Source organism: Triticum urartu, chromosome 5A (genome assembly GCF_056163025.1).
Source record: "Triticum urartu cultivar PI428250 chromosome 5A, HENAU_Tu73, whole genome shotgun sequence".
NCBI classification, from domain to species: Eukaryota; Viridiplantae; Streptophyta; class Magnoliopsida; order Poales; family Poaceae; genus Triticum; species Triticum urartu.
The window spans coordinates 618,363,704-618,434,007 of NC_141877.1; the positions used below are offsets into that span (position 1 = coordinate 618,363,704).

The window sequence follows — 70,304 nt, forward strand, 5'->3', positions numbered from 1 at the left end:
TATGTCTACTCATATATTTCTAGTAGCTAGTCCAAATAGATGTTGGTTTATCAAGGTTCCATGAAAACATGATGCAAACACTGCACTAGGATCAATTTATTTCTTCTATCACCAATTCATCATGAGCTAGCACACCATAAAGACTTGGTAAAAAACTACAAATACAAAGACACACATATGCGCGAGATCTATTAAGCAGCGACAGCGATCTTCATGCCTTGCTGGCAGTGACCCGGAAGGCTGCAGATGAAGAACGCTTTGCCTCCGCGAGCGAGCTGGATGTGGTCATTGCCGGAGGTGTAGGTCCTCGACGGGCCCGAGACCCTGCATGAGTTGTAGTCGCCTTCTCCCACCTGCACCACGTTGTGCATACTAGGGTTGTACTTGAACACTGCGTGCATTAGTTAACACAAGAATACATATCAGAACATAGTATATGCATCAAGAACGACCAATCACTTGATCTTTAGAGTTCTCACCAAGCACGTCGCCGGACTGGATGTGCTTGCCACTCTCCCATCCGGAGACGCCGAAGCTCCATCCCTTGTTGTCACCAACGGTCCACTCCTTGCCATGGACGACGGTGGTTGCGCAGCAAACGGCCAGAAGAAACACCAAAAGGGTGGGTACGATGGTTCCCCGTGCCATCGTTGGTGTTGCTCTTGACTTATTGTCGCTACCGAATATCACAAGAACAACAAAAGGAAACAGTGGCCGGTTCCTCAAGTGATTGCTTGCATTCGGTCTCCTCGTATCATATATATAGCCGGTCAGCTAAAATCATTGTTTTAATGTGCTGAAATTATGAGAATCTTGCTTTAAATGAGACAAATCAACAATTGTGATATGCAACGTTACTTAGTATATGCTACCAAATCCTCCAACTTATATAATCCAATCTAGTATTAATGGAAATTAACAAGCATGCATTAATTTTCCTACTCTGAAGATTTAGAAAATATTTCTTTTTCGTGGATGCATTAGTTGTATATCATGTATTTACATATACTAGTATTATACGATATATTTGTAATAGGAAAATTCTAAAATAAAAACTTTTTTAATTAGGACAAGTCCCTAATCTTGACTTTTCAACCATAGCTGCTAAAGCATGACCGGAGACCATGATTTGGGATTGTCTAGTCACAAATCATCTAAAATTGATAGGGATATTTTGAATAAATGGAGTTCAAATAAATTTCACAGGTCAGAAAATTTAATGCATTGGGTCAATATAAGTATTTTAGACTAGGTTAATTTGGAATAATTCAAAAAGAAAAGTGGCCATGATTGGTTAACGATGTAGTAAACCCGAGGAAATTCGGAAGGAACAAATTGAGAGGAAAATTTGTGAGACTTACCAAGAACTTGTCACCACTTGAGTCGACGAAGATTATGACCTCAAGGACGCCCCCCCCCCCCCCGAAAACTCCGCGACAACTCCAGACCGACAAAATTTGCCCTAAACTAGCCATCCTGGCACAAACAGGAATGACATGCACGAGAGGGGGTGGAGTTGTGCCCTCTCTACTTTGCTCACTAGACGATCTAGTGGAGAATAAGAGGAGGGTGTAACGGGGAGGCGAAGAGGGGAGGCAGGAGAGACAGAAGAGAATCGAAGAACGAGAGGATTGTGAATTTTCTTTTTCCTATTTAGAAAGTAGCACTAGTCGTTATGGTCTGTCACATGGCCATGTATGTGCCTTTTGCAGTTCACCTTACTATTACCATTTTTTATACAATATAATGTACATAATTCCGTAAAAATGTTTGTATTTGGATCCTTTTTCTATAGTATAAGCTAATTATCATTTTTTAAATGTATGTGTGTGCACACATGTTTGTTCTGGTAAAATTTATAAGTCCGATATACAAATGTAGTGAGCAAAAAAAAAAGAATTGTTTGTACACACACAAGGTCCTTGTTGTGGAGATTGCTTTGGAGACCTCTTGAACATCACTAGTATCCCGTTGAGATGAATAGTAGAGTTCAACATAAAAGGAAACAATTGTGTTTAAGGGATCATTGGCCATTGCATGTTATTACATTTTAAAATCATGGTCACATGTAATTAGCTTAAACTGAAATAGTGGCAACAAAGCACCAAACCAAAGTTTAACGAATGAATATCCAAGTGTGTTTCGTCTGTCTTTTGCTTTTGACGCTTTGTTTTGCCTCAAAGTGTATTTGAATTAGCATGGGCATTTTATAATATATACTGTCAATAGAGTGCCTCTGCTGAAGAACTGAACTTAACAATCGAGACTATATAGAAGATAGAACATCTTCCGTCGGGCGCGCCTATATCTCGCCTTCAGTGAGTCTGGCTGCGTACTCGCTGAAGGGCAAGCGAGCTGGGCCGGCCCACAAGCGCGGGAGGCCATTCTTTTTTTTCTTCCTTTTTTTACATTTTCTTTTTTCTTTTTTCTTTTTTTGTACTTCTGTTTATACTGTAAAATATTCTAAAAATATAAATTACGAAAAAAAATCTTCACTTTTTTTGAAAATATTTAAAAAGTATTTAAAAATGTTGAACAGGTATTAAAAAAATGTTGAATAAGTATTTGAAAAAAATGTTGATCAAGTATTTGAAAACTGTTGAACAAGTATTTGAAAAATGTTGAGCATGAATGGAAAACAAGTTGAATAAACATTTGAAATATATAGAATAAATGTTGATCAAGTATTTGAAAAAATATTAAACAAATATTTGAAAAAATGTTGATAATGTATATAAAAATGTTGAACAAGTATTTGGCAAATGTTGATCAACAATTTGAGAAAATGTTGATCATGTATATAAAAATGTAGAATGAAAAACAAAAAGAGACAAAAGGAAATCCCCAAAAAATGAAAACAGAAAAAGAAACAAAATAAACCAAAGAAAAAGGAAAATGAAAAGAAAACTAAAGAAACAAATGAAAAACCCTGGAGAAAAAAAACAGTTGTATGTAAAATAATGAAGAAACAAAAGCAAAATAATGAAACAATGCAGAAGAGAAGAGAAAAGAAAAGATAGAAAACAAAATGCAAAAAAGGAGAAAATCGGCACGACTTGCTTCAAGTAGGCCATGTCCTTTATGTTATTCCGAACTATTGGGCAGGCACACTGGATAATCGCGCTTCCTATGTTTGCGGCGATCCCTCGTGCTCCCCTTTTCCCTTCTATTTTTCTTTAGACTCTGCGCGAAAATGGACTAGCCCAGTAATGACCACATCCAAGAAAACTTCGATGCGAAACTCAATCCGAGGACACGCTTAATGCAATAGAATGTTGCAACCAATTTCAAGACGCAAAGAAATTCAGAGGTCGACTGATTTTGGGGAGACAACAAGACGGTCAGAAATGGGCCTAATGCATTTCGGTTAGCGCAACAAATCATTACCTGGGCCAGGCCCATCCCGCTAGTACTATGTTGAAGGTACAAACTATTCCATTTCTGTGTCTAAAAAAACTATTCCATTTTGTACAGAGTTCCATGTTTCCAAATAAAAATAAATGACACTGCAGTACTCTACTGAAGGGGTACCCTATGCTATGACATCATGTAATATTTATCCTGTTATCGATCCTGGCGGTACAGAAGTCATGCATGATTCACTCAGAGTTCTAGCGCACCCACAAGTTCCACCCTAAAATTGAAAAACTGCATAGCACCCGAAAATGATTTCTTTGGTGGTGATGAGCATGCAAGTGCTTGAGTTCATGTCTTTTTGGATAGGGCTTGGTCCACAACATAACACATGTTATGTTGTATTTTTTTGGATCAAACTTAATCGATGTGGTAATTTTTGGATGAACTATATGCATGTTTTAATTTGAATTATTTGATTGAATGAACTATATGTATGTTTATGGTTGTTTTGTTGTGTACGTCGAATTTAAATCATGCAAATGATTGATGAAATACCATGCAATTGTTTGAAATGAATGTTAAAAAAGGTGGAAGAATAAGTCAAAAAGATTTTAGGGAGCTAAATATAGGGTTTGGTTAGGTTTGGCACAACTTAACTCCTTAAATATGAATGAGTTAAGTTTAGAAAGGCATATAAGGAGATACTCCCTACGTTAATTTTTATAAGGTGTATTTGTTTTTTTAATAAAATTCCACAATGTAAGGTGCATTTCTTCTAATTCATCAGAAATTCCGTTTTCAGCCCTCTAGAAAAAAGGATAGTATCTCTCCCCTGATTGCATGTATCTCTCCTTGTAAAAAAGAAAAGTATCTCTCTCCCGATTGCATGTATCTCTTATTTTTCTAGCCTAAATGATTTACTTACCACTAATCAATGATTTAGCCAAGGTTATTTTTTTCTAACTTGTGTATAATTATGTGCCTTGGCCACCGTGCCAAAAATTATACACCTTACATAAATGATTGAAGGGAGTAAATTATAAGTGGTTGACTAGAGATGCTCTTGGTGTTTGTTAATAAGATGGCATATTGGGTAGTTTCAAAGGAACTCCGAGGGCAGAGGGGTATGGTGGGTGAAGTGGAGCAGGTGAAGCAACCATTTCTCTGCTCCAGTAAAATGAAATAGATGCTACTCCAGCTCTAATCCACTAAGAAATTGAAGTTGAGATTTTGAAACAACTCTACTGAAATCATGGAGTGGAGCTGTCCAAAACCTACACTCAATCCAACAAGAACCAACTAGGAGCATATCCTATATGAAGATCGCCCGTGTTATTGGATTGGTGGATCTAGTTTGTTAAATTGACTCGACGACTAGGGCTTCGGGGCACTAGTCCTTAAGGGTGCGTGCACGAAGACTTCTCGGGTGTAATTGAAAAGGTTAGTCCGGCTCCGACAAGCGGCACGTGAGTGGCTCGTTCTGGCGGTAGTGGTCGTTTGATGGTCCAAGAAGCCCTATGCAATGTTTATTATGTTTGAAATGCTTTGTACTTTTGGTGAACTATTTTTAAAGAAGACTCCGAATTCAATTGACTGTGATAGACCTTCATAATCATTCACCCTTAATGTTCAAAGTATGGTTGGTAGAATGGTAGAAACTTATGTCTACTCGTATATTTCTAGTAGCTAGTCCAAATAGATGTTGGTTTATCAAGGTTCCATGAAAACATGATGCAAACACTGCATTAGGATCAATTTATTTCTTCCATCAACAATTAATCATTGGCTAGCACACCATAAAGACTTGGTAAAAAAAGTACAAATACAGAGACACGCATATGCGCGAGATCTATTAAGCAGTGGCAGCTATCTTCATGCCTTGCTGGCAGTGACCCGGAAGGCTGCAGATGAAGAACGCTTTGCCTCCATGGGCGAGCTGGATGTGGTCATTGCCGGAGGTGTAGGTCCTCGACGGGCCCGAGACCCTGCATGAGTTGTAGTCGCTTTCTCCCACCTGCACCACGTTGTGCATACTAGGGGTGTACTTGAACACTGCGTGCATTAGTTAACACAAGAATACATATCAGAACATAATATATACATTAAGAACAACCAATCACCTGATCTTTAGAGTTCTCACCAAGCACGTCCCCGGACTGGATGTGCTTGCCACCCTCCCATCCGGAGACACCGAAGCTCCATCCCTTGTTGTCACCAACGGTCCACTCCTTGCCATGGACGACGGTGGTTGCGCAGCAAACGACCAGAAGCAGCACCAAAAGGGTGGGTACGATGGTTCCCCGTGCCATCGTTGGTGCTGCTCTTGACTTCTTGTCGCTACCGAAGATTACAAGAATAACAAAATGAAACAATGGTCGGTTCCTCAAGTGATTGCTTGCGTTTGGTCTCCTTCTCGTATCATATATATAGCCAGTCAGCTAAAATCGTTGTTTTAATGTGCTCAAATAATGAGAATCTTGCTTTAAATGAGACAAATAAACAATTGTGATATGCAATGTTACTTAGTATATGCTACCAAATCCTCCAACTTATATAATCCGATCTAGTATTAATGGAAATTAACGAGATGTATTTATTTTCCTACTCTTAAGATTTAGAAAATATTTCTTTTTCGTGGATTCATTAGTGGTATATCAGATATTTATATATACTAGTATTAGATGATATATTTGTAATAGGAAAATTCTAAAATAAAAAATATTTTAAATAAGGAGAAGTCTCTAATCTAGAGTTTTCGACCATAGCTGCTAAAGCTGTTGGGGAACCTTGCATGGAAAACAAAAAAAATTCTACGCATACGCAAGATCTATCCATGGAGATGCGTAGCTACGAGATGGGGAGAGTATCTTCATACCCTTGAAGATCGCTAAAAGAAAGCGTTTTTCAACGCGGTTGATGTAGTCGTACACATTCACGACCCATCCCGATCTGGTACCGAACGTACGACACCTCCGCATTCAGCACATGTTTAGCTCGATGACGTCCTCGCCTTCTCGATCTAGGGCGTGGTGACGGTTGGTGATGAAGAACAATCTCCGTAGGGCTTTGCCAAGCACTACAGAAACTAGATGGAGGATAAACTAGAGGGGACAGGGTTGCCGACACACGGCTTGGTGAAATGACTGATGAAATACCATGCAATTGTTTGAAACGAATGTTAAAAAGGATAGAAGAATTTGTCAAATTTTTTTAGGGAGTTAAATATAGGGTTTGGTTAGGTTTGGCCACAATTTAACTCCTTAAATATGAAGGAGTTAAGTTTAGAAAGGCATATAAGGAGATACTCCCTATGTTACTTTTTATAAGGTGTGTTTGTTTTTTGATAAAATTCCACAATGTAAGATGCATTTCTTCTAATTCATCCGAAATTCCGTCTTCAACCCTCTAGAAAAAGGATAGTATCTCTCCCCTGATTGCATGTGTCTCTCCATGTAAAAAAGGAAAGTATCTCTCTCTCGATTGCTTGTATCTCTTATTTTTCTAGCCTAAATGATTTACTTACCACTAATCAATGATTTAGCCAAGGTTAATTTTTTTCTAACTTGTGTATAATTATGTGCCTTGGTCACCATGCCTAAAATTATACACCTTACATAGAGGAATGAAGGGAGTAATTATAAATGGTTGACTAGAGATGCTCTTGGTGTTTGTTAATAAGATGGCATATTGGGTAGTTTCAAAGGAACTCTGAGGGCAGGGGGTATGGTTCGTGAAGTGGAGTAGGTGAAGGAACCATTTCTCTGCTCCAGTAAAATAAAATAGATGCTACTCCAGCTCCAATCCACTAAGAAATCAATGTTGAGCTGTTTGAAACAACTCTACTGAAATCATGGAGTGGAGCTGTCCAAAACCTACCCTAAATCCGACAAGAACCAACTAGAAGCATATCCTATATGTGAAGGTTGCCCGTGTTACTGGATTGGTGGATCTAGTTTGTTAAATTGACTCAACGACTAGGGCTCCATGGCACTAGTCCTTAAGGGTGCGTGCACGAAGACTTCTCGGTTGTACTCGAAAAGGTTAGGCCAGTCCGACAAGCGGCGGGTGAGCGGCATGTTCTGGCGGTAGTGGCCGTTTGATGGTCCAAGAACCTCTATGTGATGTTTATTATGTTTGAGATGCTTTATACTTTTGGTGAACTATTTTAAAAAAAGAATCTGAATTCAATTGACTGTGATAGACCTTCATAATCTATTGCCCTTAATGTTCAAAGTATGGTTGGTAGAATGGTAGAAACTTATGTCTACTCGTATATTTCTAGTAGCTAGTCCAAATAGATGTTGGTTTATCAAGGTTCCATGAAAACATGATGCAAACACTGCACTAGGATCAAATTATTTCTTCTATCACCAATTCATCATGAGCTAGCACACCATAAGACTTGGTAAAAAACTACAAATACAAAGACACACATATGCGCGAGATCTATTAAGCAGCGACAACGATCTTCATGCCTTGCTGGTAGTGACCCGGAAGGCTGCAGATGAAGAACGCTTTGCCTCCGCGGGCGAGCTGGATGTGGTCATTGCCGGAGGTGTAGGTCCTCGAAGGGCCCGAGACCCTGCATGAGTTGTAGTTGCCTTCTCCCACCTGCACCACGTTGTGCATACTAGGGTTGTACTTGAACACTGCGTGCATTAGTTAACACAAGAATACATATCAGAACATAGTATATGCATCAAGAACGACCAATCACTTGATCTTTAGAGTTTTCACCAAGCACGTCGCCGGACTGGATGTGCTTGCCACTCTCCCATCCGGAGACGCCGAAGCTCCATCCCTTGTTGTCACCAACGGTCCACTCCTTGCCATGGACGACGGTGGTTGCGCAACAAACGGCCAGAAGAAACACCAAAAGGGTGGGTACGATGGTTCCCCGTGCCATCATTAGTGTTGCTCTTGACTTTTTGTCGCTACCGAAGATCACAAGAACAACAAAGTGAAACAATGCTCGGTTCCTCAAGTGATTGCTTGCATTCGGTCTCCTCGTATCACATATATAGCCGGTCAGCAAAAATCATTGTTTTAATGTGCTGAAATAATGAGAATCTTGCTTTAAATGAGACAAATCAACAATTGTGATATGCAACTTACTTAGTATATGCTACCAAATCCTCCAACTTATATAATCCGATCTAGTATTAATGGAAACTAACAAGCATGCATTAATTCTCCTACTCTGAAGATTTAGAAAATATTTCTTTTTCATGGATGCATTAGTTGTATATCATGTATTTACATATGCTAGTATTAGATGATATATTTGTAAGAGGAAAATTCTAAAATAAAAACTTTTTTTAATTAGGACAATTCCCTAATCTTGACTTTTCGACCATAGCTGCTAAAGCATGATCAGAGACCTTGATTTGGGATTGTCTAGTCACAAATCATCTGAAATTGATAGGAATATTTTCAATAAATGTAGTTCAAATGAATTTCACAAGTCAGAAAATTTAATGCATTGGGTCAATATAAGAATTTTAGACTAGGTTAATTTGGAATAATTCAAAAAAAAAGTGGCCATGATTTGTCAACGATGTAGTAAACTCGACGAGATTCGGAAGGAACTAATTGAGAGGAACATTTGTGAAACTTACCAAGAACTTGTCGCCACTTGAGTCGACGAAGATTATGACCTCAAGGACGCCCCCCCCCCCTGGAAAACTCCGCGACAACTCCAGACCAACAAAATTTGCTCTAAACTAGCCATCCTGGCACAAACAGGAATGCCATGCACGAGAGGGGGTGGAGTTGTGCCATGTGTACTTCGCTCACTAGACGATCTAGTGGAGAATAAGAGGAGGGCATAACGGGGAGGCGAAGAGGGGAGGCAGGAGAGACAGAAGATAGTCGAAGAATGAGAGGATTGTGAATTTTCTTTTTCCTATTTAGAAAGTAGCACTAGTCGTTATGGTGTGTCACATGGCCATGTATGTGCTTTTTGCAGTTCACCTTACTATTACCATTTTTTATAAAACATAATGTACACAATTCCGTAAAAATGTTTGTATTTGGATACTTTTTCTATATAAAAACCATTGATGGTGTCGTATAAGCTAATTTTCATTTTTTAAATGTATGTGTGTGCACACATGTTTGTTTTGGTAAAATTTACAAGTCTGATATACAAATGTAGTAAGCAAACAAAAAAAGAATTGTTTGTACACACACAAGGTCCTTGTTGTGGAGATTGCTTTGGAGACCTCTTGAACATCACTAGTGTCCCGTTGAGATGAATAGTAGAGTTCAACATAAAAGGAAACAATTGTGTTTAAGGGATCATTGGCCATTGCATGTTATTACATTTTAAAATCATGGTCACATGTAATTAGCTTAAACTGATATAGTGGCAACAAAGCACTAAACCAAAGTTTAATGAATGAATATCCAAGTGTGTTTCGTCTGTCCTTTGCTTTTGACGCTTTGTTTTGCCTCAAAGTGTATTTGAATTAGCATGGGCATTTTATAATATATACTTTCAGTAGAGTGCCTCTGCTGAAGAACCGAACTTAACAATCGAGACTATATAGAAGATAGAATATCTCCCGTCGGGCGCGCCTATATCTCGCCTTCAATGAGTCTCGCTGCGGACTCGCTGAAGGGCGAGCGAGCTGGGCCGGCCCACAAGCACGGGAGGCCATTCTTTTTCTTCTTCCTTTTTTTACATTTTCTGTTTTCTTTTTTTCTTTTGTACTTCTGTTTATACTGTAAAATATTATAAAAATATATATTACGAAAAACAATCTTCAATTTTTTTTTGAAAATATTTAACAAGTATTTAAAAATGTTGAACAAGTATTAAAAACATGTTGAATAAGTATTTGAAAAAAATGTTGATCAAGTATTTGAAAACTGTTGAACAAGTATTTGAAAAATGTTGAGCATGAATGGAAAACAAGTTGAACAAACATTTGAAATATATAGAATAAGTATTTAAAAAATGTTGATCAAGTATTTGAAAACATATTAAACAAATATTTGAAAAAATGTTGATAATGCATATAAAAAATGTTGAACAGCAATTTGAGAAAATGTTGATCATGTATATAAAAATGTAGAATGAAAAACACAAAGAAACAAAAGGAAATCCGAAAAAATGAAAACAGAAAAATAAACAAAATAAACCAAAGAAAAAGGAAAATGAAAAGAAAACTAAAGAAACAAATGAAAAACCCCGGAGAAAAAAAACAGTTTTGTGTAAAATAATGAAGAAACAAAAGCAAAATAATGAAAAAAATGGAGAAGAGAAAAGAAAATAAAAGAAAAGAAAGAAAACAAAATGAAAAAAAAGGAGAAAATCGGCACGACTTGCTTCATGTAGGCCATGTCCTTTATGTTATTCCGAACTATTGGGCAGGCACACTGGATAGTCGCGCTTCATATGTTCGCGGCGATCCCTAGTGCTCCCCTTTTCCCTTCTATTTTTCTTTAGACTCTGCGCGAAAATGGACTAGCCCAGTAATGACCACATCCAAGAAAACTTCGATGCAAAACTTAGTCCGAGGACACGCTTAATGCAATAGAATGTTGCAACCAATTTCAAGACGCAAAGAAATTCAGAGGTCGACTGATTTTGCGGAGACAACAAGACGGTCAGAAATGGGCCTAATGCATTTCGGTTAGCGCAACAAATCATTACCTGGGCCAGGCCCATCCTGCTAGTACTCTGTTGAAGGTACAAACTATTCCATTTCTGTGTCTAAAAAAACTATTCCATTTTCTACAGAGTCCCATGTTTCCAAATAAAAATAAATGACACTACAGTACTCTACTAAAGGGGTACCCTATGCTATGGCATCATGTAATATTTATCCTGTTGTCGATCCTGGCGGTACAGAAGTCATGCATGATTCACTCAGAGTTCTAGCGCACCCGCAAGTTCCACCCGAAAATTGAAAAACTACATAGCACCCGAAAATGATTTCTTTGGTGGTGATGAGCATGCAAGTGCTTGAGTTTGTGTTTTTCTGGATAGGGCTTGGTCCACGACATAACGCATGTTATGTTGTATTTTTTTGGATCAAACTTAATCGATGTGGTAGTTTTTGGATGAACTATATGCATGTTTTAATTTGAATTATTTGATTGGATGAACTATATGTATGTTTATGGTTGTTTTGTTGTGTACGTCGAATTTAAATCATGCAAATGATTGATGAAATACCATGCAATTGTTTGAAATGAATGTTAAAAAAGGTGGAAGAATAAGTCAAAAATATTTTAGGGAGTTAAATATAGGGTTTGGTTAGGTTTGGCACAACTTAACTCCTTAAATATGAAGGAGTTAAGTTTAGAAAGGCATATATGGAGATACTCCCTACGTTTAATTTTTATAAGGTGTATTTGTTTTTTTATAAAATTCCACAATGTAAGGTGCATTTCTTTTAATTCATCAGAAATTCCGTTTTCAGCCCTCTAGAAAAAAGGATAGTATCTCTCCCCTGATTGCATGTATCTCTCCTTGTAAAAAAGGAAAGTATCTCTCTCCCGATTGCGTGTATCTCTTATTTTTGTAGCCTAAATGATTTACTTACCACTAATCAATGATTTAGCCAAGGTTATTTTTTTCTAACTTGTGTATAATTATGTGCCTTGGTCACCGTGCCAAAAATTATACACCTTACATAAATGATTGAAGGGAGTAAATTATAAGTGGTTGACTAGAGATGCTCTTGGTGTTTGTTAATAATATGGCATATTGGGTAGTTTCAAAGGAACTCCGAGGGTAGAGGGGTATGGTGGATGAAGTGGAGCAGGTGAAGCAACCATTTCTCTGCTCCAGTAAAATGAAATAGATGCTACTCCAGCTCTAATCCACTAAGAAAATGAAGTTGAGCTGTTTGAAACAACTCTACTGAAATCATGGAGTGGAGTTGTCCAAAACCTACACTCAATCCGACAAGAACCAACTAGGAGCATATCCTATATGAAGATCGCCCGTGTTACTGGATTGGTGGATCTAGTTTGTTAAATTGACTCGACGACTAGGGCTTTGGGTTTTTTAGGTTTTCTGTTTTTTAGGTTTTCTGTTTTTTCCTGTTTTTTAGGTTTTCTGTTTTTTCTTTTTGTACTTTTGTTTATACTACAAAATATTCCAAATTTATATATTACATAAAACACTTCACTATTTTGAATTTTTTTAACAAGTATTTGAAAAGTATATTGATCATGTATATAAAAATATTGAACAAATATTTGAAAAAAGTTGAACAAAGAATTGAAAAAAATGTTCAGCATGTATAAAAAACATGTTGAACAAGCATTTAAAAAATGTTGAACAAGTATTTGAAAAAAAGTTGATAATATATATAAAAAATATTGAACAATTATTTGAATTTTTTGAACAAGTATTTGAAAACATATTGATCATGTATATAAAAATGTAGAATGAAAACCAAAAAGATACAAATGAAAAACAAAAAAAATGAAAACCTAAAAAGAAACAAAATAAACCAAAGAAAAAGGAAAATGAAAAACTAAAGAAACAAATGAAAAACCCCGAAGAAGAAAAAACTACTTGTATATAAAATAATAGAGAAAGAGAAGCAAAATAATGAAAAAAGGAAAAATATCTCTCTCCTGATTGCATGTATCTCTTACTTTTCGAGCCTAAATGATTTACTTACCACTAATCAATGATTTAGCCAAGCTTAATATTCTCCTAACTTGTGTATAATTATGTGCCTTGGTCACCGTGCCTAAAATTATACACCTTCCATAAAGGAATGGAGGGGGAATATCTAGTGCTCCCAGGCCTAGGGTGCTCCCGGTGCTCCGATGCAAAAAACATTTTTTAAAATGTTCAAAAAATTCTGAAAAATATGCAGCACATCGATGGAACATCGATGTCTCTTGTCACAAAATTTCAAATCAAAATTCAAAACATTGCTCGAGATACAAAAATGACAAATTTGACATCAATGTGATAATGGGCCAAAACTAAAGCCCAACCTTATGTTATGTACAAAAATTTGTCATTTTTGTATCTCGAGCAATGTTTCGAATTTTGATTTGAAATTTTGTGACAAGAGACATCGATGTTCCGTCGATGTGCTGCATTTTTTCAGAATTTTTTGAACATTTTAAAAATATTTTTCGGACATTTGGAGCACCCCAAGCCTGGGAGCACTAGATACTTTCCCAGGAATGGAGGGAGTAAATTATAAGAGGTTGACTAGGGATGCTCTTAGTGTTTGATAATAAGATGGCATATTGGGTAGTTTCAAAGGAACTCCGAGGGCAGAGGGGTATGGTGGATGAAGTGGAGCAGGTGAAGCAACCATTTCTCTGCTCCAGTAAAATGAACTAGATGCTACTCCAGCTCCAATCCACTGAAAAATTGAAGTTGAGGTGTTTGAAGCAACTCTACTGAAATCATGGAGTGGAGTAGTCCAAAACCTACCCTCAATCCAACAAGAACCAACCAGGAGCATATCCAATATGTGAAGGTCGATTGTGTTACTGGATTGGTAGATCTAGTTTGTTAAATTGACTCGACGACTAGGGCTCTGCATTAGTCCTGAAGGGAGTGTGCACGAAGACTTCTCGGCTATAATCGACATGGTGAAACCGGCTCCAACAAGCAGTGCATGAGCGTCTTGTTCTGGCGGTAGTGGTCGTTTGATGGTCCAAGAACCTTTATATAATTTTTATTATGTTTGGGATGCTTTGTACTTTTGGTGAACTATTTAAAAAAAGGCCCGAAATTCAATTGACTATGATAGACCTTCATAATCTATTGCCCTTAGTATTCAAAGTGTGGTTGGTAGAATGGTAGAAACTTATGTCTACTCGTATATTTCTAGTAGCTAGTCCAAATAGATGTTGGTTTATCAAGGTTCCATAAAAACATGATGCAAACACGGCACTAGGATCAACTTATTTCTTCCATCAGCAATTCATCATTGGCTAGCACACCATAAAGACTTGGTAAAAAAGTACAAATACAGAGACACGCATATGCGCGAGATCTATTAAGCAGTGACAGCTATCTTCATGCCTTGCTGACAGTGACCCGGAAGGCTGCAGATGAAGAATGCTTTGCCTCCGTGGGCGAGCTGGATGTGGTCATTGCCGGAGGTGTAGGTCCTCGACGGGCCCGAGACCCTGCATGAGTTGTAGTCGCCTTCTTCCACCTGCACCACGTTGTGCATACTAGGGTTGTACTTGAAAACTGCATGCATTAGTTAACACAAGAATACATATCAGAACATAGTATATGCATCAAGAACAACCAATCACTTGATCTTTAGAGTTCTCACCAAGCACGTCGCCGGACTGGATGTGCTTGCCACTCTCCCATCCGGAGACGCCGAAGCTCCATCCCTTGTTGTCACCAACGGTCCACTCCTTGCCATAGACGACGGCGGTTGCGCAACAAACGACCAGAAGCAGCACCAAAAGGGTGGGTACGATGGTTCCCCGTGCCATCGTTGGTGTTGCTCTTGACTTCTTGTCGCTACCGAAGATCACAAGAACAACAAAATGAAACAGTGGTCGGTTCCTCAAGTGATTGCTTGCGTTCACTCTCCTCGTATCATATATATAGCTGGTCAGCTAAAATCATTGTTTTAATGTGCTGAAATAATGAGAATCTTGGTTTAAATGAGACAAATCAACAATTGTGATTTGCAACATTAATTAGTATATGCTACCAAATCCTCCAACTTATACAATCCGATGTAGTATTAATGGAAATTAACGAGCATGCATTTGTTTTCCTACTCTCAAGATTTAGTAAATATTTCTTTTTCGTGGATGCATTAGTTGTATATCATATATTTATATATACTTGTATTAGATGACATATTTGTAATAGGAAAATTCAAAAATAAAAAAATATTTTTAATAAGGACAAGTCCCTAATCTTGACTTTTCGACCATAGCTACTAAAGCATGAACGGAGGCCATGATTTGGGATTGTCTAGTCACAAATCATCTAAAATTGATAGGGATATTTTCAATAAATGGAGTTCAAATAAATTTCACAAGTCAGAAAATTTAATGCATTGGGTCAATATAAGAATTTTAGACTAGGTTAATTTGGTATAATTCAAAAAGAAAAGTGGCCACGATTGGTCAACGAGGTAGTAAACCCGAGGAAATTCGGAAGGAACAAATTGAGAGGAAAATTTGTGAGACTTACCAAGAACTTGTCGCCACTTGAGTCGACGGAGATAATGACCTCAAGGACGCCCCCCCTGAAAACTCCACGATTACTCCAGACCGACAAAATTAGCCCTAAACTAGCCATCCTGGTACAAATTGGAATGACGTGCACGAAAGGGGGTGGAGTTGTGCACGAACGGAGTGGATGGAACAAAGGCAGGAGAGACAGAAGAGAGTCGAAGAATGAGAGGATTGTGAATTTTCCTTTTCCTATTTAGAAAGTAGCACTAGTCGTTATGGTCTGTCACATGGGCATGTATGTGTTTTTCGCAGTTCACCCTACTATTACCATTTCTTATAAAACATAATGTACATAATTCCGTAAAAATGTTTATATTTGGATCCTTTTTGTATATAGAAACCATTGATGGTGTGGTATAAGGTAATTGTCATTTTTTAAATATATGTGTGCACACACACGTTTGTTCTGGTAAAATGTATAAGTACGATGTACAAATGTAGTAAGCAAAAAAAAAGAAAATAATTGTTTGTACACACACAAGTTCCTTGTTGTGGAGATTGCTTTGGAGACCTCTTGAACATCACTAGTGTCCTGTTGAGATGAATAGTAGAGTTCAACATAAAAAGAAACAAGTGTGATTTTAAAATCATGGTCACATGTAATTAGCGTAAACTGAAATAGTGGCGACAAAGCACTAAAGCAAAGCTTATCGGATGAATATCCAAGTGTGTTTCGTCTGTCCTTTGCTTTTGACGCTTTGTTTTGCCTCAAACTGTATTTGAATTAGCATGAGCATTTTATAATATATACTGTCAGTAGAGTGCCTCTACTGAAGAACCGAACTTGACAATCGAGGCTATATAGAAGATAAAACATGTCCCGTCGGGCGCGCCTATATCTGGCCTTCAGTGAGTCTGGTTTCGGACTCGCTGAAGGGTGAGCGAGCTGGGCCGGCCCACAAGTGCGGGAGGCCATTACTTTTTTTCTTCCTTTTTTTACATTTTCTGTTTTCTTTTTTACTTTTCTTTTTTTGTACTTTTGTTTATACTGTAAAATATTATAGAAATATATATATTACAAAAAACACTCTACATTTTTTGGAAAATATTTAACAAGTATTTGAAAATATTGAAGCGTATTAAAAAAATGTTGAACAAGTATTTAAAAAAATGTTGATCAAGTATTTGAAAACTGTTCAACAATATTTGAAAACTGTTCAACAAGTATTTGAAAAAAATGTTGAGCATGTATGAAAAACATTTTGAACAATCATTTGAAAAATATTGAATAAGTATTTTAAAAATGTTTATCAAGTATTTGAAAAAATACTAAACAAATATTTGAAAAACTGTTGATAATGTATATAGAAAATGTTGAAGAAGTATTTGAAAAATGTTGAACAACAATTTGAAAAAATGTTGATCATGTATATAAAAATGTAGAATGAAAAGCAAAAAGAAACAAAAGGAAAAACCAAAAAATGAAAACAGAAAAAGAAACAAAATAAACCAAAGAAATAGGAAAATGAAAAAAAAACTGAACAAACAAATGGAAAACCCCGGAGAAAAAAAACACTTGTACAGAAAATAATGAAGAAACAAAAGAAAAAAAATGAAAAAATGGAGAAGAGTAGAGAAAAGAAAAGAAAAGAAAAGAAAAGAAAATGAAAAAAAAGGAGAAAATCAACACGTCTTGCTTCAAGTAGGCCATGTCCTTTATGTTATCTCGAATTGTTGGGTAGGCAGACACACTGGCTAGTCGCGCTTCCTATGTTCGCGGCGATCCCTGGTGCTCCCCTTTTCCCTTCTATTTTTCTTTAGACTCTACGTGAAAATGGACTAGCCCAGTAACGACCACGACCAAGAAAACTTCGATGCGAGACTTAGTCCAAGGACACGCTTAATGCAATAGAATGTTGCAACCGATTCAAAACGCCAAGAAATCCAGAGGTCGACTGATTTTGGGGAGACAACAAGACGGTCAGAAATTGGCCTAATGCATTTCGGTTAGCGCAACAAATCATTGCCTTGGCCAGGCCCGTCCTGCTAGTACTCTGTTGAAGGTACAAACTATTCCATTTCTGTGTCTAAAAAAACTATTCCATTTTCTACAAAGTTCCACGTTTCCAAATAAAAATAAATGACACTGCAGTACTCTACTGAAGGGGTACCCTATTATATTGCATCATATAATATTTGTCCTGTTGTCGATCCCGGCAGTACATAAGACATGCATGATTCACTCAGAGTTCTAGCGCACCTGCAAGTTCCACCCGGGAATGGTAAAACCGCATAGCACCCGAAAATGATTTCTTTGGTGGTGATGAGCACGCAAGTGCTCGAGTTCGTGTTTTTCTGGATAGGACTTGGTCCACGACATAACACATGTTCTGTTGTATTTTTTTGGTTCATACTTAATCGATGTGATGGTTTTTGGATGAACTAGATGCATGTTTTAATTTGAATTATTTGATTGGATGAACTATATGTATGTTTCTGGTTGTTTTGTTGTGTACGTTGAATTTAAATCATGCAAATGATTGATGAAATACCATGCAATTGTTTGAAATGGATGTTAAAAAGGATAGAAGAATTTGTCAAAAAGATTTTAGGGAGTTAAATATAGGGTTTGGTTAGGTTTGGCCACAATTTAACTCCTTAAATATGAAGGAGTTAAGTTTAGAAAGGCATATAAGGAGATACTCCCTATGTTACTTTTTATAAGGTGTATTTGTTTTTTGATAAAATTCCACAATGTAAGATGCATTTCTTCTAATTCATCAGAAATTCTGTTTTCAGCCCTCTAGAAAAAAGGATAGTATCTCTCCCCTCATTGCATGTATCTCTCCTTGTAAAAAAGGAAAGTATCTCTCTCCCGATTGCCTGTATCTCTTATTTTTCTAGCCTAAATGATTTACTTACCACTAATCAATGATTTAGCCAAGGTTAATTTTTTTCTAACTTGTGTATAATTATGTGCCTTGGTCACCGTGCCTAAAATTATACACCTTACATAAAGGAATGAAGGGAGTAAATTATAAATGGTTGACTAGAGATGCTCTTGGTGTTTGTTAATAAGATGGCATATTGGGTAGTTTCAAAGGAACTCTGAGGGCAGGGGGTATGGTGGGTGAAGTGGAGCAGGTGAAGGAACCATTTCTCTGCTCCGGTAAAATGAAATAGATGCTACTCCAGCTCCAATCCACTAAGAAATCAATGTCGAGCTGTTTGAAACAACTGTACTGAAATCATGGAGTGGAGCTGTCCAAAACCTACCCTAAATCCGACAAGAACCAACTAGAAGCATATCCTATATGTGAAGGTCGCCCGTGTTACTGGATTGGTGGATCTAGTTTGTTAAATTAACTCAACGACTAGGGCTCCGTGGCACTAGTCCTTAAGGGTGCGTGCACGAAGACTTCTCGGTTGTACTCGAAAATGTTAGGCCAGTCCGACAAGCGGCGGGTGAGCGGCATGTTCTGGCGGTAGTGGCCGTTTGATGGTCCAAGAACCTCTATGTGATGTTTATTATGTTTGAGATGCTTTGTACTTTTGGTGAACTATTTTAAAAAAAGACTCCGAATTCAATTGACTGTGATAGACCTTCATAATCTATTGCCCTTAATGTTCAAAGTATGGTTGGTAGAATGGTAGAAACTTATGTCTACTCATATATTTCTAGTAGCTAGTCCAAATAGATGTTGGTTTATCAAGGTTCCATGAAAACATGATGCAAACACTGCACTAGGATCAATTTATTTCTTCTATCACCAATTCATCATGAGCTAGCACACCATAAAGACTTGGTAAAAAACTACAAATACAAAGACACACATATGCGCGAGATCTATTAAGCAGCGACAGCGATCTTCATGCCTTGCTGGCAGTGACCCGGAAGGCTGCAGATGAAGAACGCTTTGCCTCCGCGAGCGAGCTGGATGTGGTCATTGCCGGAGGTGTAGGTCCTCGACGGGCCCGAGACCCTGCATGAGTTGTAGTCTCCTTCTCCCACCTGCACCACGTTGTGCATACTAGGGTTGTACTTGAACACTGCGTGCATTAGTTAACACAAGAATACATATCAGAACATAGTATATGCATCAAGAACGACCAATCACTTGATCTTTAGAGTTCTCACCAAGCACGTCGCCGGACTGGATGTGCTTGCCACTCTCCCATCCGGAGACGCCGAAGCTCCATCCCTTGTTGTCACCAACGGTCCACTCCTTGCCATGGACGACGGTGGTTGCGCAGCAAACGGCCAGAAGAAACACCAAAAGGGTGGGTACGATGGTTCCCCGTGCCATCGTTGGTGTTGCTCTTGACTTATTGTCGCTACCGAATATCACAAGAACAACAAAAGGAAACAGTGGCCGGTTCCTCAAGTGATTGCTTGCATTCGGTCTCCTCGTATCATATATATAGCCGGTCAGCTAAAATCATTGTTTTAATGTGCTGAAATTATGAGAATCTTGCTTTAAATGAGACAAATCAACAATTGTGATATGCAACGTTACTTAGTATATGCTACCAAATCCTCCAACTTATATAATCCAATCTAGTATTAATGGAAATTAACAAGCATGCATTAATTCCTACTCTGAAGATTTAGAAAATATTTCTTTTTCGTGGATGCATTAGTTGTATATCATGTATTTACATATACTAGTATTATACGATATATTTGTAATAGGAAAATTCTAAAATAAAAACTTTTTAAATTAGGACAAGTCCCTAATCTTGACTTTTCAACCATAGCTGCTAAAGCATGACCGGAGACCATGATTTGGGATTGTCTAGTCACAAATCATCTAAAATTGATAGGGATATTTTGAATAAATGGAGTTCAAATAAATTTCAAAAGTCAGAAAATTTAATGCATTGGGTCAATATAAGTATTTTAGACTAGGTTAATTTGGAATAATTCAAAAAGAAAAGTGGCCATGATTGGTTAACGATGTAGTAAACCCGAGGAAATTCGGAAGGAACAAATTGAGAGGAAAATTTGTGAGACTTACCAAGAACTTGTCACCACTTGAGTCGACGAAGATTATGACCTCAAGGACGCCCCCCCCCCCCCCGAAAACTCCGCGACAACTCCAGACCGACAAAATTTGCCCTAAACTAGCCATCCTGGCACAAACAGGAATGACATGCACGAGAGGGGGTGGAGTTGTGCCCTCTCTACTTTGCTCACTAGACGATCTAGTGGAGAATAAGAGGAGGGTGTAACGGGGAGGCGAAGAGGGGAGGCAGGAGAGACAGAAGAGAATCGAAGAACGAGAGGATTGTGAATTTTCTTTTTCCTATTTAGAAAGTAGCACTAGTCGTTATGGTCTGTCACATGGCCATGTATGTGCCTTTTGCAGTTCACCTTACTATTACCATTTTTTATACAATATAATGTACATAATTCCGTAAAAATGTTTGTATTTGGATCCTTTTTCTATAGTATAAGCTAATTATCATTTTTTAAATGTATGTGTGTGCACACATGTTTGTTCTGGTAAAATTTATAAGTCCGATATACAAATGTAGTGAGCAAAAAAAAAAGAATTGTTTGTACACACACAAGGTCCTTGTTGTGGAGATTGCTTTGGAGACCTCTTGAACATCACTAGTATCCCGTTGAGATGAATAGTAGAGTTCAACATAAAAGGAAACAATTGTGTTTAAGGGATCATTGGCCATTGCATGTTATTACATTTTAAAATCATGGTCACATGTAATTAGCTTAAACTGAAATAGTGGCAACAAAGCACCAAACCAAAGTTTAACGAATGAATATCCAAGTGTGTTTCGTCTGTCTTTTGCTTTTGACGCTTTGTTTTGCCTCAAAGTGTATTTGAATTAGCATGGGCATTTTATAATATATACTGTCAATAGAGTGCCTCTGCTGAAGAACTGAACTTAACAATCGAGACTATATAGAAGATAGAACATCATCCGTCGGGCGCGCCTATATCTCGCCTTCAGTGAGTCTGGCTGCGTACTCGCTGAAGGGCAAGCGAGCTGGGCCGGCCCACAAGCGCGGGAGGCCATTCTTTTTTTTCTTCCTTTTTTTACATTTTCTGTTTTCTTTTTTCTTTTTTTGTACTTCTGTTTATACTGTAAAATATTCTAAAAATATAAATTACGAAAAAAAATCTTCACTTTTTTTGAAAATATTTAAAAAGTATTTAAAAATGTTGAACAGGTATTAAAAAATGTTGAATAAGTATTTGAAAAAAATGTTGATCAAGTATTTGAAAACTGTTGAACAAGTATTTGAAAAATGTTGAGCATGAATGGAAAAAAAGTTGAATAAACATTTGAAATATATAGAATAAGTTTTTAATAAATGTTGATCAAGTATTTGAAAAAATATTAAACAAATATTTGAAAAAATGTTGATAATGTATATAAAAATGTTGAACAAGTATTTGGCAAATGTTGATCAACAATTTGAGAAAATGTTGATCATGTATATAAAAATGTAGAATGAAAAACAAAAAGAGACAAAAGGAAATCCCCAAAATATGAAAACAGAAAAAGAAACAAAATAAACCAAAGAAAAAGGAAAATGAAAAGAAAACTAAAGAAACAAATGAAAAACCCTGGAGAAAAAAAACAGTTGTATGTAAAATAATGAAGAAACAAAAGCAAAATAATGAAACAATGCAGAAGAGAAGAGAAAAGAAAAGATAGAAAACAAAATGCAAAAAAGGAGAAAATCGGCACGACTTGCTTCAAGTAGGCCATGTCCTTTATGTTATTCCGAACTATTGGGCAGGCACACTGGATAATCGCGCTTCCTATGTTTGCGGCGATCCCTCGTGCTCCCCTTTTCCCTTCTATTTTTCTTTAGACTCTGCGCGAAAATGGACTAGCCCAGTAATGACCACATCCAAGAAAACATCGATGCGAAACTCAGTCCGAGGACACGCTTAATGCAATAGAATGTTGCAACCAATTTCAAGACGCAAAGAAATTCAGAGGTCGACTGATTTTGGGGAGACAACAAGACGGTCAGAAATGGGCCTAATGCATTTCGGTTAGCGCAACAAATCATTACCTGGGCCAGGCCCATCCCGCTAGTACTATGTTGAAGGTACAAACTATTCCATTTCTGTGTCTAAAAAAACTATTCCATTTTGTACAGAGTTCCATGTTTCCAAATAAAAATAAATGACACTGCAGTACTCTACTGAAGGGGTACCCTATGCTATGACATCATGTAATATTTATCCTGTTATCGATCCTGGCGGTACAGAAGTCATGCATGATTCACTCAGAGTTCTAGCGCACCCGCAAGTTCCACCCTAAAATTGAAAAACTGCATAGCACCCGAAAATGATTTCTTTGGTGGTGATGAGCATGCAAGTGCTTGATTTCGTGTCTTTTTGGATAGGGCTTGGTCCACAACATAACACATGTTATGTTGTATTTTTTTTGGATCAAACTTAATCGATGTGGTAGTTTTTGGATGAACTATATGCATGTTTTAATTTGAATTATTTGATTGGATGAACTATATGTATGTTTATGGTTGTTTTGTTGTGTACGTCGAATTTAAATCATGCAAATGATTGATGAAATACCATGCAATTGTTTGAAATGAATGTTAAAAAAGGTGGAAGAATAAGTCAAAAAGATTTTAGGGAGCTAAATATAGGGTTTGGTTAGGTTTGGCACAACTTAACTCCTTAAATATGAATGAGTTAAGTTCAGAAAGGCATATAAGGAGATACTCCCTACGTTAATTTTTATAAGGTGTATTTGTTTTTTTAATAAAATTCCACAATGTAAGGTGCATTTCTTCTAATTCATCAGAAATTCCGTTTTCAGCCCTCTAGAAAAAAGGATAGTATCTCTCCCCTGATTGCATGTATCTCTCCTTGTAAAAAAGAAAAGTATCTCTCTCCCGATTGCATGTATCTCTTATTTTTCTAGCCTAAATGATTTACTTACCACTAATCAATGATTTAGCCAAGGTTATTTTTTTCTAACTTGTGTATAATTATGTGCCTTGGCCACCGTGCCAAAAATTATACACCTTACATAAATGATTGAAGGGAGTAAATTATAAGTGGTTGACTAGAGATGCTCTTGGTGTTTGTTAATAAGATGGCATATTGGGTAGTTTCAAAGGAACTCCGAGGGCAGAGGGGTATGGTGGGTGAAGTGGAGCAGGTGAAGCAACCATTTCTCTGCTCCAGTAAAATGAAATAGATGCTACTCCAGCTCTAATCCACTAAGAAATTGAAGTTGAGATTTTGAAACAACTCTACTGAAATCATGGAGTGGAGCTGTCCAAAACCTACACTCAATCCAACAAGAACCAACTAGGAGCATATCCTATATGAAGATCGCCCGTGTTATTGGATTGGTGGATCTAGTTTGTTAAATTGACTCGACGACTAGGGCTTCGGGGCACTAGTCCTTAAGGGTGCGTGCACGAAGACTTCTCGGGTGTAATTGAAAAGGTTAGTCCGGCTCCGACAAGCGGCACGTGAGTGGCTCGTTCTGGCGGTAGTGGTCGTTTGATGGTCCAAGAAGCCCTATGCAATGTTTATTATGTTTGAAATGCTTTGTACTTTTGGTGAACTATTTTTAAAGAAGACTCCGAATTCAATTGACTGTGATAGACCTTCATAATCATTCACCCTTAATGTTCAAAGTATGGTTGGTAGAATGGTAGAAACTTATGTCTACTCGTATATTTCTAGTAGCTAGTCCAAATAGATGTTGGTTTATCAAGGTTCCATGAAAACATGATGCAAACACTGCATTAGGATCAATTTATTTCTTCCATCAACAATTAATCATTGGCTAGCACACCATAAAGACTTGGTAAAAAAAGTACAAATACAGAGACACGCATATGTGCGAGATCTATTAAGCAGTGGCAGCTATCTTCATGCCTTGCTGGCAGTGACCCGGAAGGCTGCAGATGAAGAACGCTCTGCCTCCGTGGGCGAGCTGGATGTGGTCATTGCCGGAGGTGTAGGTCCTCGACGGGCCCGAGACCTTGCATGAGTTGTAGTCGCTTTCTCCCACCTGCACCGCGTTGTGCATACTAGGGGTGTACTTGAACACTGCGTGCATTAGTTAACACAAGAATACATATCAGAACATAATATATACATTAAGAACAACCAATCACCTGATCTTTAGAGTTCTCACCAAGCACGTCCCCGGACTGGATGTGCTTGCCACCCTCCCATCCGGAGACACCGAAGCTCCATCCCTTGTTGTCACCAACGGTCCACTCCTTCCCATGGACGACGGTGGTTGCGCAGCAAACGACCAGAAGCAGCACCAAAAGGGTGGGTACGATGGTTCCCCGTGCCATCGTTGGTGCTGCTCTTGACTTCTTGTCGCTACCGAAGATTACAAGAATAACAAAATGAAACAATGGTCGGTTCCTCAAGTGATTGCTTGCGTTTGGTCTCCTTCTCGTATCATATATATAGCCAGTCAGCTAAAATCGTTGTTTTAATGTGCTCAAATAATGAGAATCTTGCTTTAAATGAGACAAATAAACAATTGTGATATGCAATGTTACTTAGTATATGCTACCAAATCCTCCAACTTATATAATCCGATCTAGTATTAATGGAAATTAACGAGATGTATTTATTTTCCTACTCTTAAGATTTAGAAAATATTTCTTTTTCGTGGATTCATTAGTGGTATATCAGATATTTATATATACTAGTATTAGATGATATATTTGTAATAGGAAAATTCTAAAATAAAAAATATTTTAAATAAGGAGAAGTCTCTAATCTAGAGTTTTCGACCATAGCTGCTAAAGCTGTTGGGGAACCTTGCATGGAAAACAAAAAAAATTCTACGCATACGCAAGATCTATCCATGGAGATGCGTAGCTACGAGACGGGGAGAGTATCTTCATACCCTTGAAGATCGCTAAAAGAAAGCGTTTTTCAACGCGGTTGATGTAGTCGTACACATTCACGACCCATCCCGATCTGGTACCGAACGTACGACACCTCCGCATTCAGCACATGTTTAGCTCGATGACGTCCTCGCCTTCTCGATCTAGGGCGTGGTGACGGTTGGTGATGAAGAACAATCTCCGTAGGGCTTTGCCAAGCACTACAGAAACTAGATGGAGGATAAACTAGAGGGGACAGCGTTGCCGACACACGGCTTGGTGAAATGACTGATGAAATACCATGCAATTGTTTGAAACGAATGTTAAAAAGGATAGAAGAATTTGTCAAATTTTTTTAGGGAGTTAAATATAGGGTTTGGTTAGGTTTGGCCACAATTTAACTCCTTAAATATGAAGGAGTTAAGTTTAGAAAGGCATATAAGGAGATACTCCCTATGTTACTTTTTATAAGGTGTGTTTGTTTTTTGATAAAATTCCACAATGTAAGATGCATTTCTTCTAATTCATCCGAAATTCCGTCTTCAACCCTCTAGAAAAAGGATAGTATCTCTCCCCTGATTGCATGTGTCTCTCCATGTAAAAAAGGAAAGTATCTCTCTCTCGATTGCTTGTATCTCTTATTTTTCTAGCCTAAATGATTTACTTACCACTAATCAATGATTTAGCCAAGGTTAATTTTTTTCTAACTTGTGTATAATTATGTGCCTTGGTCACCATGCCTAAAATTATACACCTTACATAGAGGAATGAAGGGAGTAATTATAAATGGTTGACTAGAGATGCTCTTGGTGTTTGTTAATAAGATGGCATATTGGGTAGTTTCAAAGGAACTCTGAGGGCAGGGGGTATGGTTCGTGAAGTGGAGTAGGTGAAGGAACCATTTCTCTGCTCCAGTAAAATAAAATAGATGCTACTCCAGCTCCAATCCACTAAGAAATCAATGTTGAGCTGTTTGAAACAACTCTACTGAAATCATGGAGTGGAGCTGTCCAAAACCTACCCTAAATCCGACAAGAACCAACTAGAAGCATATCCTATATGTGAAGGTTGCCCGTGTTACTGGATTGGTGGATCTAGTTTGTTAAATTGACTCAACGACTAGGGCTCCGTGGCACTAGTCCTTAAGGGTGCGTGCACGAAGACTTCTCGGTTGTACTCGAAAAGGTTAGGCCAGTCCGACAAGCGGCGGGTGAGCGGCATGTTCTGGCGGTAGTGGCCGTTTGATGGTCCAAGAACCTCTATGTGATGTTTATTATGTTTGAGATGCTTTATACTTTTGGTGAACTATTTTAAAAAAAGAATCTGAATTCAATTGACTGTGATAGACCTTCATAATCTATTGCCCTTAATGTTCAAAGTATGGTTGGTAGAATGGTAGAAACTTATGTCTACTCGTATATTTCTAGTAGCTAGTCCAAATAGATGTTGGTTTATCAAGGTTCCATGAAAACATGATGCAAACACTGCACTAGGCTCAAATTATTTCTTCTATCACCAATTCATCATGAGCTAGCACACCATAAGACTTGGTAAAAAACTACAAATACAAAGACACACATATGCGCGAGATCTATTAAGCAGCGACAACGATCTTCATGCCTTGCTGGTAGTGACCCGGAAGGCTGCAGATGAAGAACGCTTTGCCTCCGCGGGCGAGCTGGATGTGGTCATTGCCGGAGGTGTAGGTCCTCGACGGGCCCGAGACCCTGCATGAGTTGTAGTTGCCTTCTCCCACCTGCACCACGTTGTGCATACTAGGGTTGTACTTGAACACTGCGTGCATTAGTTAACACAAGAATACATATCAGAACATAGTATATGCATCAAGAACGACCAATCACTTGATCTTTAGAGTTTTCACCAAGCACGTCGCCGGACTGGATGTGCTTGCCACTCTCCCATCCGGAGACGCCGAAGCTCCATCCCTTGTTGTCACCAACGGTCCACTCCTTGCCATGGACGACGGTGGTTGCGCAACAAACGGCCAGAAGCAACACCAAAAGGGTGGGTACGATGGTTCCCCGTGCCATCATTAGTGTTGCTCTTGACTTTTTGTCGCTACCGAAGATCACAAGAACAACAAAGTGAAACAATGCTCGGTTCCTCAAGTGATTGCTTGCATTCGGTCTCCTCGTATCACATATATAGCCGGTCAGCAAAAATCATTGTTTTAATGTGCTGAAATAATGAGAATCTTGCTTTAAATGAGACAAATCAACAATTGTGATATGCAACTTACTTAGTATATGCTACCAAATCCTCCAACTTATATAATCCGATCTAGTATTAATGGAAACTAACAAGCATGCATTAATTCTCCTACTCTGAAGATTTAGAAAATATTTCTTTTTCATGGATGCATTAGTTGTATATCATGTATTTACATATGCTAGTATTAGATGATATATTTGTAAGAGGAAAATTCTAAAATAAAAACTTTTTTTAATTAGGACAATTCCCTAATCTTGACTTTTCGACCATAGCTGCTAAAGCATGATCAGAGACCTTGATTTGGGATTGTCTAGTCACAAATCATCTGAAATTGATAGGAATATTTTCAATAAATGTAGTTCAAATGAATTTCACAAGTCAGAAAATTTAATGCATTGGGTCAATATAAGAATTTTAGACTAGGTTAATTTGGAATAATTCAAGAAAAAGTGGCCATGATTTGTCAACGATGTAGTAAACTCGACGAGATTCGGAAGGAACTAATTGAGAGGAACATTTGTGAAACTTACCAAGAACTTGTCGCCACTTGAGTCGACGAAGATTATGACCTCAAGGACGCCCCCCCCTGGAAAACTCCGCGACAACTCCAGACCAACAAAATTTGCTCTAAACTAGCCATCCTGGCACAAACAGGAATGATATGCACGAGAGGGGGTGGAGTTGTGCCATGTGTACTTCGCTCACTAGACGATCTAGTGGAGAATAAGAGGAGGGCATAACGGGGAGGCGAAGAGGGGAGGCAGGAGAGACAGAAGATAGTCGAAGAATGAGAGGATTGTGAATTTTCTTTTTCCTATTTAGAAAGTAGCACTAGTCGTTATGGTGTGTCACATGGCATGTATGTGCTTTTTGCAGTTCACCTTACTATTACCATTTTTTATAAAACATAATGTACACAATTCCGTAAAAATGTTTGTATTTGGATACTTTTTCTATATAAAAACCATTGATGGTGTCGTATAAGCTAATTTTCATTTTTTAAATGTATGTGTGTGCACACATGTTTGTTTTGGTAAAATTTACAAGTCTGATATACAAATGTAGTAAGCAAACAAAAAAAGAATTGTTTGTACACACACAAGGTCCTTGTTGTGGAGATTGCTTTGGAGACCTCTTGAACATCACTAGTGTCCCGTTGAGATGAATAGTAGAGTTCAACATAAAAGGAAACAATTGTGTTTAAGGGATCATTGGCCATTGCATGTTATTACATTTTAAAATCATGGTCACATGTAATTAGCTTAAACTGATATAGTGGCAACAAAGCACTAAACCAAAGTTTAATGAATGAATATCCAAGTGTGTTTCGTCTGTCCTTTGCTTTTGACGCTTTGTTTTGCCTCAAAGTGTATTTGAATTAGCATGGGCATTTTATAATATATACTTTCAGTAGAGTGCCTCTGCTGAAGAACCGAACTTAACAATCGAGACTATATAGAAGATAGAATATCTCCCGTCGGGCGCGCCTATATCTCGCCTTCAATGAGTCTCGCTGCGGACTCGCTGAAGGGCGAGCGAGCTGGGCCGGCCCACAAGCACGGGAGGCCATTCTTTTTCTTCTTCCTTTTTTTACATTTTCTGTTTTCTTTTTTTCTTTTGTACTTCTGTTTATACTGTAAAATATTATAAAAATATATATTACGAAAAACAATCTTCAATTTTTTTTTGAAAATATTTAACAAGTATTTAAAAATGTTGAACAAGTATTAAAAACATGTTGAATAAGTATTTGAAAAAAATGTTGATCAAGTATTTGAAAACTGTTGAACAAGTATTTGAAAAATGTTGAGCATGAATGGAAAACAAGTTGAACAAACATTTGAAATATATAGAATAAGTATTTAAAAAATGTTGATCAAGTATTTGAAAACATATTAAACAAATATTTGAAAAAATGTTGATAATGCATATAAAAAATGTTGAACAGCAATTTGAGAAAATGTTGATCATGTATATAAAAATGTAGAATGAAAAACACAAAGAAACAAAAGGAAATCCGAAAAAATGAAAACAGAAAAATAAACAAAATAAACCAAAGAAAAAGGAAAATGAAAAGAAAACTAAAGAAACAAATGAAAAACCCCGGAGAAAAAAAACAGTTTTGTGTAAAATAATGAAGAAACAAAAGCAAAATAATGAAAAAAATGGAGAAGAGAAAAGAAAAGAAAAGAAAAGAAAGAAAACAAAATGAAAAAAAAGGAGAAAATCGGCACGACTTGCTTCATGTAGGCCATGTCCTTTATGTTATTCCGAACTATTGGGCAGGCACACTGGATAGTCGCGCTTCATATGTTCGCGGCGATCCCTAGTGCTCCCCTTTTCCCTTCTATTTTTCTTTAGACTCTGCGCGAAAATGGACTAGCCCAGTAATGACCACATCCAAGAAAACTTCGATGCAAAACTTAGTCCGAGGACACGCTTAATGCAATAGAATGTTGCAACCAATTTCAAGACGCAAAGAAATTCAGAGGTCGACTGATTTTGGGGAGACAACAAGACGGTCAGAAATGGGCCTAATGCATTTCGGTTAGCGCAACAAATCATTACCTGGGCCAGGCCCATCCTGCTAGTACTCTGTTGAAGGTACAAACTATTCCATTTCTGTGTCTAAAAAAACTATTCCATTTTCTACAGAGTCCCATGTTTCCAAATAAAAATAAATGACACTAAAGTACTCTACTAAAGGGGTACCCTATGCTATGGCATCATGTAATATTTATCCTGTTGTCGATCCTGGCGGTACAGAAGTCATGCATGATTCACTCAGAGTTCTAGCGCACCCGCAAGTTCCACCCGAAAATTGAAAAACTACATAGCACCCGAAAATGATTTCTTTGGTGGTGATGAGCATGCAAGTGCTTGAGTTTGTGTTTTTCTGGATAGGGCTTGGTCCACGACATAACGCATGTTATGTTGTATTTTTTTGGATCAAACTTAATCGATGTGGTAGTTTTTGGATGAACTATATGCATGTTTTAATTTGAATTATTTGATTGGATGAACTATATGTATGTTTATGGTTGTTTTGTTGTGTACGTTGAATTTAAATCATGCAAATGATTGATGAAATACCATGCAATTGTTTGAAATGAATGTTAAAAAAGGTGGAAGAATAAGTCAAAAAGATTTTAGGGAGTTAAATATAGGGTTTGGTTAGGTTTGGCACAACTTAACTCCTTAAATATGAAGGAGTTAAGTTTAGAAAGGCATATATGGAGATACTCCCTACGTTTAATTTTTATAAGGTGTATTTGTTTTTTTATAAAATTCCACAATGTAAGGTGCATTTCTTTTAATTCATCAGAAATTCCGTTTTCAGCCCTCTAGAAAAAAGGATAGTATCTCTCCCCTGATTAGATGTATCTCTCCTTGTAAAAAAGGAAAGTATCTCTCTCCCGATTGCGTGTATCTCTTATTTTTGTAGCCTAAATGATTTACTTACCACTAATCAATGATTTAGCCAAGGTTATTTTTTTCTAACTTGTGTATAATTATGTGCCTTGGTCACCGTGCCAAAAATTATACACCTTACATAAATGATTGAAGGGAGTAAATTATAAGTGGTTGACTAGAGATGCTCTTGGTGTTTGTTAATAATATGGCATATTGGGTAGTTTCAAAGGAACTCCGAGGGTAGAGGGGTATGGTGGATGAAGTGGAGCAGGTGAAGCAACCATTTCTCTGCTCCAGTAAAATGAAATAGATGCTACTCCAGCTCTAATCCACTAAGAAAATGAAGTTGAGCTGTTTGAAACAACTCTACTGAAATCATGGAGTGGAGTTGTCCAAAACCTACACTCAATCCGACAAGAACCAACTAGGAGCATATCCTATATGAAGATCGCCCGTGTTACTGGATTGGTGGATCTAGTTTGTTAAATTGACTCGACGACTAGGGCTTTGGGGCACTAGTCCTTAAGGGTGCGTGCATGAAGACTTCTCGGGTGTAATTGAAAAGGTTTGTCCGGCTCCGACAAGTGGCGCGTGAGCGGCTCGTTCTGGCGGTAGTGGTCATTTCATGGTCCAAGAACCCCTATGTAATGTTTATTATGTTTGAAATGCTTTGTACTTTTGGTGAACTATTTTTAAAGAAGACTCCGAATTCAATTGACTGTGATAGACCTTCATAATCATTCACCCTTAATGTTCAAAGTATGGTTGGTAGAATGGTAGAAACTTATGTCTACTCGTATATTTATAGTAGCTAGTCCAAATAGATGTTGGTTTATCAAGGTTCCATGAAAACATGATGCAAACACTGCACTAGGATCAATTTATTTCTATCATCAGCAATTCATCATTGGCTAGCACACCATAAAGACTTGGTAAAAAGTACAAATACAGAGACACGCATATGCGCGAGATCTATTAAGCAGTGACAGCTATCTTCATGCCTTGCTGGCAGTGACCCGGAAGGCTGCAGATGAAGAATGCTTTGCCTCCGTGGGCGAGCTGGATGTGGTCATTGCCGGAGGTGTAGGTCCTCGACGGGCCCGAGACCCTGCATGAGTTGTAGTCGCCTTCTCCCACCTGCACCACGTTGTGCATACTAGGGTTGTACTTGAACACTGCGTGCATTAATTAACACAAGAATACAGATCAGAACATAGTATATACATTAAGAACAACCAATCACCTGATCTTCAGAGTTCTCACCAAGCACGTCGCCGGACTGGATGTGCTTGCCACCCTCCCATCCGGAGACACCGAAGCTCCATCCCTTGTTGTCACCAACGGTCCACTCCTTGCCATGGACGACGGTGGTTGCGCAGCAAACGACCAGAAGCATCACCAAAAGGCTGGGTACGATGGTTCCCCGTGCCATCGTTGGTGCTGCTCTTGACTTCTTGTCGCTACCGAATTTTACAAGAACAACAAAATTAAACAATGGTCGGTACCTCAAGTGATTGCTTGCGTTCGGTCTCCTTCTCGTATCATATATATAGCCAGTCAGCTAAAATCATTGTTTTAATGTGCTCAAATAATGAGAATCTTTCTTTAAATGATACAAATAAACAATTGTGATATGCAATGTTACTTAGTATATGCTACCAAATCCTCCAACTTATATAATCCGATCTAGTATTAATGGAAATTAACGAGGATGCATTTATTTTCCTACTCTTAAGATTTTGAAAATATTTCTTTTTCGTGGATTCATTAGTGGTATATCAGATATTTATATATACTAGTATTAGATGATATATTTGTAATAGGAAAATTCTGAAATAAAAATATTTTAAACAAGGAGAAGTCCCTAATCTAGAGTTTTCGACCATAGCTGCTAAAGCTGTTGGGGAAACTTGCATGGAAAACAAAAAAAATTCTACGCATAGGCAAGATGTATCCATGGAGATGCATAGCTATGAGAGGGGGAGAGCATCTTCATACCCTTGAAGATCGCTAAGCGGAAGCATTTTTCAACGCGGTTGATGTAGTCGTACACATTCACGACCCATCCCGATCTGGTACCGAACGTACGACACCTCCGCATTTAGCAGATGTTTAGCTCGATGACGTCCTCGCCTTCTCGATCTAGCAAGGGGCGTGAAGTAGTAAATGAGTTCCGACAGCACGATGGCGTGGTGATGGTTGGTGATGAAGAACAATCTCCGTAGGGCTTCGCCAAGCACTACAGAAACTAGATGGAGGATAAACTAGAGGGGATAGGGTTGCCGACATACGGCTTGGTGAATCTTGATGTGTTCCGGGTGCTAGCCCTCCCCCTCTATTCATATATTGAGCCATGGGGTCGAAACTTGGAGAAAAAGCCTTCTCAGAGTCGGTTTTTCCCGCAAGGAAGAGTCCTTCTCGGACTTCCAGGACCAGACGCCACAGTCTTTGGTGTCTGGCCCAGACGCCATGGGTCTTGGCATCTAGCCCAGGGCCAGACGCCATTGGACCCCGACCTCTGCAAAACATCCTTTTGCACCGATCTAAAGCCCCATGGGCCTGACCCCTTGGCCTAACCATATCATCCTATATATCAATCTTTACCTCCAGACCATTCCTGAGCTCCTCGTCATGTTTGTGAACTCATCCGAGACTCTGAACAACATTCGATAACCAACATACATAACTCATATAATACTATGTCGTCAATGAACGTTAAGCGTGCGGACCCTACGGGTTCGAGAATGATGTAGACATGACCGAGATGCTTCTCTGGTCATAACCAATAGCAGGACCTGGATGCCCATATTGGTTCCTACATATTCTACGAAGGTCTTCATTGGTCGAACCTTTATGAAAACATACATAATTCCCTTTGTCCATCGGTATGTTACTTGCCCGAGATTCGATCATGGGTATCTTCATACCTAGTTAAATCTCGTTACCGGCAAGTCTCTTTACTCATTCTGTAATACATCATCTTGCAACTAAATCCTTAGTCACTTTGCTTGCAAGGTTTCTTATGATGTGTATTACCGAGAGGGCCCAGAGATACCTCTCCGATACACGGAGTGACAAATCCTAATATCGATCTATGCCAACTCAACAAACACTTTCGAAGATACCTGTAGGGCATCTTTATGATCACCCAGTTATGTTGTGACGTTTGATAGTACACAAGTCATTCCTCCGGTATCCGGGAGTTGCATAATCTCATAGTCGAAGGAATATTTATTTGACATCAAGAACGTAATAGCAATAAGCTGAACGATCAATATGCTAAGCTAACAAATGGGTCTTGTCCATCACATCATTCTCCTAATGACGTGATCCCGTTATCAAACGACAACTCATGTCTATGGTTAGTAAACCTTAACCATCTTTGATCAACGAGCTAGTCTAATAGAGGCTCACTAGGGACAAGCTTTTTATTTATGTATCCACACATGTATTTAATTTTTCAGTCAATACAATTCTAGCATGAATAATAAACCTTTATCATGATCAAGGAAATATAATAATAACCATTTTATTATTACCTCCAGGGCATATTTCCACCAGTCTCCCACTTGCACTAGAGTCAATAATCTAGTTCACATCGCCATGTGATTAACACACATAGTTCACATCGCCATGTGACTAACACCAAAGAGTTTACGAGAGTCAATGATCTAGTTCACATTGCCATGTGATTAACACCCAAAGAGTACTAAGGTGTTATCATGTTTTGCTTGTGAGAGATGTTTAGTCAAGGGGTCTGCCACATTCAAATCCGTATGTATTTTGCAAATTTCTATGTCTACAATGCTCTGCATGGAGCTACTCTAGCTAATTGCTCCCACTTTCAATATGTATGCAGATTGAGACTCAGAGTCATCCGAATCGGTGTCAAAGCTTGCATAGACGTAACTCTTTACGACGAACTCTTTATCACCTCCATAATCGAGAAACATTTCCTTAGTCCTCTTAGGTAACTAAGGATAACTTTGACCACTGTCTAGTGATTCACTCCTGGATCACTATCGTACCCCTTGCCAAACTCATGGCAAGTTATACAATAGGTCTGATACATAGCATGTCATACTTTATAGAACCTATGGCTGAGGCATAGGGAATGACTTTCATTCTCTCGCTATCTTTTGCTGTGGTTGGGCTTTGAGTCTTACTTAACTTCAGACCTTGTAACACAAGCAAGAACCCTTTCTTTGACTGATCCATTTTGAACGTCTTCAAAACATTATCAAGGTATGTGCTTTGTGAAAGTCCTATTAAGAGTCGCAATCTATCCCTATAGATTTTGATGCCCAATATATAAGCATCTTCACCGAGGTCTTTCATCGAAAAAGTCTTATTCAAATATCCTTTTATGCTATCCAGAAATTCTATATCATTTCCAATCAACAATATGTCATCCATATATAATATTAGAAATGCTACAGAGCTCCCACTCACTTTCTTGTAAATACAGACTTCACCATAAGTCTGTATAAAACCAGACGCTTTGATCACCTCATCAAAGCGTATATTCCAACTCCAATATAATTGCACCAGTCCATAGATGGATCGCTGGAGCTTGCACACTTTGTTAGCACCTTTAGGATCGACAAAACCTTATGGCTGCATCATATACAACTCTTCTTTAATAAATCCATTTAAGGAATGCAGTTTTGACGTCCATTTGCCAAATTTCATAATTATAGAATGCGGCAATTGCTAACATGATTCAGACTAACTTAAGCATCGCTACGGGTGAGAAGGTCTCATCGTAGTCAACCCCTTGAACTTGTCGAAAACCTTTTGCGACAAGTCGACCTTTGTAGATGGTGACATGCTACCTCTTGAGCTTGCGTTGGTTTTCCCCGAAGAGGAGAGGATGATGCTGCAGAGTAGCGTAAGTATTTCCCTCAGTTTTTGAGAACCAAGGTATCAATCCAGTAGGAGGCCACGCTCAAGTCCCTCGTACCTGCACAAAACGATAGCTACTTGCAACCAACGCGATTAGGGGTTGTAAATCCCTTCACGGTCACTTACGAGAGTGAGATCTGATAGATAGTATTTTTGGTATTTTTGGTATAGAGATGCAAAGTGAAAAGTAAAAGGAAAAGTAAAAAGAAAAGCAAGATTAAAGTGATGGAGATTGATATGATGAGAATAGACCCGGGGGCCATAGGTTTCACTAGTGGCTTCTCTCAAGAGCATAAGAATTCTACGGTGGGTGAACAAATTACTGTTGAGCAATTGACAGAACTGAGCATAGTTATGAGAATATCTAGGCATGATCATGTATATAGGCATCACGTCTGTGACAAGTAGACCGAAATGATTCTGCATCTACTACTATTACTCCACTCATCGACCGCTATCCAGCATGCATCTAGAGTATTAAGTTAAAAACAGAGTAACACTTTAAGCAAGATGACATGATGTAGACAGATAAATTCATGCAATATGAAATAAACCCCATCTTGTTATCCTCGATGGCAACGATACAATACGTGCCTTGCTGCCCCTTCTGTCACTAGGAAAGGACACCGCAAGATCGAACCCAAAGCTAAGCACTTCTCCCATGGCAAGAAAAACCAATCTAGTAGGCCAAACCAAACTGATAATTCGAAGAGACTTGCAAAGATAACCAATCATACATAAAAGAATTCAGAGAAGATTCAAATATTATTCATAGATAGACTTGATCATAAACCCACAATTCATCAGTCTCAACAAACACACCGCAAAAAGAACAAGATTACATCGAATAGATCTCCACGAGAGAGGGGGAGAACTTTGTATTGAGATCCAAAAAGAGAGAAGAAGCCATCTAGCTACTAACTATGGACCCGAAGGTCTGAGGTAAACTACTCACATTTCATCGGAGAGGCTATGATGATGTAGAAGCCCTCCGTGATGACGGCCCTCTCCGGCAGAGCTCTGGAACAGGACCCAAGATGGGATCTCGTGGATACAGAAAGTTGCGGTGGTGGAATTAGGTTTTGGCTCTGTATCTGTTCGTTTGGGGGTACGTAGGTATATATAGGAGGAAGAAGTACGTTGGTGGAGCTTCGATGGGCCCACGAGGGTGGGGGGCGCGCTTGGGGGTATAGGGCACGCCCCCTACCTCGTGCCCACCTCGAAGCTTCCTTGGCATAGGGTCCAAGTCTCCTGGGTCATATTCGGTGAGAAAATCACGTTCCCGAAGGTTTCATTCCGTTTGGACTCCGTTTGATATTCCGTTTCTTCGAAACACTGAAATAGGCAAAAAACAGCAATTCTGGGCCGGGCCTCCGGTTAATAGGTTAGTCCCAAAAAAAATATAAAAGTGGAAAATAAAGCCCAATATAGTCCAAAACAGTAGATAATATAGCATGGAGCAATCAAAAATTATAGATACGTTGGAGACGTATCAGGCATCCCCAAGCTTAATTCCTGCTCGTCCTCGAGTAGGTAAATGATAAAAAGAGAATTTTTGATGCGGAGTGCTACTTGGCATAATTTCAATGCAAATCTTCTTAATTGTGGTATGAATATTCAGATTAGAAAGATTCAAGACAAAAGTTCATATTGACATAGAGAATAATAATACTTCAAGCAAACCAACAAAGCAATTATGTTTTCTCAAAGTAACATGGCCAAAGAAAGTTCATCCCTACAAAATCATATAGTTTAGTCATGCTCCATTTTCGTCACACAAGAATGCTCTCATCATGCACAACCCCGATGACAACCCAAGCAATTGTTTCATACCTTAATAATTTCAAACTCATAAACTTTCACGCAATACATGAGCGTGAGCCATGGATATAGCACTATGGGTGGAATAGAATATAATGATGGGGGTTATGTGGAGAAGACAAAAAGGAGAAAGTCTCACATCAACGAGGCTAATCAATGGGCTATGGAGATGCCCATCGATTGATGTTAATGCAAGGAGTAGGGATTGCCATGCAATGGATGCACTAGAGCTATAAATGTATGAAAGCTCAACAAAAGAAACTAAGTGGGTGTGCATCCAACTTGCTTGCTCACGAAGACCTAGGGCACTTGAGGAGGCCCATTGTTGGAATATACAAGCCAAGTTCTATAATTAAAAATTCCCACTAGTATATGAAAGTGACAAAACACGAGACTCTCTATCATGAAGATTTTGAAGCACAAGTGTGGAAAAAGGATAGTAGCATTGCCCCTTTTTATTTATTTTCCTTTTTTGGGCCTTTTTTCCTTTGGCATTTCTCTTTTTTTTGGGACAATGCTCTATTGAATGATGATCATCACACTTCTATTTATTTACAACTCAATGATTGCAACTTGATACTAGAACAAAGTATGACTCTATATGGATGCCTCCGGCGGTGTACCGGGATATGCAATGAATCAAGAGTGACAAGTATGAAAGAATTATGAACGGTGGTTTTGCCACAAATACTATGTCAACTACATGATCATGCTAGCAATATGGCAATGGTGAATGTGTCATGATAAACTGGATGGTGGAAAGTTGCATGGCAATATATCTCGGAATGGCTATGGAAATGCCATAATAGGTAGGTATGGTGGGTGTTTTGAGGAAGATATAAGGAGGTTTATGTGTGAAAGAGTGTATCATATCACGGGGTTTGGATGCACCAGCGAAGTTTGCACCAACTCTCGATGTGAGAAAGGGCAATGCACGGTACCGTAGAGGCTAGCAATGATGGAAGCGTGAGAGTGCGTATAATCCATGGACTCAACATTAGTCATAAAGAACTCATATACTTATTGCAAAAATCTACAAGCCATCAAAAACCAAAGCATTACGCGCATGCTCCTAGGGGGATAGATTGGTAGGAAAAGACCATCGCTCGTCCCCGACCGCCACTCATAAGGAGGACAATCAAATAACATTTCATGTTTCAAATTTGTTGCATAACATTTACCATACGTGCATGCTACGGGACTTGCAAACTTTAACTCAAGCACTTCTGAAATTCACAATTACTCTACTAGCATGACTTTGATATTACTACCTCCATATCTCAAAACAATTATCAAGCATCCAACTTTTCTTAGTATTCAACACACTCAAAAGAAAGTTTCACAAATCTTGAATACCAAGCATGTTATTATTAAGCAAATTACCATGCTATTAAGACTCTCAAAATAATTTAAGTGAAGCATGAGAGATCAATAGTTTCTTTAAAACAAATCCACCACCGTGCTCTAAAATATCTAAGTGAAGCACATAGAGCAAAATTATAACGCTCAAAAGATATAAGTGAAGCACATAGAGCAAAACTACATAGCTCAAAAGATATAAGTGAAGCACATAGAGTATTCTATCAAATTCTAATTCATGTATGGCTCTCTCAAAAGGTGTGTACAGCAAGGATGATTGTGGCACACTAGCAAACAAAGACACAAATAATACAAGACGCTCCAAGCAAAACACATATAATGTTGGTGAATAAAAATATAGCTCCAAGTAAATTACCGATGGAAGTAGACGAAAGAGGGGATGCCTTCCGGGGCATCCCCAAGCTTTGAATTTTTGGTGTCCTTGGATTATCTCGGGGGTACCATGGGAATCCCCAATCTTAGGCTCTTGCCACTCCTTGTTCCATAATCGATCAAAAGAATTCACCCAAAACTTGAAAACTTCACAACACAAAACTCAATAGAAATCTCGTGAGCTCCGTTAGAGAAAGAAAACAAAAGACCACTTCAAGGTACTGTAATGAACTCATTATTTATTTATATTGGTGTTAAACCTACTGTATTCCAACTTCTCTATGGATTATAAACTATTTTACTAGCCATAGATTCATCAAAATAAGCAAACAACACACGAAAAACAGAATCTGTCAAAAACAGAACAGTCTGTAGTAATCTGTAACTAACGCAAACTTCTGGAACTCCAAAAAATCTACCAAAATTGGCAGACCTAGACAATTTGTTTATTGATCAGCAGAAATAGGAATCAGTATTTTATCACATTCTGATGATTTTTAATAATTCGGGCACTGAATGCAAAGTTTCTGGAAATTACAGCAAGATCAAATAACTATCATCCAAGAAGATCCAATAGGTCTAACTTGGCACAAACACTAATTAAAACACAAAACCACATCCAAACAGAAGGTAGATGGGTTATTTATTCCCTAACAGAAGAAAAACACAAAAAACTAAAAATAAAATTGGGTTGCCTCCCAACAAGCGCTATAGTTTAACGCCCCTAGCTAGGCATAAAAGCGAGGATAGATCTAGGTATTGCCATAATAGTGGTATGGCAAATCATGAAAAATTCTTTCATATTCTCTATGTTAAGCAACAAGTTTTCTTTGAGGCAAGCAAAAGTAATCAAAAGGGCTAAATTTAATGGGACAAAAGTCCCCAAGATCAATCTCGGGAGGTATGGGTGCCTCCCTAGGCCCTTTGTATTGCACAACCAATTCATCATTAAAAGCATTCTTTTGGCAAAAAGCTACAAGCCTTCATTCAAGAGGAAAACCTAGTCCATTATTCTGTATAGCAAAATCATCATTAAGCTCGGAAATTTTATCAACTAGAACATCGGCAGGAACCTTTTTCCTAAGATTTTCATTGTAAGCAATATGATCTAAAGATTGCAAACGCATCATGTCTTCTTGATTAAAAAGAATAGCTTCAATGGGAGGATGGCTAGCATCCACCCTATAATGCGCAAAGATTTCTTTGGCCTCTTTTATTATAAATCTAAACTCATGAGCCAAAAAGATAGTAGCGGCACGCTTAACAGAAGAATGCTCAATGTTAGAGAATTCTAAGAAGATTCGTTGGATGCAAGGATGCATGTGCATAAATTATCTTTCAAGTTCAACTATAACCATGGCAATAGCGTCCGCAAGACTACTAGTTCTATGAAGAATAGAACCGCCCATAGAGGGCAAAGCACTGGCACAAGTAAAGAAATCTTGGATAACTCCTTTTCCAATAGTATTACCACTACCAACACGAAATTTTTTTGTATGCAAGGTAGGGGGTTCTTCAGTAGGAGCATCGGAATTCTCCATGATATTATTATTGTCCATATCGGCAATAATTTCCCCAAATTCAGACATAACGACAAGCAAGCGAGAAAAAGGCAAACGGAGAAAGGAGGAGGAGAAGGAGAAGGAGAAAGAGAGGGCGAATAAAACGGCAAGGGTGAAGTGGGGGAGAGGAAAACGAGAGGCAAATGGCAACTAATGTAATGTGAGAGATAGGGATTGTGATGGGTACTTGGTATGTTGACTTTTTGCGTAGACTCCCCGGCAATGGCGCCAGAAATTCTTCTTGCTACCTCTTGAGCTTGCGTTGGTTTTCCCCGAAGAGGAGAGGATGATGCAGCAGAGTAGCGTAAGTATTTCCCTCAGTTTTTGAGAACCAAGGTATCAATCCAGTAGGAGGCCACGCTCAAGTCCCTCGTACCTGCACAAAACGATAGCTACTCGCAACCAACGTGATTAGGGGTTGTCAATCCCTTCACGGTCACTTACGAGAGTGAGATCTGATAGATAGTATTTTTGGTATAGAGATGCAAAGTGAAAAGTAAAAGGCAAAGTAAAAAAGCAAAGCAAGATTAAAGTGATGGAGATTGATATGATGAGAATAGACCCGGGGCCATAGGTTTCACTAGTGGCTTCTCTCAAGAGCATAAGTATTCTACGGTGTGTGAACAAATTACTGTTGAGCAATTGACAGAATTGAGCATAGTTATGAGAATATCTAGGCATGATCATGTATATAGGCATCACGTCCGTGACAAGTAGACCGAAACGATTCTGCATCTACTACTATTACTCCACTCATCGACCGCTATCCAGCATGCATCTAGAGTATTAAGTTAAAAATAGAGTAACACTTTAAGCAAGATGACATGATGTAGAGAGATAAATTCATGCAATATGAAATAAACCCCATCTTGTTATCCTCGATGGCAACGATACAATACATGCCTTGCTGCCCCTTCTGTCACTAGGAAAGGACACCGCAAGATCGAACCCAAAGCTAAGCACTTCTCCCATGGCAAGAAAAACCAATCTAGTAGGCCAAACCAAACTGATAATTCGAAGAGACTTGCAAAGATAACCAATCATACATAAAAGAATTCAGAGAAGATTCAAATATTATTCATAGATAGACTTGATCATAAACCCACAATTCATCGGTCTCAACAAACACACCGCAAAAAGAAGAAGATTACATCGAATAGATCTCCATGAGAGAGGGGGAGAACTTTGTATTGAGATCCAAAAAGAGAGAAGAAGCCATCTAGCTACTAACTATGGACCCGAAGGTCTGAGGTATACTACTCACATTTCATCGGAGAGGCTATGATGATGTAGAAGCCCTCCGTGATGACGGCCCTCTCCGGCAGAGCTCTGGAACAGGCCCCAAGATGGGATCTCGTGGATACAGAAAGTTGCGGTGGTGGAATTAGGTTTTTGGCTCCGTATCTGTTCGTTTGAGGGTACATAGGTATATATAGGAGGAAGAAGTACGTCGGTGGAGCTTCGGTGGGCCCATGAGGGTGGGGGGCGCGCCTGGGGGTATAGGGCGCGCCCCCTACCTTGTGCCCACCTCGAAGCTTCCTTGGCATAGGGTCCAAGTCTCCTGGGTCATATTCGGTGAGAAAATCACGTTCCCGAAGGTTTCATTCCGTTTGGACTCCATTTGATATTCCGTTTCTTCGAAACACTGAGATAGGCAAAAAACAACAATTCTGGGCTGGGCCTCCGGTTAATAGGTTAGTCCCAAAAATAATATAAAAGTGGAAAATAAAGCCCAATATAGTCCAAAACAGTAGATAATATAGCATGGAGCAATCAAAAATTATAGATACGTTGGAGACGTATCATGACATGACCATCAGCGTCTGTCTTCTTCTTGAAGATCCATTTATTCTTAATGGCTTGTCGATCACCGGGCAAGTCCACCAAAGTCCACACTTTGTTCTCATACATGGATCCTATCTCAGATTTTATGGCCTCAAGCCATTTATCAGAATCTGGGCTCATCATAGCTTCTTCATAGTTCACAGGTTTGTCATGGTCTACTAACATGACTTCCAGGATAGGATTACCGTACCACTCTAGTGTGGAACGCGCTCTATTCGACCTACGAGGTCCAGTAGTAACTTGATCTGAAGTTTCATGATCATCATCATTAGCTTCCTCTCTAGTTGGTGTAGGAATCACGAGAACGGTTTTGTTTGATGTGCTACTTTCCAATTCGAGAGAAGGTACAACTACCTCATCAAGTTCTACTTTCCTCCCACTCACTTCTTTCAAGAGAAACTCCTTCTCTAGAAATGTTGCATTCTTGGCAACAAAATCTTGCCTTCCACTACAAAAAATACACTTCCATGATGTGTGTTTGTCACAGTAGGTCACGTTTTCTGTCATGCATGTACATCCATGACGATTTTATGACAGAATCAAGATAGTCATACCCGTGCTGTCGTAGAAGTGTTCCATGACATTACCAAAATTATCATCACAGAAGTGTCCACTTCCATGACGATAAATCGCGTGTCATAGAAGTGCTTTCGTCAAGGGTAACCGACACATGGCATCGACCGTAATGGGTCACTGTTAAGCTACCGGGTCTGGTTTTGGATCCGATAACCCGTTAACAACCCGGACCAATGGGGATTTTCCACGTGTAAAATTCTCATTAGCCGGAGGAAACACGTGTTTGCTCACCGATGGGACAGATGTCATCCACACATTGGACAAGAGGGCCTATGATACGTCAACACATGGCACGGCCCACTAGAGGCCCATTCCGGTGAAAAGGTCGGCCCAGCTAAAGGCCCACCATGTTTTTTCACACACTAGTGGGCTGCCCATTAACAGCCTGCCATGTTTTGGGCCAAATTGAGGCCCATAGCAGATCAGGCCCGTTCACAGCCTGCTATGTTTTGGGCCAAATTACGGCCCATATGGGATCAGGCCCGTTAACAGGCCACTATTCTTTTGTGCCCATTCTAAGACAGGTTTGTATTTCAGCTTGTTAAATGCCCGTTAACTAGTTCGGCCCGATAATAGTTTTGGCCTATTAGCGGCCCGTGGTGCATCTAGGACGTTGTCGGCCCGGTTTAACTTTAGGCCCTTTAACGGCCCATGCAAAAACTGGGCTATTTCTTGTCCGAAGTAACTTTAGGCCTCTTAACGGCCCGTAGTCTTCGTGGATAAATTTCAGCCCAACTGGCCTATCAGCCTGTTAATGGCCCGTGTAAAAGTTGGGCCTAATTACATCCCGCGTTGAATCTGGCCTGCTTATAGCCCATCTGATAATGGCCCGTGACACTTTTAGGCCTATGGCCCATGTAGATAACGACCTTCTTAAAGTGTGACGCCCTGAGACCAACGCTCCAGATGCCTTCCCAGTTGCCTTCCATCTTTTGCGTGTCAGCCGTGTGTTTTATTTGTTTGTTGCATTTCATCATGTCATCATCTGCATTGCATCCTCATGTTCTCAAAACTTGCATCTGTCCGGATCTTCCAGTTCTCTCCGTTGTCCGTTTTGAGCTCAGACACACTCGCACGCGCCCGCGGCACGTCCGAAATATTATTTTATAAGTGCCTCGAAAATGTTCTCGGAATGGGATGAAAGTTGGCATGCGGTGTTGTTATGTTGTCGGTAGACCTCCTGCCAAAATTCATCGCATTCGGAGTCCGTTTTATGCCCAACGGATAACTATAGCGACATTATAGTCGGTCAAACCGTCAGACGTTTTCGGTCTCCGGAAACCTTGCCGGGCTGCATTTCCGCATCTCTTCTCAGCCCGATACCTCTCCTACACAGCCCACTAACCCCACCTAGGCCCAACCAACCTCCCCTCTTGACCGGTGGGTCAGATCGCGATTAGAGGGCTCTGAGACGGCCTCAAACCCCTCCTAACCCCCTCAAACCCTAACCTTCCCCATATATAGGCCCCCTCCTGCCATTTTTGGGCAACCTAGACCCTCCACCTACCTCTAGCCATCTCCCCCCTCAATTTCCATGCGCCTCCACCTCAGATCTGCCACTCGCCGGCGCCTCCACCTGACCACGCCTCGACCTATCCCCCGCCTCCACGTCGCCTCCCCCGCGCTCCAACCGCCGCGGCCCTACAGGCCCACGGGGAGCCCGACCCGGGCCGCAACCGGGCCGCGCCCCTCGCGCACCCCTGTGCCCGAGCCCTGCGCTCGCTACCTCGCCTCGCTTCTCCGCCCACTGGAGCTCGCCCGCGGTGCCGCCTCGCCAGACCCCACTGCCCGCCCGAGTTCCTCCCATCAGCGACCAGCAGCTCTCCCAGGCCGGAGCTCCGCCGTCCATGCCTCTTCTCCCTCTCTTCTCCTCCCACCGCTCACCTCTCTCTCTCTATTGCAGGTGATGCCCCTCCTTGGTCGCTACTGTTGTCACTAGATCCGGTCGACCTCGTGTCACCGGGCATCACCGGCGTCGGGAAAGGGTCCCTAGGGCCAGATCTGGCCGAGGGCGCCCTGGAGCCGCCGCCCCGACCTCCTCCGCTGGTCTCACCACCGTGCCCTGCATCCCGCATCGCCAGCCGCCATCCCCTGCTTCACGAACGAGACGACCAGCAAGCCCTGCTTGTCCTAGAGTGTTGACCCCTCCACCTTGTTCGATCCCGCCAGCAGGGACGAGCGCCAAGGCCCAACCGCGCCTTGCCCTGCTGCGTGGGCCACCGCATCCCCAGCTGGCCTATTGGCCCAACGTGACCAGCCGCCCGCAGCCTCCCCTGTGCACTTTTGGGCCTGCCAGTTTCAGCCCGTTGCATTTTCCCCCGCCTCTGCGATTTAGCTATTATTCCAGAGAGTGCAGTTTTACAGAAAAGACCCTAGTCATCATGCATTTAATAACTCACCAACCGTGCATCACATGTAAAAACTTCATATATGTAAAATACCTAGAATTTAATCTAGTTTCATAATATCCAACTCCCATCCATGTTTAAAATGTTTAGACTGCTGTTTGCATTTATTTTGCATATTGCCATGTTAAAATGATTTAATTCACAACTAAATAACCATAGCTCCAAACTTAATAAGCTTTATATGTAAATGGGGTAGAAAAATGCATAATTTAACATGTTGAACATATCTTGCATGTTTAACACCTCTAAAATATGGTTTAGGGCAGAACAATACCAAATCTAAAATATGCTGATGGGATCTTCCGGGATTGTTGTTTGTTATTTCTGGCCTCATTTATACTTGCATAAATAGATAGTTTCTTTATGCTTCACCCCTTGCCATGTTTAATAACATTTAATATTGTTGGGTACATAAAAGGGAGAGAACTAAATAATCGAATGTGGTGTTTCGTCAATATGCAACTCGTTGCATATTGAGCTCCACTTAACTTGTAGTGTTGTTTGTTGCATTTTGCCATGCCATGCCTCATTAAAGCAGACATGCATCATCCTTGGTTGTGCATCATGCCATGTTTATGCTTGTGTGTTTACCATGTTGCTTGCTTCTTTCTGGTTTGTTTCTCTCGTTAGCTTCAGTTTCGTTCCGGAGTTGTGAGGATTCATTCGACTACGTCCGTTTGTCTTCTTCATGGACTCGTTCGTCTTCCATGCAGGATCTTAGGCAAGATGACCATTACCCTCGATATCACTTCTATCTTTGCTTGCTAGTTGTTCGCTTTATCGCTATGTCGCGCTACCTACCACTTGTTATATCATGCCTCCCTTATTGCCATGTCAAGCCTCTAACACACCTTCCTAGCAAACCGTTGTTTGGCTAAGTTACCGCTTTTGATCAACCCCTCTTATAGCGTTGCTAGTTGCAGGTGCCTTGCAGGTTGTTCCATGTTGGAACATGGATATGTTGGGATATCACATTATCTCTTATTTTAATTAATGCATCTATATACTTGGCAAAGGGTGGAAGGCTCGACCTTATGCCTGGTATTTTGTTCCACTCTTGCCGCCTTAGTTTCCGTCATACCGGTGTTATGTTCCTTGATTTTGCGTTCCTTACGCAGTTGGGGTTATGGGACCCCCTTAACAGTTCGCTATGAATAAAACTCCTCCAGCAAGGCCCAACCTTGGTTTTACATTTTCCTAACAGCCTATAACTTTCCCTTGGGGTTGCAAACCCGAGGGTCATCTATATTTAACCCCCTGGGCCAGTGCTCCATTGAGTGTTGGTCCAACCTAGATCCACTTGCGGTGCCACCCCTTCACCCGGGGTCTTCGGTTGCCGTACGTAGTGTTCATCCGATGTGCCCTGAGAATGAGATATGTGTAGCTCCTATCGGGATTTGTCGGCACATTCGAGCGGTCTTGCTGGTCTTGTTTTACCATTGTCGAAATGTCTTGTAACCGGGATTCCGAGACTGATCGGGTCTTTCCGGGGGAAGGAATATCCTTCGTTGATCGTGAGAGCTTGCGATGGGCTAAGTTGGGACACCAGGGTATACACTTTCGAGAGCCATGCCTGCGGTTATGTGGCAGATGGGAATTTGTTAATATCCAATTGTAGAGACTTGACACTTGACTTAATTAAAATGGATCAACCGCGTGTGTAGCCGTGATGGTCTCTTTTCGGCGGAGTCCGGGAAGCGAACACGGTTTGGGTTATGTTTGAACGTAAGTAGTTTCAGGATCACTTCTTGATCATTTCTAGCTTCACGACCGATGCGTAGCTTCTCATCTTACTCTTATTTGCGTACGTTAGCCACCATATTTGCTTAGCGCTTGCTGCAACTCCACCTCATTACCTTATCCTACCCATAAGCTTAAATAGTCTTGATCTCATGGGTTTTGAGATTGCTGAGTCTTCGTGACGCATAGATACTACCAAACAGTTGTAGGTGCCGGTGATGCCAGTGCGAGTGTTGCTACCGAACTCAAGTGGGAGTTCGCCGAGGACTTGGTCGTTACTATGTTTCATTTCCTAATGACCAGTAGTGGAGCCCAGTTGGGACGATCGGGGATCTAGCATTTGGGGTTATCTTCTTTTCATTTGGTTTTAATCGTAGTCGGTCTATGTGTGTATTTTGGATGATGTATGAATTATGTAAGTATTGTGTGAAGTGGCGCTTGTAAGCCAACTCTCTATTATCCCTTTCTTGTTCATTACATGTGATTGTGTGAAGAAGACCCTTCTTGCGACAAAACTACAATGCGGTTATGCCTCTAAGTCATGCCTCGACACGTGGGAGATATAGCCGTATAGTGGGCGTTACAAGTTGGTAATCAGAGCCATGCCCGACTTAGGAGCCCCCTGCTGGATCAAATCACTGACGTTGTTGAGTCTAGAACAAAAATGTTTTGAGTCTTAGGATTATATATATCAGAGAGTAGGATTCTTTTTACTCCTCAGTCCTTTCGTTGCTCTGGTGAGGCCTCCTGACGTAGATGTTTTGACTTTCCTCTCCTCAAATTTCATGACTTTTTTTAGGATCACGCGGGTATCTTGGGATCGTTCCGATATTCTTGTGAAGAGAACATTGTTCTTGGTGCCTCCTGACATTTAGGGGTTGTGGCACTGTCCTGGGGAGTTGAGCTCCGAGGTGTTGTCGTCACAATTTTATCGTTGCAGTTCTGGAATACCTGAGTTCGCCGACATCGAAAATATCTTTTATGAAGTTGTTGGTGATATAACCTCGACGCCACCTAGTACTGGGGCGGGAGTTCGGGAGTATTGCCATAACTCGTATAACAGATGTTTTTTGAAGGTTTAGGTACATGATTTCCGAAAGTTTCTTGGTTATGTGTTGACAGATGGATACAGTTAGAGCATAGGGCTTGCTAGTTGTGTGATATATATTGTGCCTCCCTGTATCCCCAACACCAGATTGCATAACCAGAAAGTTTCGGGAGTTTTTAGGTGGGCATTCAAGTATCACGTAGGAATTCTTTCCAACAAACACATGATACGATATGGGGTCTATCATATGTTTTTCTGGCTTATTTCCTAAGCCAATCCTTTGTTTTGTTTTGAGTTGTGGTATTCGAGTTGCTTCAATGTCAAGTGTTGATTCCATACCTTTCCTAAGTGGTGTTCTCACATTTCTATGTGAATACTAATCCTTCATGATAATCGAGATTGTCATGTTAATTCTTTTCCAACCGACGTGCTTCTCTTCAAGTGGATCCGATCATTTTCAACATCCGCAAGATCAATTCTAAGTTTTCTCAACGGTGTTTGTTTCATACGTCCCAAGTTGCCTTTGTTTTCCCGCCATCCCCCCTTTGTCTTCAAGGACTTAGGTTTCTTATCAAGTATATTTTTTTATTGATGGGAAGTCTCTCCATTCTTTTCCATCAATGTTCTTATCCGGTGATTCTCAGGAATATACTAAGGAAGCTTCGAGTTTATCATTCTTCATCCTCATATTCTCTCCGGTGGATTCAATTCAAGTTTTCGGTGTTGATCATATCCTTTTCCTCGTTTCAAATGTTTTGCCACACCGGTGCACCTCGTAATTCTTTCACTTCTTGTTATTCATTAGTTCTGGAGTACTGAAGATATCTCAGGAGATTCGTGTTTTCATTCCAATTCGTTCAATATATCTCGAGGTTGTTATATCTTTTGATCCATTTAATTCAACTGGCACAGTCTCTTTTTAAAATCGTTCAACGGTGTATCTCTTGAGTGGGCCCTAACCCACAGGTCTTTTTCCAAGATCTTACCTGACTCTTATAATTTTCCCGGAGCTATTCCCAAATTCCTTTCGAAGTTTGATGTAAGAATGAATTTCATCAGTCAGATGTTTTCCCAAGATCGATTTCAAATTAATTTTCATTGTTGGCTCAACCTCTTTGTTTTTCATTCTCCCGGAGTATCTCAACAAATCATGGTGGTGTTTCTCGTCGTCATTCTCGAATTTTTAAGACCGAAGAAGAGTTTCTCTTCAATCTTGCTCCGTCCTCTTGAAGATGCGTAGCTCTAGCTTTATACTATCCTCTCACAATTTTTTCGATTGTGAGAATTCTTTTCACCCATCCAGAGCAGTTCAGGAGTCTTTTCAGTTTGATTCTCCGGTGCCCATCATCTCAGAATTATTCATTCCATCTTTCAGCTCTCGCTCTCCAATCTTACCGGTGCATCATTCAAGTATTCTCTAATCAGCTCAGGATCTCTTCGTTCACTTGTATCTAAATTCTCTCAAGTATCTTCGTTCATTTTCCAATTCTTCCTGGTGATGCGATCATTTTCTTCGTTCGTTCTTTTAATCCTTACGATGGTCCATCCAACATTCCTCTTCTGTTGTTATTGTATCAATTCATTCATTCTTTCCAAATTCTACTGGTGGTTCATGGAAGACCTTCCCAAGTTGCGCTATTTCTCTCTTCAATCTTTTCAAGAAGAATAAGTAGTATGTCAAAACCATTGCTCGTCATCAATTTAAATTGGTGAAGGATGCGCATAACATAATTCGTATTCTTTATTCATCCAAGTGGTTAATTCCTTCTTCTGGAGTTCGTTCACGATATCAATTTGCCGGTGCTAAGTTTTTCATCTTTTGTTTCCAGAGTGCCAAGCTCTCTCAGTTAACTCGTCGTGAAGCTCCATCAAAACCATTGCAAGGATTCACCTTGTGTTTTCAACTTCTCTTTCTTTCTATCATCCTTTTATTACCAGAGTTCTTTCAGCTTTCCTTTCATTTGATCATTCTTTTATTAGTGGAGTTCTCACGAAGGCTCGGCATGGTGGTTCGTCAAGGATTCCTTTCATTCCTCAATTGTTCTTCAAGGTTTCTCTCGAAGCTAAGATCCGCCAAGCTATACTCTAAAATAAACATGGTGCCCAACACATGTTTTGTTTGCGGAGTTCAAGCATTCTTCATCTTGCCTTCCGAAGTGCAATTCTTTCTACCTTATCATGTGAGGTGGTGTTATGTCACTCTTGACAATTTCCCTTCATGTTTCATGATTCACAAGTTGTCTGGAATGACATATTTTAAACCCATCATTTTCGATTCGTTCACGAGATCCTTTGCAACCCATCAATCTCTTCATTGGAGTTATCTTGGGTTATATTTCACCTAAAGCTTTCCCTAAGGATTGTTGCTATTTATGGTGCTTATAAATGACCCAAGTTCTTCATTTATCCTCCCAGTGAAATACGTTTCTCGTCTCCTTGTTGATATCAATCCAATCTATTGTTTCCGTTAGTGGCAGAATTTCACCTCATAATTTTGAGACGTTTTCCGTAAGCCCGCAACAACCTTATTGTTTTGTTGTTTAATTTTCAACAACTCCATTCAATCCTTCTTTCTAAGGATGCCTTCAAATTCATTTGTGGTAGAAGTTATCATTTTCTTCTACTTTCTTTCTTCCTAACGATCTAGCTTCTATTCTTTCATTTTAGAGGCATTGTGATGTTGTACTCTTCGACCCATCATCCCATTTTTTTAAAATATCATGTTCTTTCCTTTGCTTATCCATTCAAGCGGAGTGTCGTGTCCTTCATTCAAGTTCTCTCATCTTATCAAGTTTTGCCTCCCTTCTCAACCGGAGTGATGTCTGAAATCTTTCTTACCCCTTGTGCCATTCTTTCAATAGTTCCGGAGGCAGTATGTTGTTGATTTCATCAAGTATCCTCTCATGTTGTCAAGTTCACGTTAAATTCCTTCCATTTACAGTCGGAGTGCTGTCCAAATTATATCATTCTTATTCCTTCTCTATCTTGTTTTAACTGGAGTGTTGTGTCTATCATTCCTCTTCTAACAGGAGTCTCATCCAAGTGCTTTCATTTTGCCAAGTTCATATTCTATGCCTTCCATTTCCAACCAGAGTGTTGTCGCAATTGATCTTTATCGTTCCTTGTACACCTCGTTTCAACCGGAGTGCTTGCATGTACTTCTTGTCCATTGTTCTCGTCATTCATAGCTTTGCAAACTCCAAGGTTCACATGGTGTTCCTTGTTTCTCTTTTCTACCGGTATGCTTTCATATTCTTTTTGATCCGTTAAGGTCTCGTTTTATGTCCTTCAACCTACAAGGTTCTCACAATGTTCCTTGTTCCTCTTTTATAACAGAGTGTTTTCAACTTCTTGCATCTTTGTTGGATTCCTTCTTTTAATTTGTTTAACCTCTCAAGGTTCGTTGGTTTCACTCTTTTGTCTAAGAAGCAACTTTGTTTTACCTCTTCCTCTCCCGCTTCTCTCTGGTGCCATCCTTAGATCTTGGACAAGATCTCTTGTAAGTGGAGGAGTGTTGTGAGTTGTGACGCCCCGAGACAGATGCTCCAGATGCCTTCCCAGTTGCCTTCCATGTTTTGCGTGTCAGCCGTGTGTTTTATTCGTTTGTTGCATTTCATCATGTCATCATCTGCATTGCATCCTCATGTTTTCAAAACTTGCATCCGTCCGGATCTGCCAGCTCTCTCCGTCGTCCATTCTAAGCTCAGACACACTCGCACGCGCCCGCGGCACATCCGAAATATTATTTTATAAGTGGCCGGAAAATGTTCTCGGAATGGGATGAAAGTTGTCATGCAGTGTTGTTATGTTGTCGGTAGACCGCCTGCCAAATTTCATCGCATTCGGAGTCCGTTTGACGCCCCAACGGATAACTATAGCGGCATTATAGTCGGTTAAACCGTCGGACGTTTTTGGTCTCCGGAAACCTTGTCGGGATGCATTTCCATCTCTCTTCTCAGCCCGATACCTCTCCTACATAGCCCACTAACCCCACCTAGGCCCAACCAACCTCCCCTCTCAACCGGTGTGTCAGATCGCGATCGGAGGGCTCCGAGACGGCCTCAAACCCCCTCAAACCCTAACCTTCCCCATATATAGACCCCCTCCTGCCATTTTTGGGCAACCTAGACACCCCTGTCGGTGTCAAAACCGGCGGATCTCGGGTAGGGGGTCCCGAACTATGCGTCTAAGGTCGATGGTAACAGGAGACAAGGGACACAATGTTTACCCAGGTTCGGGCCCTCTCTATGGAGGTAATACCCTACTTCCTGCTTGATTGATCTTGATGAATATGAGTATTACAAGAGTTGATCTACCACGGGATCGTAATGGCTAAACCCTAAAAGTCTAGCCTGTCTGACTATGATTATGAGGATCTATGTCTACGGACCTAGCCCTCCGGTTTATATAGACACTGAAGGGATCTAGGGTTACATAAGGTCGGTTACAGAGAAAGGAATCTTCATATTCGGATGCCAAGCTTGCCTTCCATGTCAAGGAGACTCCCATCCGGACATGGGTAGAGTCTTTGGTCTTTGTATCTTCATAGCCCATCAGTCCGGCCCATGTCCAATAGGTCGGACGCCCGGGGACCCCTTAGTCCAGGACTCCCTCAGTAGCCCCAGAACCAGGCTTCAATGACGAGGTGTCCGGCACGTAGATTGTCTTCGGCATTGCAAGGCGGGTTCCCCTTTCCGAATACTCCAAGATAGTCTTCGTACGTGACGAACGTGTCCGGATCTGCAACACTAGTACCACGCACAACCGCGGAGAGTATAATATATCACGAATCCAATCTGCCGACAACTTTTTGTAATGTGACATCATGCTTGCCCGGTCATTATTTTGAACCATTTCTTGTCTTGCCGTTCCATGTTTCGAGGCGCGGTTTTTATTGGCACGTCTTGTCGAAACAGAGACCATGTTCCCTTATTGCGGGATTCTCATCAATACAGGTGTGGGTAACCCAACCGTTCCATTGGCATGATCCCTTCGGAATAGGCGGGTTTTCAGGCTTAGGAGGAGGCATTCGATATCCGTTGCCTTTATAAAGGGGCCAAGGGCCGCCTTATTTTGCGCCGACCCTTTCCTCAGCCCTTCCAACTTCGAGTTCTAGCACCCGAGGTTCGACTTCATTGCTTCAAGCTGCCCAATCATGTCCGGACCCAGCCCACAGGGCCGATGGGTGGCCTCCTCTATTACAGAGGAGTACATTGTGAAGCTTCGTGCGGCCAGATACCTGACCAAGGAGATCCCCCACATGCTTCCTGCTCGAGGACAGGTTATTCCTACTCCCAGATCCGGTGTGTAACATCCCAAATTTTCAATTTGAAATGTTATACATTAGATCATCACTACATATCATATTTTATTTGCCTTTGGTCTGATACTAGAAGTTCTACACAACTCAAGGACCCACTAAGAGAGTTGGGGATTTCGTTTTTTCATATTTGAGTTTTCTCAAATTTTGAAAATAGGATCATTTGATTTTATTTATTTTATCTTCAATTATTTCTATTATACAAATATGAGAGAGGGAGTAAAATGACTTTCCCAAAATAAAGAAATATTGAGGATTTAATAATAAAATCAAATAAGATTTTATTTTGGATTCATTTGCTATTTTATTTGAATTTAGGAAAAATGTGCGTTTTTCAAAATTGCATTTAGGCCCCAAATAAATGTTCATCCTGTGCGGCTTGATTTTAGAAGTCGGGGAAAATTTATTTCAGGATTTTTGGAGTCCGTTTAGTATTTATTTTGTTTGTTTTTCTGCGTGATTTGTTTTTAAAAAAACGCGAAACTGACCTTGGGCCGTAATCGGCCTGGACTCTGTCCGCCGGGCCTTTATAAGGAGCCGACCCCGAGCCCCAAGCCCACCCCGCACCAAACCCTAACCCTAGCTGCGCCCTAGCCGCCGGCGCCGCCCGCCGCCGCCGAGGTCCGCCGCCGCCGGTTTTTCCCGGAAAACCGTTTGGTTTTTTCGCCGGTTTTCGATCATTTTTTTCGATTCATTTTTTTAGTTAGATCGGTTTTTTCCGGTTTAGTCTATTTAGCGAATGTTAGCTCGTTCGTTCGTTTTAACGGACGCGTTCATCGTTTAGTTACAGAAAACGAACGTTCGTTCGTTAATCTGTTCGTCGTTTTTCTTTTTCTCGGATTTTCCATGATTATTTCTGATCGTGATTTCTGATCCGATTTTCGTTCTAGTATAACTTTTCGCTCGTTTATTGGAATCAGGCGATTCAAGCGCCTGGAGTTTCGTCTCGAAACCCTCTTTTCGTTTAACCAACTCAAACAAGTTTTTGCTTCTGTAAAAGGACCTAGATCCATAATAGTAAACGAAGTTTGTTTCTTTTGCCGTTTGTCTTTCGTTGTTTCGTTCGATTTAATTCTTTTTGCCAACCGGAGTTCTTAAGTTGAACTTTCTGGTTTGATCTCTTATTTGAGTTTTACCCGTGCATTAGATGAGTACTTATTGTATGCTTGTTTGTTTGCGATAGAGTACCCGGATTGCGCCGCTTGCTACTTCGAATCGCTAGGTTTCGCGGATCATCAGCAAGGCAAGTAACACTTTGATCATACCTCCTACTACCCAGTTTTGTTGCATTAGATCAATCCTCAAACAATTGCATGATTAGGATCAAATTAAATTGTGGGTTTTGGGAAGTAGATGAGGTAGTACCTATTACCTGTTTCATTATCAAACCTTTGGGAGTTACTTCTACGTTTGCTTATATTGTCATCCTATGCTAGTAGACGTGGATTGGGTGAGTGTATCCATGATAGATGTGAGATTTTTCAATTAATGGTTTATCTAAGGTGGCAACTTAAACACACATCTGGGTGGACTGAGGCACCTGGGTATTCCAGCGATTTCCTGTTTTCTTTTGGACCGCCACTCAGGCTCAAAGGGATCATGAGATTATTCAAACTAGAAACTTCCGTGTGCAGCCACAAGCTACTATGGGCTCTAGCATAGTTGACTAAGTCATGCGAACTCTTACAGTGGTAGACTAGCAGATGTAGGGGATGTAGGTTGATACGGTCTACCCGTTCGTAAGGTGCTAGCGCTTCTGAAAGACTATGTCTCGGTCATCCGTTTCTCAAATATCATGTAGTGCGAGAACCCCAATGGAGGAGATCGAGTCTTGTGGGGAAAAGTGCGCAAACCTCTGCAGAGTGTATAAAATAATCATGGTTAGCCGTGTCCCCAGTTATGGACAACTTGAGTATCTAGTACTTGGATTATCATGTGAATCTCATCATGTTACTTTAATTAATATTGTTGGGTTTTAATGTTGATGCTTAATTGGGATTGAGAGGGTGTCTACACTCTCAATGTTTAACAACCACCATGATAGTTAAATAAAATTTATTCCTTTGCAGTAGGGAAAAATTGGCTTTACGCAAAAATGTAACCATAGAGCTTTCCACCGGCCAAATATGCATGTAGTATAGATTTATTCTTCCATTAATCTCTATGTGTTACCTTGCCAGCATATTCCATGTGCTGACCCGTTTCGGGCTGCAACGTTCATGTTGCAGACTTTTCAGATGACGAGTAAGGTGCCTTTAGGTCGTGGTTCTATACTCAGTGATGCCGCCGGAGTTGATGGACTCACCAATCTTCCAAGCCTTCCGCTGTTATCGTTATTAGATGGCCTTAGGTCATATTCATTGTAATAAGTTCTCTTTTGAGACACTCAATGTAATAAGTGTGTGATTGCTACTCTGTTATAAATCCTTCAAGTACTGTGCGTGTCAGCATTACTGATCCAGGGATGACACTGATGCACAGAGATTGGTCCGTTTGAGGTCTGGTCGCTACAAGATGGTATCAGAGCACACGCTGACTGTAGGACACGACCACTAAGCTAAAGCCCTAGATCACTACTCACTCTTCTCATTCTGACTCCTCATCTTCTCTACTCTTTTAGGATGGCGGATGCAAGGAACAAGTTCATGCAACCGGATGAAGATACACCCTTTGGACGCCACTTGAAAGATGTCACTAGATATCTAAACATCGGAGTACCAAGTTTCACCGGAACCTACAACGCCACTTTACCTGAAGAGGAGCGCTGGATGATTCAAGTTCAAGTTCCAGGAAGGACGTTCATGCTAGTCACCAAGCCCATAGAGTTTTCCTTTGATGCACCAACCTGGAGTCTAGGAAAGAGCATGGAAGCTCACATCGCCATGGGACGTATTGGAGAAGTTTACCGCAATGATCTCAAGGATACTATCTACCAGATTTGTGGGCATCGAGATGAGCAATGGGAGATGATCAGCACCAAGAAGGATAGATCAATCGCAGATTTCATCCAGGAGTTAAACCAGCACATTCGACGACAGGAGAACCAGATGTGCACAAATATGATAGATCTGAAGAAGGCGAGGACAAGAATCACGGAACTGGAGGAAGAACGCAAGGCTACACGTGAAGATTATATGGAGGAAATCAAAGTATTAGTGGAGAAGAATGACAACCTGATCAAGCAGATCAGAATATTCATGGGAGGCCCTACACCAGTAGAAGAAGACGAAGAACCCAAGGAGATTCGCCCGGAAGACTACATCATCATCGACGACACCGACTCAGACCCAGATGATAGCGATGATGACTATGTTGATGAAGCTGGAGCAGATATCATGGAGTCTGCAACCGAAGAATATTTCTAGTAGACCGCCCCATCAGTAGTAGTATTCCACCATGTAAATATAGTAGTCCGAGCACTTTTGCGATAGTTAGACCGATTGTATGCCCTTGTTTGATTGAATGAAGTGATATTGTTTGCTTTTGCCTCATGTGCATATGGGTAGTGTTTTCTCTCTAGACCTCATTCTATTCTTAAATCTCATCTTTTCTAAACCCATTAGATGCCTCCGAGACGCGACAATGGATTTGCTTTCCCATCGGAGCTCACTCAATTGATCCAGCAGCAGAATACTTTGATGCAGTTGCTAGTCCAGAATCAGAATCAGGGGAACAACAACAACCCACCACCACCACCACCACCTGTTGATCACTTAACCCGTTTTCTTAGGCTGAATCCACCGGTGTTCTCCAGTAGCACCGAGCCGATAGTAGCAGATGATTGGCTCTGCAAGATTGGAAGGGAGTTAACCACTACGGGATGTACTGATGCTGAAAAGGTGCGCTTTGCCGCACATCAGTTGGATGGACCAGCATCATCATGGTGGGAGAATTACACTGTCACCTACCCTATAGCCACGGTGACATGGGATCAGTTTCAGCAGGCTTTCCGTACTGCCCACGTTTCAGCAGGAGCTATGGCCATGAAGAAGCGTGAGTTTCACAACTTACGCCAAGGAGGACGGACCGTTGGCCAGTATGTGGATGACTTTAGTAAGCTAGCACGTTATGCCCCAGATGACGTTGCTACGGATGCTGCTAAGTAGGAGAAGTTTCTGGAAGGACTGAATGATGAGTTGAGCATGCAGTTGATGGTAGCAAGCTTCAACAACTACCAGGAGTTGGTAGATCGTGCTCTTATGATTGAAGGGAAGCAGCATCAAATTGAGAACCGCAAGAGGAAGTATGGACAAGGGGAGTACAATTCTGGAGCTCAACAGAAGCCGCGTTTTACCCCTAGACCGGGAGGACCTTTCCAGCATACCCATGGAGGAGGTAGCTCGCACAATCATAATGGCCCCAAGAATGGTAATGGGAATGGAGGAAGCAACGACCAAAACCGTACCAACCCATCAACCCCAGCTAAGAGAGACCTGAGCCAAGTCACTTGCTTTAAGTGCCAGAAGACCGGACATTATGCCAATGAATGTCCTGAAGTCCAGAATGGAAGTGGCAATGGAAGCTCTGGGAAGAAGCCGAACCCTTTCAACAGGGGACAGGTGAACCACGTTAACGTGGAGGAGGTTGAAGCTCAGCCAGATGCAGTAATAGGTAAGTTTTTGGTTAAGTCATTTACTGCACTCGTTCTTTTTGATACTGGTGCATCACATTCATACATCTCAAGGGGATTTGTGGATAAGTATAAATTGCCAACCCAAGCCCTTAGGTCACCCATGTTAGTAACCTCGCCTGGAGCAGAGTATATGGCTAGTCTATGGTGTGATCGGTTACCATTAAGGATTGGTAACTATGTTTTTCCCTCGGACCTAATAGTATTGGAATCGCAAGGATTGGATGTGATATTAGGCATGGATTGGTTATCAAAGTATGAAGGGAACATTGAATGCGCCAGTAAGTCAATTTTGCTTACTACGCCAGAAGGAAGAAGGATCAAGTATGTATCCCGGCATGTGCCGAAGAGGATTCAAGTAAATTCCATAACAGGAGTTGTGCAGGAGGAAGTACCACTGGTGAAGGATTTTCCGGATGTATTTCCAGAGGAGTTGCCAGGCATGCCACCGGATAGAGATATTGAATTTTTGATTGAGCTTTTGCCAGGCACAGGGCCAATATCTAAGAGACCATACAGAATGCCCGCCAAAGATTTGGAGGAGATTAAGAAGCAGATTAAGGAGTTACTGGATAAAGGTTATATTCGCCCAAGTTCTTGGCCTTGGGGATCGCCAGTACTTCTAGTGGAGAAAAAGGATGGATGGTTAAGGATGGTTGTTGATTATCGGGGATTGAATGAAGTAACAATCAAGAACAAGTACCCACTACCAATGATCAATGATCTGTTTGATCGATTGCAAGGAGCTAAGGTATTTTCCAAGATCGATCTACGATCAGGATACCATCAGTTGAAGATTCTAGAACAAGATATACCTAAGACGGCTTTTACCACCAGGTATGGGCTGTACGAGTATACTGTTATGTCATTTGGCCTGACTAACGCACCTGCATATTTTATGAACATGATGAACAAAGTGTTTATGGAGTTTTTGGATAAGTTCATCATAGTGTTCATTGATGATATTCTAGTTTACTCGAAGAATGAAGAGGAGCATAAGGAACATTTGCGTTTGGTACTTGAGAAGCTCAGAGAACATCAGCTATATGCCAAGTTTAGCAAACGTGAATTTTGGTTGAAGGAAGTTGGATTCCTCGGACACGTTATATCCGGAGAAGGTATATCAGTAGATCCCACCAAGGTTGACACTATGACAAATTGGGAAGCCCCAACAACAGTTGGAGAGATCTGGAGTTTTCTTGGACTCGCAGGATACTACCGGAGATTTATTAAAAATTTATCGAAGATTGCAAAACCTATGACGGAGTTGTTAAAGAAGGATACCAAATTCAAATGGACTGAGGAATGTGAGGCCAGTTTCCAGGAGTTGAAGAAACGTCTGGTTACATCACCAGGGTTGATTTTGCCGGATCAGAACAAGGATTATGAGGTGTATTGCGATGCTTCACGTCGAGGACTTGGAGCAGTGCTTATGCAGGAGGGAAGAGTTGTTTCGTATGCCTCACGACAGCTTAAGCCTCATGAGTTGAATTATGCCATGCATGATTTGGAGTTAGCATCCGTAGTGCATGCATTGAAGACTTGGAGACATTTTCTCATTGGAAACCATTGTGAGGTGTACACGGATCACAAGAGTTTGAAGTATATTTTCACGCAGAAGGAGTTGGATCTCAAGCAAAGGAGATGGTTGGAGCTCATCAAGGATTATGACATGAGATTGCATTATCATCCCGGAAAGGCTAACGTAGTAGTAGATGCGTTGAGCCGTAAAAGCCATGTCAACACTCTAATGACGGGAGATTTACCGATGGAGTTAGCTGAGGATCTTCGTGAGCTATGTTTGGAGATAGTTCCGAGAGGCTATGTAGCAGCATTGGAGATTCAGTCTACTTTGATGGATAAGATCGGAGAAGCTCAGAAGACTGACAAGGAGATTGATTCTATTAAAGAGAAAATGAGCAAAGGAAAAGCTAAATGATTTCATGATGATGAGCACGATACCCTATGGTTTGACGACCGTGTTTATGTGCCCAATGACCCGGAGATCAGGAAGTTAATTCTGCAAGAGGCCCATGATTCACCATATTCAATTCACCTAGGAAATACCAAGATGTATTTGGATTTGAAGGATATTTTCTGGTGGACCGGAATGAAGAAGGATATTGCGGAGTATGTAGCAGTTTGTGATGTGTGTCAGAGAGTAAAGGCAGAGCATCAGAAGCCAGCGGGATTGCTACAACCATTGTCAATACTCGAATGGAAGTGGGATAAGTTAGGCATGGATTTTATTACAGGATTGCGCAGAACTCGTTCATGCTATGACTCGATTTGGGTTGTAGTCAATCATTTGACTAAGGTAGCTCATTTCATTCCAGTGAAGACTACCTACACCAGTGCTAAGTTGGCAAATATATACATGACCAGGATCGTATGTCTGCATGGAGTTCCAAGGAGTATTGTATTAGATAGAGGAACCCAGTTTACCTCAAAGTTCTGGAATCAGTTGCACGAGACTTTAGGTACCAGGCTAGAGTTCAGCACAACTTTTCATCCACAGACAGATGGACAGACCGAGAGAGTCAATCAGATTTTGGAGGATATGCTGAGAGCTTGCGCGCTAGATTACGGATCTAGTTGGGAGGATAATTTGCCATACGCAGAGTTCTCCTACAACAATAGTTATCAATCAAGTTTGAAGATGGCCCCTTTCGAAGCCTTGTACGGAAGGAGGTGCAGGACCCCATTGTCGGGGGATGAAGTTGGAGACCGCTAGTTGTTTGGATCGTCTTTGATTAAAGAATCTGAACAGAAGGTGAAATTGATTCGCGATAGACTCAAGGTAGCCCAGTCCAGGCAGAAGAGCTACGCAGATTCTAAACGCAAGGAGACAGTTTACGAAGTCGGAGACCGAGTCTATCTTCGAGTATCTCCACTTCGAGGAGTTAAGGGAAAGTTAGCGCCACGATTTGTAGGACCATACAAGGTTTTGGAGCGTATGGGAGAAGTAGCCTACAAGTTGGAATTGCCCGAAGGATTATTAGGAGTTCACGATGTATTCCACATTTCCCAGTTGAAAAAGTGCCACGCAGAGATGGCTGGAATACTGCTGAGGGATACAGTGCCGCTGGAAGCGATTCAGTTGGACAGTGATTTGACCTATGAGGAGAAAACAGTCAAGATTCTCGAGTATGCCAGCCGAGTCACGCGCAGCAAGGTTATCAAATTTTGCAAAGTTCAGTGGAGCCACCACACCGAGGATGAAGCCACCTGGGAGCGAGAGGAAGATCTGCTGAAGGACCACCCTCACCTATTTTCTAGCCAACCCGAATCTCGAGGGCAAGATTCATCTTAATGGGGGTAGGTTTGTAACATCCCAAATTTTCAATTTGGAATGTTATACATTAGATCATCACTGCATATCATATTTTATTTGCCTTTGGTCTGATCCTAGAAATTCTACGCAACTCAAGGACCCACGGAGAGAGTTGGGGATTTCGTTATTTCATATTTGAGTTTTCTCAAATTTTGAAAATAGGATCATTTGATTTTATTTATTTTATCTTCAATTATTTCTATTATACAAATATGAGAGAGGGAATAAAATGACTTTCCCAAAATAAAGAAATATTGAGGATTTAATAATAAAATCAAATAAGATTTTATTTTGGATTTATAGGCTATTTTATTTGAATTTAGGAAAAATGCGCGTTTTTCAAAATTGCATTTAGGCCTCAAATAAATGTTTATCTTGTGCGGCTTGATTTTAGAAGCCGGGGAAAATTTATTTGGGACTTTTGGAGTCCGTTTAGTATTTTTTGTTTGTTTTTCTGCGCGATTTTTTTTATAAAAAAACGCGAAACCGACCTTGGGCCGTAATCAGCCAGGACTCCGTCCGCCGGGCCTTTATAAGGAGATGGCCCCAAGCCCCAAGCCCACCCCGCACCAAACCCTAACCCTAGCCGCGGCCTAGCCGCCGCTGCCGCCGCGCCGCGCCGACGCCGCCGCTCGCCGCCGCTGCCGACGCCGCCGCTCGCCGCCGCCGTCGGACCCGCAGCCGCCGACGCCGCCGCCCGCCGCCGCCTCCGGAGCCGCCGAGGTCCGCCGCCGCCGGTTTTTCCCGGAAAACCGTTTGGTTTTTCCGCCGGTTTTCGATCATTTTTCTAGATTCGTTTTTTTAGTTAGATCGGTTTTTTTTCCGGTTTAGTCTATTTAGCGAGCGTTCGCTCGTTCGTTCGTTTTAACGGACGCGTTCATCGTTTAGTTACAGAAAATGAACGTTCGTTCATTAATCTGTCCGTCGTTTTTCTTTTTCTCGGATTTTCCGCGATTATTTCTGATCGCGATTTGTGATCTGATTTTCGTTCTAGTATAACTTTTCGCTCGTTTATCGGAATCAGGCGATTCAAGCGCCCGGAGTTTCGTCTCGAAACCCTCTTTCCGTTTAACCAACTCAAACAAGTTTTTGCTTCTATAAAATTTGACCTAGATCCAGAATAGTAAACGAAGTTTGTTTCTTTCGCCGTTTGTCTTTTGTTGTTTCGTTCGATTTTATTCTTTTTGCCAACCGGAGTTCTTAAGTTGAACTTTCTGGTTTGATCTCTTATTTGAGTTTTACCCGTGCATTAGATGAGTACTTATTGTATGCTTGTTTGTTTGTGATAGAGTACCCGGATTGCGCCGCTTGCTACTTCGAATCGCTAGGTTTCGCGGATCATCAGCAAGGCAAGTAACACTTTGATCATACCTCCTAATACCCAGTTTTATTGCATTAGATCAAGGGAGATTTACATTTTTCCCCCTAACTTTGTCCCGACCTCATCTTTACCCCTAAATAAAAACAGTGCTCAACTTTACCCCTCTTCCGTTAAGTGCATTTATAGAAATACCCTTCCATAAATTTTTCGTCCAGTCAAAGGCCTTTGACCATTAAGTGCGCGTGTAGAAAAATCTAACGGTCAAAGGCCTTTGACTGGACGGAAAATGTACGGAAGGGCATTTCTATAAGCGCACCTAATGGAAGAGGGGCAAAGTTGAGCACTATTTTTATTTAGGGGTAAAGATGAGTTCGGGACAAAGTTAGGGGGAAAATGGAATTGGCCCTTAGATCAATCCTCAAACAATTGCATGATTAGGATCAAATTAAATTGTGGGTTTTGGGAAGTAGGTGAGGTAGTACCTATTACCTGTTTCATTATCAAACCTTTGGGAGTTACTTCTACGTTTGCTTATATTGCCATGCTATGCTAGTAGACGTGGATTGGGTGAGTGTATCCATGACGGATGTGAGATTGTTAAATTAATGGTTTATCTAAGGTGGCAACTTATACACACATCTGGGTGGATTGAGGCACCTGGGTATTCCAGCGATTGCTTTTTTTTCTTTTGGACCGCCACTCAGGCTCAAAGGGATCATGAGATTATTCAAACTAGAAACTTCTGTGTGCAGCCACAAGCTACTATGGGCTCTAGCATAGTTGACTAAGTCGTGCGAACTCTTACAGTGGTAGACTAGCAGATGTAGGGGATGTAGGTTGGTACGATCTACCCGTTCGTAAGGTGCTAGCGCTTCTGAAAGACTATGTCTCGGTCATCCGTTTCTCAAACATCATGTAGTGCGAGAACCCCAATGGAGGAGATCGAGTCTTGTGGGGAAAAGTGCGCAAACATCTGCAGAGTGTATAAACTAATCATGGTTAGCCATGTCCCCGGTTATGGACAACTTGAGTATCTAGTACTTGGATTATCATGTGAATCTCATCATGTTACTTTAATTAATATTGTTGGGTTTTAATGTTGATGCTTAATTGGGATTGAGAGGCACTACAAAAAAAATACACTTCCGTGATGATACGTGTTTGTCACAGTAGGTCGCTTTTTTTGTCATGCATGTACATCCATGAAAAATTTATGACAGAATCAAGATAGTCATACCTGTGCTGTCGTAGAAGTGTTCCATGACATTACCAAAATTATCATCACGGAAGTGTCCACTTCCATGACGATAAATCGCGCGTCACAGAAGTGCTTTCGTCAAGGGTGACCGACACGTGGCATCCACCGTAACGGAACGCCGTTAAGCTATCGGGTCGGGTTTTGGATCCGATAACCCATTAACAACCCCGACCAATGGGAAATTTCCACGTGTAAAATTCTTATTGGCCGGACGAAACACGTGTCAGCTCGTCAGCGGGTCAGATAGGCGCCTATGATACGTCGACACATGGCACGGCCCAACAGTGGCCCATTCCTGTGAAAAGGCCGGCCCGTTTGACTTGGTCAGCTGGCGGGCCAGCCCGTTTGACTTGGTTAAAAGCTGGCGGGCCGGCCCATGGAAAGCCTGTTAACGGCCTGTTCGCATATAGCCCATTTACAGCCCGCTAACCCAAGGCCCGTTACGCCCTATCCGAATTAGGCCCAGTAGCGTCATCTGGGCCGTCCATTATGATTCCAGCCCATTTTCACTTCTGGCCCATGTATAGCCCATGACGTCTTTCGGCCCATATGAGGCCCTTTGTAACTCTTGGACCATTAGCGGCCCGTGCTGAAACTGGCCCATAATGAACAGTGTATTACTTTACACCCATTAACGGCCCGTGGTGAAACTGGCCCGTAATGAACAGTGTATCACTTTATACCCATTAACGGCCCGTTATTCCGTTGGGCCGTTTCCAGCCCAAGTTAACTTTCGGCCTTCTGAGGGCCCATTTATTCTTGGGCTCATTTGCAGCATTCGGTTACTTACGACCCATTACTATCATTTTCTGCTTGTGGGACAAATTCAGCCCGTCGTTACAGTCGTCCCGTTTATGGACCGTTAGTCTGTTGGGCCATTTTCATAGCATCACCAAATACGGCCTATTAACGGCCCGTTATGGTCAGCCCATAAAACGTACGATTTCTATTAAAGGCCCGTCTACGGCCCATTAAAGGCCCATACAAGACCCATATGTGCCGGCGGCCCATGGATCCTACGAGACGTACAAGGCCCATGGATCCTACGAGACGTAGAAGGCCCATGGAACCTACGAGACGTAGAAGGCCCATGGATCCTACGAGATGTAGAAGGCCCATGGATCCGACGGCCCGTGAAGGGCCATGGTCGGGCGAATTGGCCCCCGTTTGAACAATATAGCATATTCAAAGAATTATCCTACTCAATACTATCATCTCTAAAAAGACTACACTATTACAACAAAGAGATCAAGGCATAGAAAGGTAGAATAATCCTACACTATACAATAAAGAAATTACAGCCGATTATACCCACTGGGCATTATGGTTCGGCACAGGTGATAATAAAGATACACAAATAGCAAATTACATACACTGGGCAAATACAGCTCATACATCATGGACGCGCATCAACTTAACTCCATTTGAACTATAATCTCTTCAGAAAATAGGATTGGCCGAATTCAGATAGCACAAATTTCAGTCTGCAAAATCTCCAATTCCTTCATGGTTACCTCAGTGTCTTGTTTCATTTTTTTGACTCCTACATCTAATACCTGCATGTCCAGTCTCAACTTGTTGATTATACGTTGACAATCATGTACATGTTGTCTTGCCACCTCTAGTTGATGCTCGAGAACATCAGCACATTCCAATTCCAATCCATAATCATTCGGTAACGGCCATGCCGCACTGCTCGCAAATCTTTGTGTTGATGTCACTTCATCCTGAAATGTTCCTGTAAGTACACATGACTAGGGCAAAAATATAGTTACAACAGTGAAGCGAACAAGACACTATTTTGTACTACATGGCAAAACAGGACTAACAATAATGTTACATGTCACTTAAAAAATGTTACACGTCATGAAGCATAAGCAGGTGATATTTTAAAAATTATAAAAAAGATAGTCTGTGCAGCCTGCATACAGAAATCCATCTTAGCTCACCAAAGGAGCATGATGTTGGGGCCCAATCGAAAACACAGACAAGTTACAAATTTAGACAGCACGTTGCGTATAAGTAAGCAAGCAGTTGGCCATTCTGTGCCTCAGTTAAAGTCTTAGGGAGCATAATGAACAGCAGAGGGTTTCATACAAACATACTACAGCAGGCAAAAACTATGCAATCATTAGCGTAGTATAAACTAGATTGTGAACCTCATGCAATAATAGTTGGTTAATAGACTTCAAAGCTTCAGGCACACTTCGGCAGAGTAATTAAATGGTAAGGCCTTTAATTATGTCAACTAATAGTGATACAAGTACCAAACATCAGGCATGATTATTTGGGCATCTCATTAACTAAGGACAAATAAAGCAATTGAAAAGAGAAAAATAACTATGCCTGAAACGAACAAGGAATTGAACTGTTGAGTTGCATACAGTGACTTACCTTAGCTGGTTGAAGAGGCTCAGCGCAGCTCCTACTTCCCTTGCAAGGCTCCTTCCTAACATCTTGTACTTGGAAATCCTCAATCTTATCTTCATTGCACCCCCTCTGCAAGGTGACACAAACTAGTTACTCGTCTCCTTGGAAGATAAATATGCATACTTTCCAGTCTGTGAACACAAAAGGGTGAGATTATAACAAAACAACACCACATAATGAAACATGCCGCATCTCTTGCACTTGCACACAATGAAATGAGCATTTACTATGTCGGCACTATGTAAAAACTAGGCATACCTTCGAACTGGATCACCAAGTACTCTTGGAGAGCCTAATGTAGTGCACAACCAAACCTTTATGTCACCTATGAGTTAGACAAGGCCCCACTACAGCAGCCCTTAGTGTTTAAATCGTTGACAAGCTCTGTTAGAGTGTTAGGTCAAGAACAGCAAGTAATCAAAGCAAACAGTCCTAGTATGGCTGGCTGATGCAAACAAGCAATTGAATAGAAGTGTGAGCAAATCTTACATATCAACAAAAGAAGCAAAGAAGGAGGCTTAAAGACCATCACTTGACTGACCAGATTTAAGGGGCATTTAAACATCATGTGCAACGTATGAACTAACATAAACATTGCATATTCCAGATTCTACAATGGAATGCACATGTATTAGGTTATGCCATGTATGATGATGCCTAAATGTACAGATAGCAGGCAGGAGTGATTCATCATTGCACGCACAATTGAATTGCAGGTTAAGGGCCAGTTTGATTTCGCCTTTTCAGGGCATATTGTCAAAATAAGCCATAAAAGATGTAAAGAAGTCATTTTTGAGTTATGGGCTTGGGCTTAACTAATTTTGCTTTGGAGGGGGGTGTTTCGGGTAGAACCTCACTAAAAATTGAAGGGAAGGGGAATAGTGAAATGACTCTGTTGTCTGCCTATATTACACTCAAAATGCAACTGCTAACGCCCGTGTCACACCTAACCCTCAAGTAAAAACAAACACGCAAGCATTCATTGCCCTGCCCACTTGCATCTCCTCTCCCCTTTCCCTCTACCTCGATCCCCTGCCTGCAGTACTAGGGTTCCTCCAGCGAGCCGTCGCCACTGGTCCCATCTGGCCTTGTCCTCGATGATGCTATGTCCAGCTAGGCTACATGGCCAGCGGGTAGGGGCAAATCTCCCTGGCTTCTCCTCTCTCTGGCGCCGCCCCTCATTCTCATGGACTTCAGCAGCTGGTCCACTATGGTTCGTCCAACGCACTACTCCAGCGGTCGCTGCACAACTACGGCTGATGCCACACTGCGGCAGAAGGCACCTTATTCCCCCTCCCCTCCTCCCAGGCCATGGCCTTGAGGTGCTGTTGAAGGATGAGCTCATCCAACAAGGTGAGGATCTCCTCTGATTTTTTGCCAAATTTTCATTCTGATCCACTATACGATGAATTGCTATGAGCTGCTTCTGCTGCTGCTATATGATGCATTGCTATGAGCTGCTCCTGCTGCTGCTATATGATGCATTGCTATGAGCTGCTCCTGCTGCTGCTATATGATGAATTGCTATGAGCTACTGCTGCTGTATGATGAGTTGCTATGAGCTGCTGCTGCTGCTATATGATGAATTGCTATGAGCTGCTGCTGCTGCTGCTGCTATATGATGAGTTGCTACAAGCTGCTCCTGCTGCTGCTATATGATGAGTTGCTACAAGCTGCTCCTGCTGCTGCTATATGATGAATTGCTATGAGCTGCTCCTCCTGCTGCTATATGATGAATTGCTATGAGCTGCTACTGGTATATGATGAATTGCAGACTGCTGCTGCTGTATGATGAGTTGTTATGAGCTGCTGCTGCTATATGATGCTTTCAGGTGGTGCTGCTATACGATAATAACCAGCCACTTGGACCATCGAATTTCAATAAATAATTGTTCTTCATTTAAATGTGGGTCATGCGTTCTTCGTTTAAATTAGGCAATGGGATCTCTATGGAAAACATTGACCAAAGTAGATTGTGCCAAGTAGATGGTATCTTTGTATTTGCATTTTGAGAAAATAGTGATGGTCTGTTTTCCTATCATATTAATTACTGCATTGGGTTCAATTTGTGATGTTTGCAAGTCAAATTAATTTCCATATGGGCAACAAAATGAAAAAATATAATGCAATCTAGACTTTCCACTGATCATATCAAAGATAAGCTGAAAACGCAATGAAAAGAACTGGTTGGCTTATTACATGGAACTTATATTCACAGGTGCTTATTTTCTTAGGATAACTCATAATAACTGTCCCTAAGAAACTTGGCTAATAGAATTGGCATACAAATAACATGTCACGATGATTGCAATGGAGGAGCGACGTACCATAGCACACTGTATAGGCTCACCGCTGCCTCTCCTTTTTTTGCGATGTTCCATGAAATTGCCACATACATCTTGTACTTTTTCATTGTGTAACCCTATCTGCAAGTTGACATGGCTAATTTCAGACATCTCTACATGATACTACATGGCATATCCCTTGCGCATATTTAAACCACCAATTAACGATTGTGTGCGTACCATAAACTAGCCATGACTCTGTATGCTGGACTAGCAGGCACTCTAAGGGAGCCTAATGTAGTGCACTGGAATTCCTACATGCCACCTACGATTTTGTGTAATGTACTGCCCCTGTTCCTAAATATATGTCTTTGTAGAGATTCCAGTATGGACCACATACAGATGTATATAGATGCATTTTCGAGTGTAGATTCACTCATTTTGCTCTGTATGTAGCCTATAGTGGAATCTCTAGAAAGACTTATATTTAGGAACGGAGGTATGAGGTAGTATCATGTATGACATCTACATATCTAATTTAGCAGCCAGTAGTAGAAATCATTGTCTGCACAAAGGGATTACTGGTCGAAAATCCTAGCAAAGCACGCTGGCAGGCACAGAACAATACAAGAGAGAGAGACGCGCTTACAAGATCATAGCAATGCCTCAGTCCAGGATCTTGGTTGGCCAAGCTGTTAGATCCAGAAGAAACATCGTCCTTGTAGTTTTTGCCAGCTGCATAACAGGTAACAGCGACCGGTTAGTATATTTGACGTACATCGGGCAGGTGATGCTGGATGGGTTTAAAGGTGACAAGTACCTAGGCCGTGGCGGGTGCTTGGCATCTCTCCAGACTGTGGGAATCAGGTTAGAAACGTCAAGGGTGATGACGCTGCGCTGGCTGTCGGGGTCCGGTAAGGAGATCTAGAACCGTTGTCAGGACCCCAATTCCAAGTCACATCGATCTAGCCGGTAACACCTCATATCACATTGCCGCCTCACGCACGATATCCCCACGGGTGTCGCCTTACCATGG

The 70,304-nt window shown here is 40.8% G+C and overlaps 8 protein-coding genes across 8 annotated transcripts; all 8 read right to left on the minus strand.

The window, feature by feature from the left end:
• Positions 1-69: 69 nt before the first annotated feature.
• On the minus strand, positions 70-737 carry LOC147973408 (basic blue protein-like). The gene is made up of 2 exons (XM_087524988.1): positions 480-737; positions 70-391 (listed from the first exon to the last, which is right to left on the minus strand). Exons 1-2 carry the CDS (start codon positions 646-648, stop codon positions 192-194), a joined length of 369 nt encoding a protein of 122 aa, XP_087381114.1. The 5' UTR covers positions 649-737; the 3' UTR covers positions 70-191.
• Positions 738-5,086: 4,349 nt separating this feature from the next.
• Positions 5,087-5,763, minus strand: LOC147973409 (basic blue protein-like). Its single transcript, XM_087522068.1, has 2 exons — positions 5,498-5,763; positions 5,087-5,409 (listed from the first exon to the last, which is right to left on the minus strand). Exons 1-2 carry the CDS (start codon positions 5,664-5,666, stop codon positions 5,210-5,212), a joined length of 369 nt encoding a protein of 122 aa, XP_087378194.1. The 5' UTR covers positions 5,667-5,763; the 3' UTR covers positions 5,087-5,209.
• Positions 5,764-7,702: 1,939 nt separating this feature from the next.
• LOC147973410 (basic blue protein-like) lies at positions 7,703-8,353 on the minus strand. The gene is made up of 2 exons (XM_087522069.1): positions 8,095-8,353; positions 7,703-8,006 (listed from the first exon to the last, which is right to left on the minus strand). The coding sequence occupies exons 1-2, from the start codon at positions 8,264-8,266 to the stop codon at positions 7,807-7,809; spliced, it is 372 nt and encodes a 123-aa protein (XP_087378195.1). The 5' UTR covers positions 8,267-8,353; the 3' UTR covers positions 7,703-7,806.
• Positions 8,354-14,246: 5,893 nt separating this feature from the next.
• LOC147973411 (basic blue protein-like) lies at positions 14,247-14,899 on the minus strand. Its single transcript, XM_087524989.1, has 2 exons — positions 14,640-14,899; positions 14,247-14,551 (listed from the first exon to the last, which is right to left on the minus strand). Exons 1-2 carry the CDS (start codon positions 14,806-14,808, stop codon positions 14,352-14,354), a joined length of 369 nt encoding a protein of 122 aa, XP_087381115.1. The 5' UTR covers positions 14,809-14,899; the 3' UTR covers positions 14,247-14,351.
• Positions 14,900-19,235: 4,336 nt separating this feature from the next.
• Positions 19,236-19,904, minus strand: LOC147973412 (basic blue protein-like). Its single transcript, XM_087524991.1, has 2 exons — positions 19,646-19,904; positions 19,236-19,557 (listed from the first exon to the last, which is right to left on the minus strand). The coding sequence occupies exons 1-2, from the start codon at positions 19,812-19,814 to the stop codon at positions 19,358-19,360; spliced, it is 369 nt and encodes a 122-aa protein (XP_087381117.1). The 5' UTR covers positions 19,815-19,904; the 3' UTR covers positions 19,236-19,357.
• Positions 19,905-24,261: 4,357 nt separating this feature from the next.
• LOC147973413 (basic blue protein-like) lies at positions 24,262-25,010 on the minus strand. The gene is made up of 2 exons (XM_087522070.1): positions 24,673-25,010; positions 24,262-24,584 (listed from the first exon to the last, which is right to left on the minus strand). Exons 1-2 carry the CDS (start codon positions 24,839-24,841, stop codon positions 24,385-24,387), a joined length of 369 nt encoding a protein of 122 aa, XP_087378196.1. The 5' UTR covers positions 24,842-25,010; the 3' UTR covers positions 24,262-24,384.
• Positions 25,011-26,860: 1,850 nt separating this feature from the next.
• Positions 26,861-27,534, minus strand: LOC125506224 (basic blue protein-like). Its single transcript, XM_048671086.2, has 2 exons — positions 27,270-27,534; positions 26,861-27,181 (listed from the first exon to the last, which is right to left on the minus strand). The coding sequence occupies exons 1-2, from the start codon at positions 27,439-27,441 to the stop codon at positions 26,982-26,984; spliced, it is 372 nt and encodes a 123-aa protein (XP_048527043.2). The 5' UTR covers positions 27,442-27,534; the 3' UTR covers positions 26,861-26,981.
• A 4,353-nt stretch (positions 27,535-31,887) lies between these two features.
• Positions 31,888-32,564, minus strand: LOC147973414 (basic blue protein-like). Its single transcript, XM_087524992.1, has 2 exons — positions 32,297-32,564; positions 31,888-32,208 (listed from the first exon to the last, which is right to left on the minus strand). The coding sequence occupies exons 1-2, from the start codon at positions 32,463-32,465 to the stop codon at positions 32,009-32,011; spliced, it is 369 nt and encodes a 122-aa protein (XP_087381118.1). The 5' UTR covers positions 32,466-32,564; the 3' UTR covers positions 31,888-32,008.
• Positions 32,565-70,304: the final 37,740 nt, after the last annotated feature.

What these genes read in the sequence shown, in the direction of transcription:
- LOC147973408 (XM_087524988.1), bottom strand. Translation starts at nt 648, where the DNA reads ATGGCACGGGGAACCATCGTACCCACCCTTTTGGTGTTTCTTCTGGCC. An exon ending in CCAGTCCGGCGACGTGCTTG is followed by an intron (nt 392 to 479) that starts GTGAGAACTCTA and finishes TAATGCACGCAG; the next exon opens with TGTTCAAGTACAACCCTAGT.
- LOC147973409 (XM_087522068.1), bottom strand. Translation starts at nt 5,666, where the DNA reads ATGGCACGGGGAACCATCGTACCCACCCTTTTGGTGCTGCTTCTGGTC. An exon ending in CCAGTCCGGGGACGTGCTTG is followed by an intron (nt 5,410 to 5,497) that starts GTGAGAACTCTA and finishes TAATGCACGCAG; the next exon opens with TGTTCAAGTACACCCCTAGT.
- LOC147973411 (XM_087524989.1), bottom strand. Translation starts at nt 14,808, where the DNA reads ATGGCACGGGGAACCATCGTACCCACCCTTTTGGTGCTGCTTCTGGTC. An exon ending in CCAGTCCGGCGACGTGCTTG is followed by an intron (nt 14,552 to 14,639) that starts GTGAGAACTCTA and finishes TAATGCATGCAG; the next exon opens with TTTTCAAGTACAACCCTAGT.
- LOC125506224 (XM_048671086.2), bottom strand. Translation starts at nt 27,441, where the DNA reads ATGATGGCACGGGGAACCATCGTACCCACCCTTTTGGTGTTGCTTCTG. An exon ending in CCAGTCCGGCGACGTGCTTG is followed by an intron (nt 27,182 to 27,269) that starts GTGAAAACTCTA and finishes TAATGCACGCAG; the next exon opens with TGTTCAAGTACAACCCTAGT.
- LOC147973412 (XM_087524991.1), bottom strand. Translation starts at nt 19,814, where the DNA reads ATGGCACGGGGAACCATCGTACCCACCCTTTTGGTGTTTCTTCTGGCC. An exon ending in CCAGTCCGGCGACGTGCTTG is followed by an intron (nt 19,558 to 19,645) that starts GTGAGAACTCTA and finishes TAATGCACGCAG; the next exon opens with TGTTCAAGTACAACCCTAGT.
- LOC147973414 (XM_087524992.1), bottom strand. Translation starts at nt 32,465, where the DNA reads ATGGCACGGGGAACCATCGTACCCAGCCTTTTGGTGATGCTTCTGGTC. An exon ending in CCAGTCCGGCGACGTGCTTG is followed by an intron (nt 32,209 to 32,296) that starts GTGAGAACTCTG and finishes TAATGCACGCAG; the next exon opens with TGTTCAAGTACAACCCTAGT.
- LOC147973410 (XM_087522069.1), bottom strand. Translation starts at nt 8,266, where the DNA reads ATGATGGCACGGGGAACCATCGTACCCACCCTTTTGGTGTTTCTTCTG. An exon ending in CCAGTCCGGCGACGTGCTTG is followed by an intron (nt 8,007 to 8,094) that starts GTGAAAACTCTA and finishes TAATGCACGCAG; the next exon opens with TGTTCAAGTACAACCCTAGT.
- LOC147973413 (XM_087522070.1), bottom strand. Translation starts at nt 24,841, where the DNA reads ATGGCACGGGGAACCATCGTACCCACCCTTTTGGTGCTGCTTCTGGTC. An exon ending in CCAGTCCGGGGACGTGCTTG is followed by an intron (nt 24,585 to 24,672) that starts GTGAGAACTCTA and finishes TAATGCACGCAG; the next exon opens with TGTTCAAGTACACCCCTAGT.